The sequence below is a fragment of the Lycium barbarum genome, chromosome 1, assembly GCF_019175385.1.
Source record: "Lycium barbarum isolate Lr01 chromosome 1, ASM1917538v2, whole genome shotgun sequence".
Lineage (NCBI taxonomy): Eukaryota > Viridiplantae > Streptophyta > Magnoliopsida > Solanales > Solanaceae > Lycium > Lycium barbarum.
In genome coordinates this window covers 5,136,335-5,208,423 of record NC_083337.1, presented here as the reverse complement: position 1 = coordinate 5,208,423, position 72,089 = coordinate 5,136,335, and the positions used below count along the sequence as shown (strand labels likewise).

Sequence of the window (72,089 nt, the reverse complement as noted above, 5' to 3'; positions counted from 1 at the left end):
TCTCCTTGTCCAAAACGCAAATGTAATGTTTGTATCTTTATTTTCCATCAAAGTCAATTGTCGTTGCTGCCAAATGACGATTAGAGGTAGGGTTTTCTTGAATTCTTAATAATTCCGCCGAAATTGGCACCGCTTTTCTTGAATCCTTAATATAATTCTTTCATGTCAGAAGCTGCTCGTCAAACAAAGGTGATTTTTGAAACTTACTAAAACAAGAATAATTGAATGTAGGTTCCTAATTATTTAAAATTTTCCTCGTGATGTCTCTGGGATTAATATAATTCCACAATATCAGTTGATATAATTTAGCTCCTTGCCGGAAGATTAATTTGCAATCTCCATTGTTTGATAATGCTTGTGCTTGTTCTCGTGGACGTAGCAAGGGTTATCAGAAGGGATCTTCAGACTAACCTCCTTCATCAAAAAATTGCTTTATATAAAAAATGTCAAATTATTTTTATGTATAAATTGAATCTTGAATCCCTTCGATTTTTTATATATTTACTTATTTATATTTTGAGTTTTTTTTAATGAAAACTTCGGCTCCTCCATTATTCTTCCTTCATTGTCTCGTTTCCAAATTCAAAAAGAAAAAAAAATGCCTCCTTACTTCTAATGTTACAAAGACAAACAATTTTCGCAGGTATTGTTTGGAACTTATCATATAATATATGTCTAGGTATTTAGTTACAAATAAAAAAGACAAAAGAAAAAGATGCAATCATTTGACAAAACAAATATGACACGTTTAGGGTATTTTTTATTGAAAACTTCGGCTCCTCCATTATTGTTCCTTTATCTCCTTCCCAAATTAAAAAAGAAAAAGATGTCTCCTTCCAAAAAGAAGAATAAAAAAAGACAAAAGAAAGAGATGCATCATTTGATAAAATAAAAATCGGACACTTGTAGAGTCATTTGCACGTTGCCCTATTTTTGTTATGGTCTTTAATTTTTACCGCTCAAGGAGAATAACTTGGCATAAGCTATGCCCCGTGACATTAAAAAAATTTATATCCTGCTAGATATAATTCATTTTTTTTTCCTGCACAGATTGTCCTTCAAAGCGCTGGTCTTTAATTTTTGCCCCTAAAATTGTTGGCCTATATTTTTGTCCTTAGCTTAAAAAAGTGGTTGAAAATATCCCAAGAAAATGGGTTTGAACCCATGCTCAATAAAAAAAAAAAAAAAAAAAAAAAAAAAAAAAAATTGCAAGACAAGGTTTTGCTAAAATTCTGCCTTATAAAGCAGAATGTGCCTTGCGAAATTTTGCAAGGCGGATTTTCTTTTTTTTTACTAGACTGGAATTCTACATAAGTTAGTTGAATAGGCTTAGTTTTGCTATGAAATTCAGGTTTGCGATTTTTTTTTAACTGAGCCGGTGTTCGTACTCAGAACCTCAAAATATTTTAGACCAATGGAAAAAATTCAAGACCAACAATTTGAGGGGTAAAATTAAAGACCACCACCGAATAAGGACAATCGTGCAAATTATCGATATAAATTCGAATTTGAAAGGCATAAATTAAATACTAGCCCAATTGAAAGGCAAAAACTAAAACCAGCCCACTCTACTGCTTACAAAATAATTGCCAAAGTATTAGTTGCTACTTGCTAGAATGAAGGAGGTTGTACCTATGATTATATCTCCAAATCAGTCTACCTTCGTAGGTAATAGACAAATTACTGATAATGTTGTGTTAGCTCATGAATTTATGCATTTGCTTAAAAAAAAAAGGAAGAGAGAGATTCATGGCTATGAAGCTTGATATGTCTAAAGCCTATGATAGAGTACAATTGATTTTTATTCTTTTTAAGGAAATGCTCTTAAAAATGGGTTTTGACCAAATTTGTTGGTCGCTTAATGGAATGTGTCACCTCTACAACCTATAGATTTAATATAAATGGCAAAATTGTAGGGTGGGTTAAACCAACTAGGGTTTAAGTCAAGGTGATCCATTGTCACCTTTTTTATTTGATTTATGCTGAAGGTCTTTCGACACTTCTTAAAAAGGCTGAGAATCGGGGTCAAATCCGCAAGTTAATATTACATCTCGTAGTTTTGTACGTTGAGATTCGTCGTATGTTAGTTGTCCTAGCCTTGGACATCAGGACTATCTTTGAGGGGATACGATAGTAAACATGTTTATCTTATGCATACAAAGGTTTAAGTTCATGTTTCGTAAGTATTGGAAGGATTAGAGGTTAAACGAGTCAAAGGAAACAAGTTTGTCGGAAAGTACATTTTGACGGCTCATTTGACGGACCATGAACCATTTGATAGCCCGTAAAGTGGTGGATCCTCCACCATCAAATGGTTATGGTAGGGTATTTTGGATGGTCCATTTGACGGACCAATTTGACAGCCGCAAAACCATTTGACGGTTCGTCAAAGTGATCGTCAAATTGAGGCGGTGGAAATGTTTGGAGTTGTCTAAATTGATCCAAGCTCGTTCCTCTTTCATTTCTCACCACTCTTAGACCCTGGATACCTTATAAACTCTCCCTAATTAATCCTAAGTAAACCCAAGGTAATTCAAAGGTTAAGAGTGCAAGTAAGGTGTTGGAAGCTTCAGATTATGTATCGGATTCAACTATTGCTTCTTATGGTGGATTTGGAAGTTACTTCATGGTGAAGTAAACTTTGTGTTGAGGTTTTCTTGAGTGATTAAGGTAAGCTACCATCTCATCTTCATGTTTCATAGTATGTTTTAGCCTTTAAATGACTTGATTGAAGGATTAAAGTATGAAAGGAGGTTCAAATACGAGTTAGAGACTATATTGAGTTTATGGATTTTTTTGATCATGTCGTTGCTGTGTTATTGAGATAATTTCATTCTAATTGGATAGTAGTTGATGTTTTTATCATGTTGTTATGGTTTCTCTAAATGGTTAAGGAAGAAGTGTATAAAGTGCCGTATACGAAGCGTATATTGTATTGTTTGATGTATATCTTAAAATACTTGTGAAGTGAGTATAAGGGACTTATATGAGTTTCTTGTTGTTGTTGGTTGTTGAATATGTTATGGATGTTGAAAAAAAAAGGGAAAATGCTACCCGTTTCACTTTGGAATCGAGTTATCATTTGATATACATGATATACTAGCGCCATCTAAGTTGTATATGTATCCCTTTGTTATAGGACCGGCGCACTATTTGTGAAAAGCTCTTGGTTGGTTTGCTTGACGACTTGAGGTATGCTAAGGCTAACTCTTCTTTCTCTTGGCATGTCCCCAATGTTATGAGATGTAGACGACCGTTATTTTAAGGGACGATACTTTTAGTAGTCAAGGATACTCATATTATTCATCTTCTTCCAATGTTGTTCAAGCATGATATAACTCAGATTTCAAGTCTTATTAAGATTCATGATATTGATGTTGGTTTCTCATGATGAAATTGGAGGCACAACGACTTTACGTCACTCCGAAGGAAGTTCTAAAGATTCAAAAGAGGTTATCCAATCCCGATGTACTTTCGTAAGAGTAAGATAGTATTGATAGGTATGTATATAGTACGTATTCAAGCTTGGCTATTCTACCTCACGTAATACCAAATGATGCTCAGTTGGGAAAATATGCGTCTTAAGTGACCACCGGATGGGCAGACACGTATTCACCACCGAGCGACGACCGGATGGACAGTTATGCATTCACTGCCTAGCTACAGTCGGTCGAGCAGATATGTCATATGCATTCACCGTCGGGGTATAAATGGATAGGCATACAAGTATTCACCATCGAGCTACGGCCAGCTGGGCAGTTATGCAGCTACGGCCGAATGAGCGGTTACCCCTAATCAGTAGGCAGTCAATGTCAGAATGGCAAGGTAGCCAGTACAATAGCATGGAAGATAGATGTACCTACGAAATTGTAGTAAAATATATGTTATGGCTCTCAACGGCAAGTCAGAGGTTACAGGTTGACTCTTATCCCTCTTATTTACAATATGTTATTCTCATATTACGTTTTTGCCTAATATACTCAGTACACTCTTCATACTGACTGTCACACCCTGATTCCCCTAGGGTGTGATGGGCACCCGACCCCATATCCGGAGCCGAGCGAACCCACAGACTTTCATTCGTACAAAATCTTTCCGGACTTTTAAACTTCATAAAACACAATACATAGCAAACCTTACAGAAAATACACATATATTTTTTTTCTTAGCTTTCAAATCAAAAGGGGTCTGTAATTCCCACAGACGTCATAGCATAACACAGAACGACACATTGGCTGCTGGAGCCGCTTACTAAACTGACATACCACACCCACGACTCTGTCTGCAAAGTCTCTAACATCATACAGAATCCATAACGTATATGCTATGTCAAACTCTGACTCGGCAGTCCTCCAGGAGCAATTGGAGTTCGCCAGCACTGAAATAGCTTTTATAATGTCTTCATCTCGTCTGGGAGTACCTGCGCGGCATGAAACGCAGCCCCCGAAGAACAGGGGGTCAGTACGGATATGTACTGAGTATGTAAGGCATAAGTACAGAAAATGAAACCATGACTGATATAGACAGAACAACATACAAAAACTTATTCAGAAATATCAAACGCTTATCATTTTTCTTTTCCAGACACGAATCATACTTACTCATCTCGTATACCAGACAGATTACAGAACGTACAAATTGCTTGAATGACATCACATAGCAGACGGAATACAGAATATACGGAAGGTCAGAATACTTACTTTCCCACATAAGTCATGCATATCAGAATCAGATATCGTATCACATACGCGGCAACCCCGGGGACAAATAACACGCCGGGACAAGTACCATATCATACAGACGATAACCTCGGGGACAAATAACACTCTGAGGGACGGTCACATCATATCATATGCATGGTGGCCTCGGGGACAGATAACACGCCGAGGAACTGATGGACAGTGCCAATGAATGCGCACGATAACATAGGCACGTGGCTGCCACTCCTGCCTTTGGCGCCACAACACATCTAACTTCCAGAAGTTTTTCTCCGATCTCCGTCACACATCACAACATAACCACGGTACCCGGGGGTGGACAGATAACACAGCACCCCGAGCCCGGACACATCATACTTCGTAACATAACCTCGGTAACCGGGGACGGACATATAACACAGTACCCCGGAACCGGACACATCATACTTCAGAATTCATGTATGGAACCCGGCCCCCAACAGAGGACCCGACGAACCATCCGCACGATACATACCGGCCCGGGACTCGGTGAAGGAAATCATAACATATGCACGAGCAGAGTCGTGAAGAATCAAATGCGCATAACTCAAGCTCAATAAGTTAATCAAACGTATTCTCAGAATGTCCATACAGATTACTTATAGACTATTCAAACATATTCTCAGAATATGCATAACAGATTCCTTATTACAGAATACTTTATGTCAAATTACTCTTAACAGAATATTTCTATCAAGGTACTTATCGCTTTTACTCAATCAGAATACATGTTCCAAATTGCTTGCATCGGATTTCCTCTAACCGACTACTTAGGTCCGAATACATATATCAAAAGGATTATGACAGAATGCCTATCGCCATGTGAAGATCTAGAACAAGTTTCGGGTCAATCGGAGTTAGTATACAAAAGTTACGAGCGTTCGAAGTACAAAACGCTCTCCAATCATTTCAGAAGCTTTTCTTGGAAAACCAAAGCCGTAATCAGGTTAACTACCCTTTTAGACATGATTATGGATCAAACCAAATAGAACCTTTGGAATCATACGTACGTCGGAATACTTAAGTCAGAATAAATATATCAAAAGGGTTATGCCAGGATACTTAATTCAACCTACTTATGTCGGAATATTCAGGTCAGAGTCCATACTTGTATCTGAATTTCTCATATCGGAACACTTATGCCAAATACTTACGTCAGAACATTTGTGTCGGCACGATTAGTCCAGAATGTTTATATCAAAAATACTTAAATCACGATTCACCTATCAGACTCATTTGACACTTAAGTTAGGGAAAACATACAGATCACAAACAGACTTCAAATTACAGAATGGAATAACCTCAAGATACATATCATATCATATCCTACATGGCTCTAGGGCATGCCAAGGAAAGAAAGGTAAGCCTCACATACCTGGGCGACGACCAACTGGTTGTGCTTACGCATCCAACTTGTTTTCTTACACGCAAGAGGGTTCATCCATCTTGTCAATCTACGTCCAAAAGGATTCATTCATTCGTTAGACTCGTTGTCACATACTTGCCTTAACCTTTCAAACACGTTTTCTTATGTTCTGCCGGAATTTCGGCAGCATCTCCTCTGTAAATGTACCAATCCCGAGAATAAGGCTCGGCCCCAAATCAACAACAACCATCCGGAAATTTAACCCGGCCAAACCAACAAAGATACTAACACACCAATAAGAGGTTCAAAACACATTTTCACATTAGCGACTCCTACACAATTCAACATCATAATCTTATACTTAATTCGACTACTTACACTCAAACCAACATCATCGTTCATACATTCCATTTCTAATCCGAACCCAATCGAAACAATATTCCAGACCCTTTAAACAATTCACACGATATTACAAACAACTCAACCAACACCCCGACCTACCCGAATTCATCCCCAAACCCGAGAACAACACTAAACACATTCTTTCCTCCCAAATTCACACATTATGTTACAATACATTCATTTACAACTTCATTTCATAAATTCAAGAAACCGCATCACGACTATATTACAATCACATTAGCTTCCAAATCAGCCCGCATAATTAAAATCTTAACTTGGATTATCAAAACTTCATTTTCCATCATAGAACTCACAACGACGACAACCAAAATACTAACAACAATTTATTCATTCCCAACTACACAAAAGGGGACCATACGGCCAACCCCCAACAATTCCATATTTCATGAATTTCTTCCAATTCCATATACTACAATACGCATGAATCCTTCATAACAACAATTTTAATACGAAGTAAAATTTGCTTATTATTTCTATTCCAAAACAGCCCATACACACGGCTACACACACCAATACACACATGTTTCACAAATTTCACTCATTTCTACATACTACAATACTTCAACAATATTCATAACACATAAAAGAGGGTTAGTTCTTTACCTTCATTCTTCATCTTCTCCACTTGGTTATGACTCATGAACCATCCATATAAGTATTCTACTTGCTCCAACAACCCCACCTTGTTGACAAGCATCTTCCCCATAGCAAGAAACTAGAAGAAAACAACCCTCCATGATCAAATTTGAGGGGCTGGTTTCGGCCAGCCCCTAGCCGAACTCACCTCTCTCTCTTTCTTTTATTTTTGTTCATCTTTATCTTGTCTTGAATTAGAAAGGGAGTCACATATATATAGTTATAATTTCAAGCATGTGAGGGGCACATGCCCCTCTCTAGAAATTTCCTTTAATTTCTTGAAATTTTCCTAGCATAAAAGATGAACCAAAGTCTTGCCATGTACACCTTGGCCCATATAGTTTCCATCACATGGCCAATGTGGCCCTTTTGAACTTTCATAAAATTTTTGTGAAATTCCCGTTCCGTCCCTCGACTTTTCTCAATATGACCATTTTACCCCTAGCCTTCCACATTGTTTCCATTGGTCATTTTGCAAATTCCTCTTCTTGCCCCTAGGCTCTCACATTATTTTCATACTAATAATGGTCATAAATAGTATCCTTAACGACTTGTGCATTAATGAAATATTTGAAATTGGTTTCGCCCTTAACTTTCCGCGACGACTTTAAAATATTCCAACGTCCAAAATACGGGCTATAACACTGACACCCCTTCACCTGGGGGCACTGTGTCTCATAACACGCAGGTGTAGATAGATGAGGTGAGGACCCTCCACTGTAGGCTGCCTATAGATATCAACTTTTGGTTAGTGAGCTCCATGTCTTCCTGGAGTATTTCCGAATCAGGGTTTTGTATATGTACCTTTGTGTTATGGGTATGTCGGTGACCCTGTCCCTACTTATATACTATTTCGATGTTCTTAGAGGATTCACAGACAGTATCATGTATACAGTTTCAATTATGTCATGTCGGTATGTTATGTCGGCCTTGTCGGCCCTTGTTTATACATCTTTTATGGATTTTTCTGCCTATAAAGATGATGTTATACTTCTAGGTTGGCCTCTCTAGCCTCATTTGTCTTCCAAGACATAGATGATATGAGTCACAGTTTGGTTCGCTCGGGCTTAGTAAGGTGTCGGGTGCCAATCACGCCTCAACTAGGTCGTGTGTGACAGTTAAGGTTAAATAGAAATGGACCTAGTGCTTCACATCTACTTTTTGCTGATGATTCCTTAATTTTCCGTTTGGTCGATAGGTAGAGTGCTAAGACTGTTGTTGACATATTAAGTATATATGCTAAATGATCGAGTCAATTGATTAATGTAGAGAAATATGCTATTTTTTTAGCGAAAACATTTTGCAGGCTGAGAAGGAAAATATTTATGCTATATTAGGGCACAACCAAGAAAATCAAATGGGTATGTAACTTGGCTTACCGGTAGTGATAGGAAGGTCTAAAAACAAAATGTTAGATTTTATAAAGGACGGGGTGAAAGCAAAAATTAAAGGATGGAAAGGAACTTTTGTAAATCCAGCTGGAAAAGAGGTACCGGGGTACCTACCTATGCTTATCTTGTTTTCAACTTCCTAAGGGCTTATGTAAGGAAATAACTTCCATACTTTCAAACTTCTGCTGGTGTCAGGGTGATGGGAAAAAAAGATTTATTTTGAGAGGTGAGAGAAACTGTGTGAACCTAAAGCTCAAAGGGGGTTAGGCTATAGAGATATTAAGGCGTTTAATAAAGCTATGTTGGCAAAGATGGCTTGGAGAATTTTTCTTAATCCAGATTTACTTTTGCCATGAATTCTAAAGAGCAAGTATTTTTCAAATGTTTCTTTCTTAAATGCTACGATAGCTGCTTCGGCGTCTTGGATTTGGAAAACTATAGTTTGGGGGCCGAATTGTTAGAAAAAGAGTTATGATGGAGAGTTGCGACGGATTAGGAAGTTTACATTTGGAAAGACCCCTGGATTCTTAATGCCACTGGCTTTAAACCTCGTAGAACTATTGTTTTTGATAATGTGGATTTAAAAGTGCGCCATCTTATTAATGTAGATTCCCTGACTTGGAATATGAATGATTTGAATAGACTCTTTTGTTTGGATGATGCAAATGCTATTTTGACTATTCCTCTATCTACTACAAGTTCAGGGATAAATTAATTTGGCATTACACAAAATCAGGCGTTTATGATATTAGATCAGGTTATCGCCTTGCATCAAATTCAAGCAAGCAAGGGAACACTAGTGGTAGTATTGCACGATTCAGTAGTCAATGCTTTTTCTAAAGCTTTTTGGGATTTTCTGTGGGCAATGAATATTAAAAATAAACATAAATATTTTTAAGAAGGTGCGTGCTTAATACTTCACCAGTTAACAATATTATTAGAAAGCGAATGCATCATGTGATTAGTGTTTGTAACAGATTGGATTACAAGAAGAAAATATGGAACACATGCTTTTTAAGTGTCCTGATTCTCAAATAATTTGGAAATGGAGCCCTATTAATTGGAATGATCTTGTTAACATTATCGATTTTTCTTTATGGTGGAATAATAAGATTACTATGGCAAAAAAAAATGTTCTTAATTCTGCTAGTGTTCTGAATTTGACGTTCATAATAATGTGACATAAATGGAAGTCTAGGAATGACTGGTGTTTTAATAATGAATTAACTGATCCTCCATACATAGTGGCAAAAATTTTATTTGAGTATAATAAGTTTCTTGAAATAATGCATGCTGACTCCTCAAATGGCAATTTACAAAAGAATTATGAATGTCAACTAACAATGCCCAAAGATGCGATTTTTTTATTTGTTGATGTAGGGTTACAACTTAGTTCGAATAAGGCTAGCATTGGTGTGGTTGCTCTAGATAGCAAGGGTGTTTTGCTTCATGCCCATGGATCCCCGATACAGTTCGTCAGGAAGTCTATGATTGCTGAAGCGTTTGCAATTAAAAATGCTGTGGAACAAGCGGTACAACATGGATGGAGAAAAATTTATGTCTTCTCCAATGCGAAAGGTGTTGTGGATATTTTGAAGAAAAATGTGACAGTTACTTAGAACGTGGATGTAGCTAGTAAAGATATTTGAAACATGTCTTTATGTCTCGATCGTGTCGTGCTTTTCCATATTCCTAGAAGGCGTAATGTGGTTGCTCATAACTTAGCTAAGTTTGCAACTTCTTTGTCGAACGAACTTTCTTGGGACGAAATATTTTCAAGTTGGATTGTAAATGATGATGTACCTTCCTTTGGACATATCATGTCCTCGGTAAATTAATAGATGAAAATTTCTGTTGAAAAATTTCTTCTAACATAGAATCTATGACGTTTTGGTACATTGAATTTAGCTCATAAACCGACCAGATATTATTGATCCTTTCACATTGTCGAAAATATTTTTAAACTTTATCTATTATTGATATAAAAAATAAAATTATTTTTTAACTTTATGTATTATTGATATAAAAAAATATATTTATACAATTATGTTGTTATAGATAATTATAAGTAATATTTAAATATATACTTTAAGCAATTAACCTGATATTATAAAGCAAAAAAAATTCTAAATTATCATAAGTAATATAAATTCTTATTTTATTGACTGGAGAATGAGAAATGACAATTACATGACGTACTGATAAGTAACGTCACTGACTCTTTTTTTTATTCATCTTCTTGTTGACCCCTATAGAAAACAATGGCCTGGTGGAGTCTATAAAAGGAGTTTATAATAATTATTGAATTGTGGGAACTAAAGTAGTTCTTGATTATTTCTAATATTCTTTTCATTCATTGAGATAGGGCTGAAAATAAAGTTACAAAGAAACACTTGAAGAAAAGTTTCTAGAAAATGGAAGGTTGCCGGAGGTCTAGTTCAGCTTCGACAGGTCCAGAAATGGAAAGGAAGTATGTGGAGAAGAATAGAAGGAATCATATGAAGAATCTATATAATCATCTTAATTCCTTGCTTCCTTCTCATGTCTCTAAGGTTTGTGTTTTTTTTTTTTTTTTTCCTTTTGCTCCGATTATTTAATTTTATTTCTTGTCCATGTTTCATATTTATAGGTTCAGTTAAACCCATGAGTGTCAGCTATATCCGTCACTATTTTAAAGTTCATAACCGCTATTATAAACTCCGGATAATTAGTTTCTCTCAATTACACTAAATTTTGAGCCTATAATTTTAAAAGTATAATGAGTTTTGTACATTAAAAACATAAAGATTGAATCCACTATAATTCTTGATCCGCCGTTAATTGAATGTGATCACTCTTATGTCATCATCCCACTCTTATGAGTGAGATCGTCCTCTTTTTTTTTTATTTTTTTAATAACGGTCCGCACATACAAGCTTGGGCGGAGCTCGACTAACTTTACAGGTTACATGTTACCTCCTATCAACACAAATACCAAATATACCTATATCCGCCAAATCTTGAATAGATGGCTGGAAAGAAATCACTAGTAGTCTAATCACATGCAATAGCATCTTAATTAATACATCATTTGTATTGAATGTTGCAGGAAACAATGGCATTGCCTGATCAAATAGATGCAGCAGAGAAGTACATAAAAAGCTTAGAAATGAAATTGGAGAAGAACAAGATGCACTTGGAAGAATTAAGGATGGGTAGTAGTAGAAAGAGGCCCAAATCATTCAATTACACTATTGAGCCCAACCCAAGTATCAAGTCAACCCCTCAGATCCAGGTCCATGAAATGGGCCCAAACATGGCCGTCGTTTTAATAACCAGCCTTGCCAATTTATCCACTTCTAAATATCATTCGGTTATTCCACGAGGAAGGTGTTGACGTTGTGTATGCCAACTTTTCACTCAATGGGAACTCTATGCTGCAGATTGCTCATGAAACTAAGGTCAGTATACATGAATTATTGGGGTGTGTTTGGCATAATCGAAATATTTTCTGCAAAATGTTCTCCGAAAAATAAGTTAGATCACCAGATAATATTTTCCAGAAAAAACATGTTTCACCAAAAGGGAAAATTGAGTCCTTTCACTTTTGGACGAAAATTACTTTTCTTTACAATTCTCAACTAATTTTAACTCATTTGCTTTAAGCAAAAACTAACACTATTATTAGTTTTTAACACTCAATATTTCATCCAGACAATCTGGTTGGCTAATATTATTACCAATCTTAGTAAATGTTTTTTTTTTTTTTGAAAAAATATTTTCCCCCCTTCAACCAAACATTGGAAGATATTTTTCCCAAACATATGTCATTTTTGAGAAATAAATTTAGAAATTTGATTTTCATCATATCACATCCCAAGTGTAAAATTAAGAATTCGGTACTAAAGATCAAAAATGGATATGAATAAGCAATTCTTTTTCATAATGAGTAAAAAACGCATGACAATTTGTTACTTTTTTTGTTTTTGTGTGTAGATCAATAGGATTTCAAAAGTGGAAGCTAAAATTACAACTCTGAGTGATAAGCTTAAGGAGTTGATTTATTTATCATCTCATGGCAATGATATGGAATCCCAATAACATTTATGGGACTATATACTTAGTCTGAAACTGTTAGGATTTGATAATGTAGAGCTATTACCAATACCAAGTCAAAATCCAAACTTTTATAGTTATATACAGAATGTTTAAGAAATTCCTAGCTCCTTGTAATGCTGAAGTAGCTTCTCTTATTCAAGCAGTGGCAGTGGCATAGCCAGAAATTTCGTTAAGAGTGTTCAAACTTTGTAAAGTAAATAAAATTTTCATCAGATTATTGAGTGCAGCGAATTTTTTGAATCAATCGATGTAATATTTTTTAGCTAAATCGTAAAAACACTTATAATAGATCTAGCTTCTCTTATTCAACGATTCAATACGGAAAAAATTCATCTCCTAAGTTTAGTATCTTAATTTTCTTGGTTCTCTTAATTTTAGTATCTTAATTTTCTTAGCTCTCTTTCAACGGTAGCTTTGTCTGCTCTGAAAGGCTTTTCTGGGGCTCAGGTGTAGGCCTTGGTTTGTGAGGCTTATGCCTCAAGCTAGGGGTGTCAATGATTTTTCAAAAATCGATTGAACCGACCGAATCATACTGTACCGAATTGATTTTTAGATTTTTTTTTAAAAAAAAAAAACCGAAGGTTTTAATATAAATTTATAACCCTAACGAATAATTAGGGTAGTTTTCTATTTCATAAAAAATATCAAAAAATTACTGAACCGACCGAATAAATATACATGTAGAAAATATATTTTATGTATCAAAATTTATAATACATAGCATTAAATATTTTATCCTGAGACCTTGCCTTGGGATGAATTTAAATGGAGAGGGTTATAATGAAAACTTAAACCTACTCTACCCTATTGAAATAAAATACATATAGTTTAGAACATTAATACACAACAATATCATCAACTACTCTAGAAAAAGGAAAGATTTGTTTTCTTCTCCTCTTCTTTTTATTCACACTATATTTTTTTTTTCTAAATTATTGAAGTTCTTATTTCAATTAGTAATGGTAGCATCTACATATAACTTCATATTGCAAATTCTGAAAGTCTATCATTAAAGACGATCTCATCCGTATTATCTATTCTATGGAATTCGAACCTGAACTAAAAATTTAATAGAATTACCATTTCCCATTGTATTAGAACTTACTAGGAAATTAATTTATGTAGTATTAGTTTTCAGTAATTTTTTTAATTAAAATATTCCTTAAACACCAATCAGTATGTCGAATATGCCGTTGCATTTGTGAGATTCATCAATAATGTTAGTGTATTTTTAGTTTGTTTCTTTCATCACTTTATAATTCTTAACTTCTAATTTCTTTTGTATTATATTAGTTGATCTTTTTTGAAAAATAATCCGGAACAAAGTGGGGGTGACATCAGTGGAGGACAAGATGCAGAAAGTGCGACTGAGGTGGTTCGGACATGTGAAGAGGATATGCGCAGATGCCTAGTAAGGAGGTGTGAGAGGTTAGCTATTGACGGTTTCAAGAGAGATAGATGTAGACTGAAGAAGTACTGGAGAAAGGTGATTAGACAGGACTTGGCGCAGTCCCTGCTTACCGAGGACATGACCTTAGATAGGCGGTTTTTGAGGGCACAAATTAGAGTAGAAGGTTAGCAGGTAGTTGAGTATTGTTCCACTTATCCTTCCATGCTAGTAGTCGTAGTATTACTCTTGTAGTTTCTTGCTCGTCAATTTCTGTTACTATTTGTTATTTCTTGTACTTTGACAATTATATTACTCTGTTTTCATAGTTTGTTCGTTATTCCTTTTTCGTCTTGCTTTGAATTGCTTGTTCCTATGCCAAGGATCTACGGAAAACAACTTCTCTATCATGGTAGAAGTAAGGTCTGCGTACATTCTACTCTCCCCAGAACTCACTTTGTGAGATTTCTCTGGATATGTTATTGTTGTTGTTGATTTTTTGAAAAATACCAAAAATTAACCGAATCATACCGATACAAAAAAAAAACCTATATGATTGAGGCAGTTACAAAAAGTTTAATTTTGGTTATATATTGTAGAGTAAACGAAAAATTAGCATGGTGTATTTTTTGCGAAAAATTGGTCGAACCAAACCATTGACACCCATACCTCAAGCGTCCAATCATGTTCTTTAAGTGTACTTAAAGTTCATCATTCAAGGCTTGCTTAACAAATCCTTATTATTGAATTTTGTGTATGCGTGGTGTGAATAGAATGCAGGGAAATGAAAATATTTGAATAGATTAATTCTTCAAAGGACCTTTGCTCCACATTCGAAGAGGAACACATATTTGTTAGGTTTAATACAAAACCAGCTGCACTCTAGTTTAAAGAGTTGAAAAGATGATGTGCCCTCACTCCGTCGTCAGCGCGTGACTTGATCTAGGCCTCAGTTAAATGATCTGATTGATTGACCAATAAATATTGTAATATTAATATTTTCCTGCCCGCTTTTCTGACGAATTAAATTCTCCCCTCCATTTTATTTTTCATTTTATTTCTTTCGTAAATAATCACTAGAGTCGTTTTTCATAAACAACCACCAAAAAGGTTGCAACTCTTGTGTTGCACCTCTTCGTTTGATTCAACCTGTTGGCTATAAATATTTAATCGTTTCCTCATATTTTTCTTCCGAAAACCTCTGTATTTTCTCCTTTTTCTACAATAGTATTAACTGCAATTTGCTTCCAGCATTTGAGTGCAATGATCACTAGTATTTAAAGTGTTGCTACACAAATGAAGGTTAATCCAATTTATCTAAGTTCCTTGAGAACACATTATTGTTCTTCTCCTTTTCTATTTTTGTTTAGCGTCTTTGAATTTTTTCAAATGCAGAGAGATAACAATTATGTGGCAAATTTCTTAATTAGCATTGTTCATCCACAAAATTTCTTAAAAATAAATATCATCACTTGTTACTGTCTTCATGTCTTAATTCTTTATCTGTCAAAGTTATCGGGCTTTTATTTTTTTTCCATTTGAAAGCCCTTTTATTTTTATTCCTGGAGTAAAATTTACAAGAAATGTTAGAGACATTTGAATGCATAAGGACACTAGCAATAGTCCTTGTACCAAAATCTCCATGCCAGTTCGTTCTTGGCAACGTACAGCGCTCAATACACTATTGACAAAGCATACCAGAGACTCTAATTTATTGCCTTTTATAGACTCATCATAAAATATCAGTATCTAATGATAAGACTAAAATATGTAATAAGAATTGGGCAAATTAAATTATTATTTATTCTTTAAATATATTACGAATTAATGCGTAACTTTATTTTGAATGTGTCACAATTTTTTTTATTATCAATTTAGGATGTGACACTATAAACAATAACAAAGAGTAAGATAATATTTATAAATATAAATAGATACGCAAAACATATATAATATTTACTTAAACTGTACAACACTATTGTATATACTAGTGGGTCTCACATGTGGTATACCTGAAACTATCCTTAGGTCTAAGGCTCATATTATCCCCACCGCCCTCGCTATCGTCTCCATCTCCCTTTTTTCTCTTAATAAGAAAGTGCTCTAAGTCATGATCATCCCTCGGCCTTGCACGCTTCTGCATAGCATGCTTCAATATAATAACCTTATTTATATTGAATACATTAACGTTTGTTGCATAATCTAACCTGTATATAGACGGGTGCCTGAGTAGGCTCCTGAGATGGGTCTGGTGCAGAACATGAAGTAGTCTCATGGAGGAGATGCTGTTTGAGGTCGAAATAAAGGTTTAAAAAATTAAATAAATATTCACCTCATATTGAATGAAATTAATTTTAAGTAAAAATCTTACATGTGGCTTGACAGTCTCATGAGAAGACACTTCTCGCTCGGCAGACCCATGAGAAAATGGTTGATTGAGTCGCTCTTATGGATCCAGTGGCGCCGAATTTTATAATATGAAAAATTATGAAATAATAAGTAACATATGTATTTAAAATAAGTACTTTAAATAATAAAATATGTTTTTCAAACATTCACCTTATATTGAATAAAATTAATTTTAATAAAAAGCTTACATGTAGCTCGACAGTCACATGAGAAGACACCTCTGGCTCGGAAGGCCCATGAGAAAACTTCTGAGCGGGTCGCTCTGGTGGACCCACTGGCGCCGAATCCTAAGATATAAAAATAAGCAAATAATAAGTAACATAAATATTTGAAATAAGTAATTTAAATAATCAAATAAGTATTTAAATAATAACCGGGATTAAAAAGTCATCAAAGTCAAGAATTCTGGATCCGTCTAAATTCCTCACTGGCCGCTCATCATCTAATGATGCGCGAAACGCCACCCAATCGATGTCATCACACTCATCCATGTACGCATTTGGGCTCGGCTGAGATAAAGACTTAGCTATCTCAACAAGTAGGCGCGCCGGCGTAAATGCAGGTGAATGTCCAGCTAAGCTGCTACTGCCTGGAACGGTTGCAAATGGACTAGAATGGGAACGGCCTTTGGAATGGGAGCGGCCTCATCTACCAAATGGTGTCCTCCACCACCAGGTCATCTAACAACACCGCGTCCTCTACGAGCACCGCGTCCTCTAGTAGCACCGCATCCTCTGACAGCACCACGTCCTCCTTATCGCGCCGCCTGATACTCACCCTCTGGAATAAGATCATCCATGCGCCTAAACTCTCATGTCTGGCGGATACCGTCCTCAGATATCCATACCATCTCTGCCATAAGCCCCACAACCCCGGGGTAAGACATATGCTCTAACCCCAATATGTGTAATCATTGTACGGCCACCAGCTGCATTTGTGTTCAGCAGTAAAAAATAGTTATTTTTAAAACATAACAATTAATACAATTAAATAAATCTAAATACGATAAACTTACCAACGTCTCGTATTGCCCCGCTGTTGACACCCAATTTTGTCCCTCCTTTATTTCAATTTACTTACTCGGGCTTCTAAATTTACTGACGAGCTAAATACTTTATTTTTACAATATTTTTGCCACTACTACTAATATCATTACTTTTATTTTTGACATTACAGGTATCACTTTACTACAAATTTTAGATGATTTTGTCATCATTTAATTTTTTCGAGTTTGGACTCGTTAAATTAATTACAAGATAACATTTTATAAAATATCTATTTTTTTACATATTAATTATTTATTGTCTTTACATAATATATATTATACCAATCATTAAATTAGAAGCCCGAAAATAATTAAAATAGCGGAGGAAGGACCAATATTTTTTTTAGCCAAACTAATGGCCCAAAATACAAATACAATATCATTTTTCATACCCAAATAATTAGGCCACATCTTTAATACTCAACCCACATTATCAGCCCATATTTAAATTAATAGGCCAGCCCAAACGGACCTGCCCAATACCCATTTAATTTCTACCCGACCCGGACCAATCTCATTTTCCTAAAAAACCTAATATCCTTCAGCCCTACCCCTTTCTCTTTCTCTTTTTCTCCCTCATTTCCGCCTCCTTCATCATCATCTTCTCCTTTTTCTCTCCCTTCCTTTCTCTCCCACTTCGCCTCCTCATGCTCTCTCCCACTCGCCTCTGCTCCCCACGTTCTCTGCCTTCCACTTCCTCTTGTCCCCCACACCTGTCTCCTTGTTCCCCACACCGCTCCTCACCTCATACGCTCTTTTTCCTCTTTTCTTAAACCCTAATCACACCCCTATAAAAGGAAGGAAAGCCACTAATCAAAGGGGGGGATTTTCAGATTTTTTTTGGGGGAATTGATTCAATGTTTAGGGACACGGATTGGGGAGGAGGGATTCGTGACAAAGTTTGATTTTTGTTTTCTGGTCTTTAACCCCCTTTAAAACAGAACATTTTTGTTGGAAAAAGGGAATTATTTTCAGTCTTGGGAGGGACACAGGGATTCGGTATTTTTGAGGGATACAAACCATCTTTCACACTTGATTTTCCTTTCCCGGTGAACTTTAGCCGTGGGGGGGAACAATTACTCTAGTTCCATTTCTTCGTTTTGAAACTTTAATTACTTTAATCGGGTTCGGGTTCGTTCGAGTTCGAGCATAGATTCGAGACGTCGACACCCATTTCACTGCGCACAAAACAGGTAAACCTCGATACATTTATTACTTCTAGTCTTTAGTTCTTGCTTTAGTTAAATCTTTAGCTGATTCTGCTATTTTAGTTATGTAGTTTCGTTGTCTGTCATATTATCTCTTTGATGTTTGGGAGCTGCTAGGATAGAATGTTAATCGCTAAAAATGAATTTGAAAGACGTATACTGTAGTCTGGATGTTTAGACTGAATTTCCAGAACTTAGAACCCATTTAGAGCCGAATATACATATGGTATACAGTGAGCTATCAAGATAAGACGAAGGTATACATTCGATATACATCTGATATACACACCATGGTGTGTATATCTTAGGTATATTATGTATATGATTAAAACAGGCCAGCATTGTCTCTCTTTTACCCTATTTGTTCAAGTAATATAACCTGACACGAATGCAATCTGTTTGGGGTTAGATATGATGAAATATTTATATGACATGTTGATGTTGTTTGCTAATTAATTTGGTACTGCCCAGTCCTAGTTTTTTACAGAAATACATCGTTTCAGACTATGAGGCTGTAACTCTCCCCTCTCACTCGATCAATCAAAAAAACCATATAGAAGAAGTAGAATATAGCGCAATGCTAAAATCTGCCCTGTCCCTTTCTTACCTTCATCATCCAGTTACAAATATCTGATTTCTCTAGGATTAGTTGAGCCAAAATTTAGCTTGTAAAGAGCCTGTACGATTTAAATATATGCCTATGATTGTCTAAGCACCATTCATATGTCTGCAGTAATTGACTATGTTATTTAAGGTTTACGACAAGCTTGCTTGCATTATATACTCACTAGCATTATTTGTGTGTCGATTCTTTTTGAGAATTTTGAACCTATCATTGATCTTTGTTTCATCTCCAACAGTGTTAAACATGCATACATTATGTTCCATTAAAACAGTTTCTTGGTTTCTAAATTTACGCATGATCTTGTGGATAAATGATATATGCTATATGTGTTTTACCTAGAATGAAGTTAAGGATCCTAGTATGCCAGGTTTAACTCCTTCCTTTTCCAGTATCTGTACATGTTTCTTCTTCGGAAAATACTTGCAGATCATCTTAAATACAATCTATGAACTTATAAAGAGACTGTTCCCCTTAAGTTATCAAGATCAAATAACTCAGCTTAAACATCCATTTGCTAAGAGAATCTGAGAAATTGTCTCTTTTCTGTCTGTACACACCCAGTGGATTACACTAACTCTTCATGACCTCATTATTAGACACTTGTTATAATGCTGTTTTGTCCTAACCTGATCAGCGTATTACTGTGGGTTGTCCTCCCCTTTCCATGCACATTTGATGTTCATCCTGACTAAGTATAAGTCCATGTATAGATGAATGTTTGGTTTGGTCATTGAGATACTAGAATAACTATGGTGAGAGATTATCATTTGGGCTGTCTGCCATCATGTGTTCAATTGCTTTGTCATGTGTATTTGATCTGAATTCCCATACCTAGCTTGACATTCTAAAAAATATTACATGATAATTCGTTTGATTCATGCCTCGATGAGTGATCTACAAGATCTAGCAGTTATGTTAATTGGTAGCAATCAAGTCTGCTTGCTAGTTAGATATATGTTCATCTCACCTTTCTTTGTTGCTAATCTGGAGAATGTTCTCATGAATATTGCTGAGTGCATGCCGGATTTCCATGTTTGATTATTGCAACACACGCAATGCACTGGTTCGGGTACTTGTGAGACTGTATAGTATATATTTTCTCTTACCTTTACTGGGCAGCAGTTTATTAGATTATTATGTTTGGTTCTATTTGAGTACAATAAGCCACTAGAGATGATGATAAAATAGTTAACCTGTCTGCTGGATTAGTTGATATTCTGTGTGCTAATTGATTCAAGTAGCCCCATAAAACATGTTATATTTCCGCATCTATTCATTTTTACCTGCTAAGTATACTTGTATCGATTATGTATATGTATGTATACGACAGGTATACTTAGCCTATACATCCTTATGAATGTATATGCATAAGATATACCTAAATATACGCAATATATACACAATCTACTGATCTGTTTTGAGTGTATATTTTACATATTCATTGATCATATACTAATCGTTTCCTTTCGTTTTATGCATGAACACCGCATACGAGTCCGAGGGATTTCGTCTCCTCCCGTATTCGGCGTTGGGCTGAAAGCCCAACGAAATTCCTCCTTCCTGTCCAGCTTCTGTCCGCAGCCCAATAAGAAAACAAAATCTAGGCCAAAGCCCAATAGACAAGACAGTCTACAGTAGCAATACAGAGGAAATGATTGGGCCTAAGCCCAATAAGCATGAATAGTTCAGCTGGGCCTTAATAATGGGCCAAACCCATTTACTCTTTTACTCTTTTCCTTATTTTTTTTGTGTGTATTCTTATTTGCTTTGTATAACTAACATTTATGCTTGTTAATTAAGATAGATTTTAGTAATATTAAGGGTTTTAGTTTAGTTATGGGTAGTTAATTCCTTAAAACTTACATTCAATTCTATTTTCTAAAATTGTTGATAATATCTACAATATTTACTTAGAGTAATTGATTTTTTTTCAAAACGGTATGCTTAACATATCTTCAAGCTAAAAGAATCAACATTCACTCTTACTATCTTAGAAGTTTAAAACATAATAAATCTCACACTAACATTAATTTATTCTAAGGAATAAAAGCTTATTAGTTTTAACGGATACCTTTCACTTCGATTCTTTTCCAACATTTGAAATACATATTTTTGTTTGAAGCAACCTTTGCACAATATATATTAAACTACTAGTCTTTATATGAAACCTTTAAAATTTATTCAACATTAATCAACCTTTGCACAATATATATTAAACTACTAGTCTTTATATGAAACCTTTAAAATTTATTCAACATTAATCTTACAATAACTCTTTTAGTTTGTGAGTCGGCATAGCTCATTTTCTCCAAATACATATAAACATCACATATTCCGTTTCTTTTAGCTTATTTTAACTATACACAAATTATTATGTTTTCTACAAGTATTATTTTAAACAACACTATTACACTTTCATTTAAAACTTTAACAACATTTATAAGTTGTATTTCAAAATAGCATTAAAAATACTCTTTTATACAAATTATTGTTTTTTTTATAAGTTCTATTTTAAATAGCATTCTTGTATGTCTATCTATAACTTTAGCCACATTTACAAAGCTACGTTTTTTTTTTCTCTTATAATATTATATTTTACACTTAGCCTAATTAGATTTTAGTCCGGTCGGTTAACCATTGTTAATGGGTCTTAAAGGGTGCCTAATACCTTCCCTTCAGACTAATTGAACCCTTACCTAGAATCTTAAGTTTCGCAAACTTTACAATAATATCAACTTTAGATAACTACTTTAATAAACTTTAGGTGTCCTAATTCACCATAAATAATTAGGTGGCGACTCCTTAACAACAAACAAAATAGGAATCTCCAATATGTCGTACTTCTACTTTAACTCTCCGGGGTTAAAAAGGGGTGTGACAGCTTGGCGACTCTGCTGGGGAACTCTACCTAGGTTCTAACCATAACAGACTTAGATTTAATTAGGCTTTGTGTGCTAACTTAGTTACTTTATTTGCTGAAACTATTTTCACATGCTATAAACTGCTTACATGCTATTAATTGTTTGTTTGATATAAATTGTTTAAATGTTACTGCTTTGATAAACTGTCATTCCGTTCATACTTCCTCCACTCCTGGAAAATTCACACAAATTCACACACTTAAGCGGTTTCGCGGTTCGCGACCGTGCACTACTAAATCACCCTTTAGTTGGATTGATCTTGTGGATTTAGTCGATCGGCGGTGCAGTCGACGGCCACGGACTTTCCACTCCCAAGTTGTCCACTTGGGGGAACCTTGTGTCATAGGAAGCCAACTCTTAGTCAGCCTAAGATAGAGCTAAACCAACACCCTTTATTAAGAGCATACATTTCATGACCTAGGAGGCTTAATACCCTTGGTGTATTAAGCCCATTAGTTGACTTTACCCAGACGTCCAAGCGGGTTCACGACCCCGAGTGACACTAATCATACTTTATGTGCATGTTTGAAGGATAATTGTGCCTAAATATGGACTATTTGCTTTAACTAATTAAACTTTAGGGGGGAGGGAATGACTAACGTTTCTATGACAGGTATGGATTTACATTGGAGTACAATGAATGACGAAGATCAATGACATCACAAAACGGAGCATAAATTTAGACATAGGAAATTGTATTTACTTTACTTAGATTAGGAAACACTCCATGTTGTACTCATTTGACATGTAATAAATATTACATTATTTTTTTTACTTTATTTTGGGGAAATAGAAATGGGATGACGTATTATGGCACACTTTAACCTTCAAACAAACGATAGGCCTACCTCTGGCACAAAGAGGTCACATGCATAGTAGGACGCGTTATTATGGTTTGATATACTCGTTTACGTTTGTTTGACAACTTGTTTGACTTTATTTGATGAATTATTTGGTACATGACTTACTTGACTCTATGTGATCATGACTTTACCTACTTGACTCTATGTTATGGGACTGACATCATTTTGCATTTTATGTTCTTATATCCCCAAAAAGAGTTGATTCGTGTCGACACCAAGACACTGACCATCCGGGATGCCGAACCAGGAGAGACTCTGAAGAATTGGACTCGTACTCCGTCTCTGATTCGCCGATAGTCTTGGTAGACTGAACATGTAGTGAACTTTTATTTTTATTTTTAAGGGCTTGAATCATGCTCAAAACTTTTGTTTGTTTTGCTTCATCTTTTGGAAGCTTAAATCGTGAAAACTATGAATGCATTTCTGATTTTCCTTAATCATCTATTATTGTTATTTTCTACTTTACTTATCAAATCTGCCAACTCTATGATTATGACATAAGATGAACGAATGGACAACATACGTCTCAAGAGAGTAACAAAGAAAACTAGATTCCACTTAGAAGAAATTGAAATAGCCTATAGACAATGACACAAGCATGAAAGCTATCAGTCAAGAAGACATTGAAAGACAATATAGTTTGCAACCTTTCCTTTAATATACGTGCGAACTATGCTGACCCGATTCCCGTGGTGGGATACGTAGGCAGCCCACATAGGGTTCGGTTGCATTATAACAGAAAATCCAAAAAAATCCTTATGCAAGGAGAACTACCCATTACCTGATTCCCTCAGCGAGATTCGTAGACTATCAACATGCAGGTCAGTCACATTTAGGTAGAAATCCAACAAACCTTTATCATTTACATAATAGAACTACGCTGACCTGATTCCCAGGGCGGGATACGTAGGCAATCCAGATCAGGTTCGGTCCCTTATTAGAAAATTTTAAACCATTCTTATATACCTTACGAACTACGTTCCGACCTGATTCCCTTGGAGGGATACGTAGGCAACCTATACAAGGTTCGGTCACACCACAACATAAATTTAACATACCCTTCTGAACCCTAAAACTGGGGCATATTTTGAAAATATATAGGCAAAAGAACGGTTGGACATCGACAAGATTGAGGCTACCAGATAGGAAGTATTATAGACCAATTACCATAGAAGTGTCACAATCTGAAGTTGGCAGAAATATTTTACAACTTACATACATATGTTTACACATATATATTTCCTTATATACATATACTTACATATATATCTTGCCTTATATATACACTTACATATACACTTTTTAAATGAAACACTTTCTTTCAATCATTTTCACTACTGTTCATCTACCGAGATTTGAACGGAGGTCACAAGATCCAAACAAACAAGACGAATGGAGCAGCCAACAACGTCAAGCTTCGAGTCAACACGAATCAACTTCCCCCTCCCAAACTAAGAATTTTTCTTTGAGTGCAGGAACTTAAAATCGCGAGATCAACAGTCAAGTCTATCAATCAGGGCCATTGTGGCCTCGCCTCAAAAGCCATACGGCTTTACTTCCAATCTTATCTTTTAATTTATTTTTATCAAAATAATTTTATAACTTTATACACCTGTTTTTGTAGGTTAACGAGATTGAAGGCGAATTAAATCAGGATTACGTGTCATAAATTTGGCCTGTCACGATACCATCAACATCATGAGCCAGACGGCTATTCCACCACTTTACTCCATACTTTATCAATTATTTTATCATATACTTTACCAGCTTTAACCATTTTACTCTGAACTTTGCAGGAATCATTGTTAAGTTTCCAAAGACAGCTGAAGGCATCTCCCAAGACCGCTGGAGGCATCAATATCACACCCCGAGGATAACTACACACTTTAGGATCGTCCGCCTTTAATAGGACACTTTAGGCTCGTCCGCCTTTAATAGGACACTTTAGGCTCGTCCGCCTTTAATAGGATATCGTTTCTTTAAATGCCTCACACGGCATATGCATCATGTCCTCGAAAACAACCGGAGACATATCATTTCTTTAAATGCCTCACACGGCATATGCATCATGTCCTCGAAAACAACCGGAGACATACTTGGGTTCGTCCACCCTAAAATAGGACATATTGGGTTCTTCCACCCTAAAATAGGACATATTGGGTTCTTCCACCCTAAAATAGGATATTGGGTTCTTCCACCCTAAAATAGGATGCTTGGGTTCGTCCACCCTAAAATAGGATACATTGGGTTCGTCCACCCTAAAATAGGACATATTGGGTTCTTCCACCCTAAAATAGGATATCGGGTTCTTCCACCCTAAAATAGGATACTTGGGTTCGTCCACCCTAAAATAGGACATATTGGGTCATTCTACCCTAAAATAAGAATTCACATTTTTATCTTGAATTTTACAGACGTAGCATCAAGTCTCCGAAGACAACCGGAGACATAGCATCAAGTCCCCGAAAACAACCGGAGACGTAGCATCAAGTCCCCGAAGACAACCGGAGACATAGCATCAAGTCCCCGAAAACAACCGGAGACATAGCATCGAGTCCCCGAAAACAACCGGAGACATAACATCAAGTCCCCGAAGACAACCGGAGACGTATCATTAAGCCTTCGAAGACAACCGGAGACATATCATCAAGTCCCGAATACAACCGGAGACATCGCATGGCTACACGGCCTCACCTGCATAAGCCAAACGGCTACATACTTACTCCTTACTCTATTTCTTTATTTCATCATCTACCTTACCACTTTAATGAATTTACCTTAAAATTCGCAGATATCATTTATCATTGAGTCCCAGAAGACAGCTGGAGACCTTATCACTATCATCTTCAAATGCAACTAAAAATATTATCACATCCTCAGCATACGCATCACACATTCATTCAAGTCCCTGAAGACAACCAGAGACAACATTGGCCACACGGCTTCATTTTCATTCCCACACTCATATTTACTATCATTTTACACTCTTTATAATTTTACATTTTCAACTTTATTACTAATTTTGACATGAATTTCAGTTTTGGCAGAAAATACAACCTGCAAGGACGCAACACAACGTGGAACTTTATCTTACGCAGTGAACTGGGGCAAACACGCTAAAGAGGAATATCAAACTCACAAGCAAGGGTCACGGATCTACTCTCGAACTCAACTCCGCCTACGTCCACAAACACGTGACACGTAGGTCAATTTCTCTTTCATATTCCCCACTAAAACTCTATTTCAATCAACTCTTTTCACAATCTCATATTCCTTTCTACATCCCCAGCGTCTCCATAACTCAACACTGGGGCATTTTTGGAGAATTTACATCATGTCTAGTAGAGTCCTACTTAAAGGTGTGTTGCGCGCCACATTTATAATTAGGAGGCTATAAGCATATGTTCCATTCTTGAACGTTCTCGTCACCTGTCTACAACCCCCGCAAGATTATGAACCCACAAAAACTTTCGAACTACACATGGCCTGATTCTCGTGCAGCCCGAGATATGTAGGCAACTCGAAACTGAGATTCGGCCATAATTTTCCATAATTCCTTCCGTCCTCATAATATTTTCCACCAATTTTCCTAAACCGTACTTTCTTACAAATCCATATTCGTTGGTCCAAACAAAATTGGCTACTACGTCAACTTCTTCGCCTGAAAACTCTTACATCGTCTCCAGTCGAAGAGGGTCATCTGTTGACACCCAATTTTGTCCCTCCTTTATTTCAATTTACTTACTCGGGCTTCTAAATTTACTGACGAGCTAAATACTTTATTTTTACAATATTTTTGCCACTACTACTAATATCATTACTTTTATTTTTGACATTACAGGTATCACTTTACTACAAATTTTAGATGATTTTGTCATCATTTTATTTTTTTCGAGTTTGGACTCGTTAAATTAATTACAAGACAACATTTTATAAAATATCTATTTTTTTACATATTAATTATTTATTGTCTTTACATAATATATATTATACCAATCATTAAATTAGAAGCTCGAAAATAATTAAAATAGCGGAGGAAGGACCAATATTTTTTTTTAGCCAAACTAATGGCCCAAAATACAAATACAATATCATTTTTCATACCCAAATAATTAGGCCACATCTTTAATACTCAACCCACATTATCAGCCCATATTTAAATTAATAGGCCAGCCCAAACGGACCTGCCCAATACCCATTTAATTTCTACCCGACCCGGACCAATCTCATTTTCCTAAAAAACCTAATATCCTTCAGCCCTACCCCTTTCTCTTTCTCTTTTTCTCCCTCATTTCCGCCTCCTTCATCATCATCTTCTCCTTTTTCTCTCCCTTCCTTTCTCTCCCACTTCGCCTCCTCATGCTCTCTCCCACTCGCCTCTGCTCCCCACGTTCTCTGCCTTCCACTTCCTCTTGTCCCCCACACCTGTCTCCTTGTTCCCCACACCGCTCCTCACCTCATACGCTCCTTTTCCTCTTTTCTTAAACCCTAATCACACCCCTATAAAAGGAAGGAAAGCCACTAATCAAAGGGGGGGATTTTCAGATTTTTTTTGGGGGAATTGATTCAATGTTTAGGGACACGGATTGGGGAGGAGGGATTCGTGACAAAGTTTGATTTTTGTTTTCTGGTCTTTAACCCCCTTTAAAACAGAACATTTTTGTTGGAAAAAGGGAATTATTTTCAGTCTTGGGAGGGACACGGGGATTCGGTATTTTTGAGGGATACAAACCATCTTTCACACTTGATTTTCCTTTCCCGGTGAACTTTAGCCGTGGGGGGGAACAATTACTCTAGTTCCATTTCTTCGTTTTGAAACTTTAATTACTTTAATCGGGTTCGGGTTCGTTCGAGTTCGAGCATAGATTCGAGACGTCGACACCCATTTCACTGCGCACAAAACAGGTAAACCTCGATACATTTATTACTTCTAGTCTTTAGTTCTTGCTTTAGTTAAATCTTTAGCTGATTCTGCTATTTTAGTTATGTAGTTTCGTTGTCTGTCATATTATCTCTTTGATGTTTGGGAGCTGCTAGGATAGAATGTTAATCGCTAAAAATGAATTTGAAAGACGTATACTGTAGTCTGGATGTTTAGACTGAATTTCCAGAACTTAGAACCCATTTAGAGCCGAATATACATATGGTATACAGTGAGCTATCAAGATAAGACGAAGGTATACATTCGATATACATCTGATATACACACCATGGTGTGTATATCTTAGGTATATTATGTATATGATTAAAACAGGCCAGCATTGTCTCTCTTTTACCCTATTTGTTCAAGTAATATAACCTGACACGAATGCAATCTGTTTGGGGTTAGATATGATGAAATATTTATATGACATGTTGATGTTGTTTGCTAATTAATTTGGTACTGCCCAGTCCTAGTTTTTTACAGAAATACATCGTTTCAGACTATGAGGCTGTAACTCTCCCCTCTCACTCGATCAATCAAAAAAACCATATAGAAGAAGTAGAATATAGCGCAATGCTAAAATCTGCCCTGTCCCTTTCTTACCTTCATCATCCAGTTACAAATATCTGATTTCTCTAGGATTAGTTGAGCCAAAATTTAGCTTGTAAAGAGCCTGTACGATTTAAATATATGCCTATGATTGTCTAAGCACCATTCATATGTCTGCAGTAATTGACTATGTTATTTAAGGTTTACGACAAGCTTGCTTGCATTATATACTCACTAGCATTATTTGTGTGTCGATTCTTTTTGAGAATTTTGAACCTATCATTGATCTTTGTTTCATCTCCAACAGTGTTAAACATGCATACATTATGTTCCATTAAAACAGTTTCTTGGTTTCTAAATTTACGCATGATCTTGTGGATAAATGATATATGCTATATGTGTTTTACCTAGAATGAAGTTAAGGATCCTAGTATGCCAGGTTTAACTCCTTCCTTTTCCAGTATCTGTACATGTTTCTTCTTCGGAAAATACTTGCAGATCATCTTAAATACAATCTATGAACTTATAAAGAGACTGTTCCCCTTAAGTTATCAAGATCAAATAACTCAGCTTAAACATCCATTTGCTAAGAGAATCTGAGAAATTGTCTCTTTTCTGTCTGTACACACCCAGTGGATTACACTAACTCTTCATGACCTCATTATTAGACACTTGTTATAATGCTGTTTTGTCCTAACCTGATCAGCGTATTACTGTGGGTTGTCCTCCCCTTTCCATGCACATTTGATGTTCATCCTGACTAAGTATAAGTCCATGTATAGATGAATGTTTGGTTTGGTCATTGAGATACTAGAATAACTATGGTGAGAGATTATCATTTGGGCTGTCTGCCATCATGTGTTCAATTGCTTTGTCATGTGTATTTGATCTGAATTCCCATACCTAGCTTGACATTCTAAAAAATATTACATGATAATTCGTTTGATTCATGCCTCGATGAGTGATCTACAAGATCTAGCAGTTATGTTAATTGGTAGCAATCAAGTCTGCTTGCTAGTTAGATATATGTTCATCTCACCTTTCTTTGTTGCTAATCTGGAGAATGTTCTCATGAATATTGCTGAGTGCATGCCGGATTTCCATGTTTGATTATTGCAACACACGCAATGCACTGGTTCGGGTACTTGTGAGACTGTATAGTATATATTTTCTCTTACCTTTACTGGGCAGCAGTTTATTAGATTATTATGTTTGGTTCTATTTGAGTACAATAAGCCACTAGAGATGATGATAAAATAGTTAACCTGTCTGCTGGATTAGTTGATATTCTGTGTGCTAATTGATTCAAGTAGCCCCATAAAACATGTTATATTTCCGCATCTATTCATTTTTACCTGCTAAGTATACTTGTATCGATTATGTATATGTATGTATACGACAGGTATACTTAGCCTATACATCCTTATGAATGTATATGCATAAGATATACCTAAATATACGCAATATATACACAATCTACTGATCTGTTTTGAGTGTATATTTTACATATTCATTGATCATATACTAATCGTTTCCTTTCGTTTTATGCATGAACACCGCATACGAGTCCGAGGGATTTCGTCTCCTCCCGTATTCGGCGTTGGGCTGAAAGCCCAACGAAATTCCTCCTTCCTGTCCAGCTTCTGTCCGCAGCCCAATAAGAAAACAAAATCTAGGCCAAAGCCCAATAGACAAGACAGTCTACAGCAGCAATACAGAGGAAATGATTGGGCCTAAGCCCAATAAGCATGAATAGTTCAGCTGGGCCTTAATAATGGGCCAAACCCATTTACTCTTTTACTCTCTTCCTTATTTTTTTTGTGTGTATTCTTATTTGCTTTGTATAACTAACATTTATGCTTGTTAATTAAGATAGATTTTAGTAATATTAAGGGTTTTAGTTTAGTTATGGGTAGTTAATTCCTTAAAACTTACATTCAATTCTATTTTCTAAAATTGTTGATAATATCTACAATATTTACTTAGAGTAATTGATTTTTTTTCAAAACGGTATGCTTAACATATCTTCAAGCTAAAAGAATCAACATTCACTCTTACTATCTTAGAAGTTTAAAACATAATAAATCTCACACTAACATTAATTTATTCTAAGGAATAAAAGCCTATTAGTTTTAACGGATACCTTTCACTTCGATTCTTTTTCAACATTTGAAATACATATTTTTGTTTGAAGCAACCTTTGCACAATATATATTAAACTACTAGTCTTTATATGAAACCTTTAAAATTTATTCAACATTAATCAACCTTTGCACAATATATATTAAACTACTAGTCTTTATATGAAACCTTTAAAATTTATTCAACATTAATCTTACAATAACTCTTTTAGTTTGTGAGTCGGCATAGCTCATTTTCTCCAAATACATATAAACATCACATATTCCGTTTCTTTTAGTTTATTTTAACTATACACAAATTATTATGTTTTCTACAAGTATTATTTTAAACAACACTATTACACTTTCATTTAAAACTTTAACAACATTTATAAGTTGTATTTCAAAATAGCATTAAAAATACTCTTTTATACAAATTATTGTTTTTTTTATAAGTTCTATTTTAAATAGCATTCTTGTATGTCTATCTATAACTTTAGCCACATTTACAAAGCTACGTTTTTTTTTTCTCTTATAATATTATATTTTACACTTAGCCTAATTAGATTTTAGTCCGGTCGGTTAACCATTGTTAATGGGTCTTAAAGGGTGCCTAATACCTTCCCTTCAGACTAATTGAACCCTTACCTAGAATCTTAAGTTTCGCAGACTTTACAATAATATCAACTTTAGATAACTACTTTAATAAACTTTAGGTGTCCTAATTCACCATAAATAATTAGGTGGCGACTCCTTAACAACAAACAAAATAGGAATCTCCAATATGTCGTACTTCTACTTTAACTCTCCGGGGTTAAAAAGGGGTGTGACACCCGCGAGTGCTGCATATCCTACATCTCTCGCGGGACGCAAAGCTAGGTGTGATCCCATGATATCAGTGCATGTAATCCATGATGGGAGTCGTATGACCGACCACCGCTAAAGTCCCCAACATGTCCTGCAAACGCTGGAGCTGAACACCTATGAAAGCCAGAAATACATTATCAACAGTGGCTCGATCATCCCACTGGCTGCTGGTAGTGTCGGAGCTCATGACGAATGTCAAGGGGTATATTTTGTGTATGCCCAAACTTTCTTAAAACGCGCTCGAGCATGTGGTCCTCAACAGTGTCTAGGTGTATCAATGGACACCGCGACCTTCACACGGCCTAACCTGTCCTGAAAAAGGCTGGTAACCCATCCAAAATAGCAGCGTAAGGCGTCTATATAAATACCTGTATAAAAATATAGATACAAATTAGTGATTACCAAGTAGAAAAGACGTTTCATTAAATTAATAATGTAAAGTTAAATAATTTTGTTGCATCGTCCGTCATCTGATCTAGCTAGTCCCAGAATGAAATAATATTGCGGTGCATATCCACATCCCAGTCAAAACCTGCCATCCACCTCCTCACGTAGGTCATGTCAATACCGAGGTGATGCCTAGGTATGGGCGGAAAAGGCAGCATCCTCTACCACTCCCATAACTGAAAACGATATTAGAAAATATGATTTTAGTAGTCGTTTCAAGAGGTTTGTTTACATGAAAAGAACGCACACTGAAAATATTACCTGGAGAAGAGCAAAAAAATCACACACATCTCTGATACGACCAATTGACGCTCGGCATAGGCATCGGTAGAGGTACGCCAAAACAGCACTGCCCCAGCCGTAGTCTCCCAAGCGGTCCAGATGCTCCAAGAAGGCCAAATATCGTAAGTTGACATAAGCACTTGATGTGTTCGCGAACAAGATGCCCTCGAATATAATAAGCAGATACAAGCGGGCATGACGATCAATAATGTCCTGCTGAGTATCATCCTCAATAAGAGGCTCTACCAGCAAATAAGTGAAGAGTGCACTAATCTTCACCTGACTTTGTCCCGATATATAGGTCGCAGCACCAGGCACGAAGTGGGTGAGCCTATTCAACTCCATCACCCATATCCTACCAAGAGGAGGCTCGTACCGATTGTATAATGGCTCTCCATCTACCCGCAATCCAAATCGGACCTCCACATCCTGAAGTGTAATCATGGCCTCACCAGTGCGAAGATAGAAGGTATGTGTCTCAGGCCTCAAACGCTTAGCCATGGCCGTAATGAGCCCCCAATCATGTTGTACCAGACCAACGGACACACAACGATATATACCGCCCCGAAACAATATCTCTAAAATGCGGGGGAGGGGGGGGGGGGGGAGAGGAGGGTGCTCTCGCGTAAAAGAGTCTACGCTCTCTGCAGCCTATGGGGACAGAGCCTAGTCGTTATCCCTATAGCACCGGTCCATAATAACTCTGACCTATGAGTGTCTTCCAAAGAAAGTACTGATCTATCATTTGGCCCTGGGTGAACATTCGGATCCATGAAAGAGTCGGGTCTATAGAAACTAAACTATTCATTTTTCTTGAAATTAAAGAGAAATTATATCAATTAATTAATCATTTATAGAGAATATGTGAATTATGTTATATTATATTTTGTGAATAATTATATCTAATTACTATTGTTCTACTAACTACAATTAAAGAAATAATAAACTAATTTATTTAATTATTAACATGGGATAAACAATTTCACAATTAAATAAAGTAACATTTTCATAATTTAACAATTCATAATCAATTAACAAAATAATAATTCATAAATAATTAACAAATATCAATTCATAATCAATAATTAACAACTAATTAATTAATAATGGCATATTTTGCAAATAATAGTAGATTACTATATTAAACAATTCATAAACAATTAAAAATTAAAAACTCATAAACAATTAACAAATTAACAATTAACAAATAATAAATTAACAAAAAAAAAAAAACCCGTAGCAAACTGCCAACAGCGAAGATCAACAGCTCAAAAAAAAAATTGAAATTCAAGACTATTAAACATTAAACATGCTTAGGATATAATGTATTTAACAAAATAATAAAAAAGTTGATAGTAGAATACCTTGATCGAAGTTTGTTGTAGGGTTGTTTTGATCGAGTTGTACGCCGCTTTTTTCTAAAATTCGAGCTTACAATCTTGCTCCTTAACTTGAATATACCGAAAATCTCAACTTTTTCCGATGAAATTTAATAGAAAACGACGTTTTTTGAAGTGGCGTCCACCTTAAAAAGGCCTCTAATAGTGTTTTTGAATTTATTTTTTTTATGGTGGAGGGGACCAGTGCTAGAACCCGTTGGGGTTTATGTCAGGGTCTTTAGCGCAGTATTTTACTGCGCTAAAGAAGAGAGGCAATATCCTTTTGCGCAGTAAAATACTGCGTTAAAGGACTTGACCGTGACGCCACGGCACGGTTAAGTCCTTTAACGTAGTATTTTACTGCATTAAAGGTACTTTTGTGCCTTCTTTTTTTTGGGGTATTTTGATTCAATGTGTCTTTTATTTGGCCATTTTGGTTCCGGATTCGTACAACATGGATGGGGAAAAATTTATATCTTCTCTGATGCGAAAGGTGTTGTGGATATTTTGAAGAAAAATGTGACGGCTACTTGGGACGTGGATCTAGCTTGTAAAGATATTTGAAACATGACTTTTGTCTCGAACGTGTTGTGTTTTTCCATATTCCTAGAAGGTAGGAGTGTCAAATTTGGCCCAAAATTTTATGGGTTGGGCTCAAGATAATTTCGCATTGAGCTGATTTTAGCTCAATCCAACATAACCCATTTTAAAGTGATCTCCAACTTAGCACAATTCTAGCCCGTTTTTAAGATTTACTTAAATTTGGGTTTATTGCTTGAGTTTACTCTATTTTTTTATGTATACACTTTTCTTGTATATGTATCTTATAAGTTTGTAGTGTGCTTAATATGAAGGGAAATAGTTTTCACAAAAAATATTTTGCTCGAAAATATTAACATGAAAAATGTTTTCCTCAAAAATATTTTTGAAAAATCTGTGTAAATATTTTTTGCAAAAAATGTATTTCTAGAAAATATTTTTCACGAAAATGTTTTTTCAGAAAATAGACCCTTCAAAAAAAATTGGGTCAAGTTGGGCGGGTCATGACCTAACCCATTTCAGCTCAAGTAACTTTTGGGTCAATGTTAGCCCAATCCATTTATCACCTCAATCTATTTTAATTTGGTCAATTTTAGCCTAACCCGTCCATTTGACATTACTACTAGAAGGTGTAACATGATTACTCATAATTTAGCTAAGTTTGCAATTTCTTTGTTGCAAGAACTTTCTTGGAACGAAATATTTTCAAGTTGGATCGTAACCGGTGATGTACGTTCCTTTGGACATATTATGTCCTAGTTGAAAAAAGTTGTAACATAGAATAAATGAAGCATCTAGTAAGTGCTCAAACAAACCCACGTGTTTCAACGGCTCACTCCCAAGTCAAATGATGTTGGTTGGTACATTGAATTTAACTCATGACCGACCAGATATTATTGATTCTTTCACATTGTCGCAATTATTTTTAAACTTTATGTATTAATATTTTGTATTATTATGTCGTTATAGATAATTATAAGTAATATTTAAATATATACTTTAAGCAATTAACCTAATATTGTAATGCAAAAAAAAAGATTCTAAATTATCATAAGCAATATAAATTCTTATTTTATTGACTGGAGAATGAGAAATGACAATTACATGACGTACTGATAAGTAACGTCACTGACTCTTTTTTTATTCATGCTCTTGTTGACCCCAATAGAAACAGTGGCCTTGTGGAGTCTATAAAAGGAGTTATATAATAAATTATTCAATTGTGGGAACTAAAGTGGTTCTTGACTATCTACAATATTCTTTTCATTTCTTGAAATAGGGCAGAAAATAAAGTTACAAAGAAACATTTGGAGAAAAGTTTCTAAAAATAGAAGGCTGTTGGAGGTCTAGTTCAGCTCCGGCAGGTCCAAAAATGGAAAGGAAGTATGTGGAGAAGAATAGAAGGAATCATATGAAGAATCTCTGTAATCATCTTAATTCCTTGCTTCCTTCTCATGCCTCTAAGGTTTGTTCCTTTTTTCATGATTTGAAGTCTATTTCTTGTTCATGTTTCGTATTAAATATTAGATTCAGTTAAATCCGCAAGTGTAAGCTATTTTTGCCACTATTTTAAAATTCATAACCGTTACTATAAATCCAATCTCTCTCCTCATTTCGCCACCTAACTCTCTCTTAATTAGTGGCTAATTGCTAGTTGAGAAATCACGAAAATTGATAATACTAAATTTTGAACTTATAATTTTAAAAGTATAATGTATAATGAGTTTCGTACATTACAGACATAATTGAACCTACTATAATTCATGATCCACCTCTGGTTTGGATCACTCTTACGTCATCATCCAACTCTTGTGAGTGAGGATCATCCTCTTCTTTCTTTTTTGATAACTATGGTGTTTGGACGTACTAGCTTGTGGTGTGACTAATTTGATAGGTTACATGTTACTGCTCACCAGCAAAAATACTGAATATAACTCTATCGACCAAATCTTGAATAGATGGTTGGAAAGAAATCACTAGTGTATTGGCATCCTCTCCTTCTAATCACATGCAATAGCATCTTAATACATCATTTGTATTGAATGTTGCAGGAAACAATGGCATTGCCTGATCAAATAGATGCTGCAGAGAAGTACATAAAAAGCTTCGAAATGAAATTAGAGAAAACAAGATGTACCTGGAAGAATTAAAGATGAGCAGTAGTAGAAAAAGGCCCAGATCATTCAATTCAACTAATGAGCCCAACCCAAGTACCAAGTCAATCCCTCAGATCCAAGTCCATGAAATGGGCCCAAACATGGTCGTGGTTTTAATAATTAGCCTTGACAATTTAGCCACTTTTTATAACATCATTCGGTTATTGCATGAGGAAGGTATTGAAGTTGTGTGCGCCAACTTTTCAGTCAATGGGAACTCTATGTTGCAGATTTCTTATGAAACTAAGGTCAGTATACATGCATTTATTAGGGTGTGTTTGGTATAATTGAAAATATTTTGCGCAAAATGTTCTCCGAAAAATAAGTCAGATCACCAGATAATATTTTCCAGAAAAAACATGTTTCACCAAAAGGGAAAATTGAGTCCTTGCATTTTTGGACGAAATTTACTTTTCTTTACAATTCTCAACTAATTTTAACTCATTGTTTCAACCAAAAACTAATATTATTATTAGTCTTTAATACTCAATATTTCATCCAGACACTCTGGTTGGCTAATATTATTATCAATCTTAGTAAATGTTTTTTTTTTGTTTCGAAAAAATATTTTTCCCTCTTCAACCAAACACCAGAAGACATTTTTCCCAAATATATGTCATTTTCAAGAAATAAATATTGGAATTTGACTTTTGTCGTATCACATCCCAAGTGTAAAATTAAGGATTCAGTACTAAAGATAACCTCAAAAAATGGATATGAACAAGCAATTCTTTTGCATAATGAGTAAAAAAGCATGACAATTTGTTGCTTTTTTTGTTTTGTGTGTAGATCAACAGGAGTTCAACAGTGGAATCTAAAACTACAACTCTGAATGATAAGCTTAAGGAGTTGATTTATGGATCATCTCATGGCAATGATATGGAATCCCAACTACATTTGTGGGACTATATATTTGAGTCTGAACTGTTAGGATTTGATGATGTAGAGTTATTACCAATACCAAGTCAAAATCTAAACTTTTATAGTTATACGCAGAATGTTTAAGAAATTCCAAGCTCCTTGTAAAGCTGGAGTAGCTTCTCTTATTCAAGCCGTGGTAGTGGCGGCGCCAGAAATTTCGTAAGGATGTTCAAATTTTGTAAAATAAATAAAAATTTCATTAGATTATTGGGTGCACCGATTTTTTTGAATCAATCAATGTAATATTTTTTAGCTAAATCGTAAAAACACTTATAATAGGTCTAGCTTATCTTATTCAATTATTCAAGATGGAAAAAATTCATCTCCTAAGTTTAGTATCTTGATTTTCTTAGCTCTCTTTCAACTGTTGCTTTGTTTGTTCTGAAAGGCTTTTTTGGGGCTCGGGTGTAGGCCTTGGATCCATGAGGCTTATGCCTAAGTCAGGGGTGTCAATGGTTTTTCAAAAACCGATTAAACCGATCGAATTATACTGCATTGAACCGATTTTTAAGTTCTTTTTAATAAAACCGAATGTTTCAATATAACTTTATAACCGCACCAATAATTAGGGTGGTTTTCTTTTTTTATAAAAAAAAATCAAAAAATTACTGAACCGATTGAATAGATATACATGTACAAAATATATTTTACGTATTAAAATTTATAATACATAGCATTAAATATTTTATCCTTAGACCTTGCCTTGGGATAAATTTAAATGGAGAGGATTATAATGAAAGCTTAAACCTACTCCATTCTCCTTCTCTTCTTTTTATTTAGACTATTCTAAATTTTTGAAGTTTTTATTCCAATTAGTAATGGTAGCATCTACATATAACTTCATATTGCAAATTCTTGAACTAAAAATTTAATAAAATTACCGTTTACCATTATACTAAGTAGGCGTTTGGACATATGGTTTGAAACCATGAGATGAAACAAGCATTTGAATATGCATTTCATCTCATGGTTTGAAACTATGGTTTCAAAAATTTTATATGTAAAACTTATTGGGAAACTCACAAAATATATCAGTATAATAATAAATAATATTTATTATTTAGCGAATTAATACTACTGAAAATATAATATAGCTATAATAGTATTTTAAATAACAGTAATGAAAAATATAAATATTACTACGATAATATATTTAGTAAATATGACTTGAGTCGTGCTAGGCACTGTTCTAAGAAACTATTTCAGCAATGTGAAATGTTTCTCCAAGATCAAATAAGCCCTTCTCTAATTTTAATTAGACGATACAGGAATCAACAAAATTAAATTAATACCAGCAAGTTATATAAGGCTAATAAAAGAAAGAGAAACTAACTTATTTTTTGGGTTAAATATTTTAGAAAGAGGGAGACGTGAGATGCTATATGAAAGGAGGGGGATTTTTTTTATTTTTTTTTATTTTTTTTTATCTTTGCTGGAGCTAATGAGATGCTATTTATAAGGTACAAAAATTAGTTCAAACAATGACAAGTGGCTTGCTACTTGTCAAATTGGTTCCATGCATATTGCCACATATAAATTCCATTTACCATTTCTCCAAGTAATACCATTATATAAATTATAAAATAGAAATCTTTAAAATATCACCACAATCCCTCACTATTTTAAAGAATTTTTAAATAGAAGAGTAAAATTTGTTTGGATTTGTATGTCTGAAATGCAGTAGGTTTGGTGCTTTTTGGGCTATGAATCAAACTTAGACCGATAAAATTTAATTTACAGAATTATTGGTGAAATATAAAATTTCTATAAATCAATAATTCTTGTTTTAAGTCAAAGACTTTATCAATCACATTTCGACTCCGTAATTTTGTCGTTCAACGCGATTTTGCGCTCTAGGCCATGCGCGTGCCTAATTATTCATGAGAGCTCTAGAGACTAGGCCAACGTCTCATAGGAGCGGTCCCACTCCACTCTCATATAAGTGAATTCATCAAGTGTATACTGCTTTAAATACACCAACCATAAGGACTATGAATTCATTAAGAGTTAATAACTCATCCTTACAATTAGTAGCAGTTCAAGCACTCTCTTTAAGTGCGCAGAGCCAATATCGACTTGCTATTACCCATATGAATCTACTTCATGCGATCTCCAATCACCTAAGTTGGGTTACCATCTCTATTGACAATCATATGACCTTAACCCAATCTCTTTTGATGTTTGTAGAATTAATTTTCTTCCCACTGGTTTAGTCAGTGAGTCGGCCAAATTCATTTCTGACTTCACATAATCAATGGAAATTATTCAATCTCTCAGCAGCTGCTTAACGACATCATGTCTAAAATTCATGTGTCTGCTCTTACAATTATAAGATTTATTCTTTGCAATAGCTATTGTCGCTTGACAATCACAATGCATAAACACAGGAGGCAATTCATCCTTCGTTAAAGGGATACTTGCTAAGAAATTTCTCAGCCACTCAGCCTCAGATCCAGCTAACTCCAGAGCTACAAACTCTGACTCCATAATCGATCTAGCAATGATCGTCTGCTTAGCTGATTTCCATGAAATTGCTCCACCACCAAGGGTGAACACATAGCCATTAGTGTATTTTGTCTCATCTGAATCAAAGATCCAGGTTGCATCACAATACCCTTCTAAAGTAGAGGGAAATCCACTATACATGATATCATAATTCATGGTTCCTCTCAAATATTTCATTAGTCTAATTAATGCAGATCAATGCTCATGATTGGGATTATGAGTATATCTAATCTACTCAGTCTACACACATCATAGACTATATCAGGCCTTATAAAAATCATTAAATAATCAGACTCCCAATAATCTGAGCATATTTAGACTGAGCAATTGGTCACCATTATTCTTTTTCAATTGAGAATTAGCATCATAAGGAGTGGCCACAGGTGCCACCTCAAAACAGTCAAACTTCTTAAGAAGTCTCTCCGCATAATGTTCTTGTGACAACAATATATTATCATCACTCCTTGTAACTTTAACTCCCAATATCATATTTACTTCACCTAGATCTTTCATATCAAAATTAGTAGACAAAAATAATTTGGTACTCTCCACAATATTTAAACTTGTACCAAATATGAGCATGTCATCAACATATAAGCATATTATCACATAATCATCGTCTATCACTTTAGTCTAAACACATTTATCTACTTCAACAGAAGAAAAATCATCTCTCAATAAGACTTGATCAAATTTCTCATGCCACTGTTTAGGAGCTTGCTTAAGGCCACGAAGTGATTTCATTAATTTACAAACTTTATTTTCTATTTCAGGAATAATATATCCCTCAGGTTGAACTATATAAATCTCTTCTTCTAAATCACCATTTAAAAAAACTATTTTTACATCTATTTGATGGATAAAAAGCTTGTGAATTGATGCTAAGGCAGTTAAAATTCGAATAGAAAAAATTCTAGTCACTGGTTCAAATGTATCAAAATAATCACTATTTTGCTTTTGAGAAAATCCTTTTGCAACTAAGTGAGTTCTATATTCTATAGAGCCATCAAGATTAAGCTTCTTTTTGAAAATCCATTTACAACCAATAGGTTTTGCACCAGGAGGTAAATCAGTCAAAATCCATGTATTATTTTTCATAATAGAATCAATTTCAAATTTTATTGCCTCTTTCCAAAATTTAGCTTCAGAAGAAGATATAGCTTCAAAATAATTTGATGGTTCATTATTGATAAGAAAAGTTTGAAAATCATTTCCATATGAAAAATATTCCTTCCTGAGCCGTTTGCTCTTTCTCAGCTCCTCATTAGAGGTACTCTCATTATTTCTTTCAACAGGTCCATGAGAAATTTTATCAGACAGTCGAGAAATATGTTCAAAAATTCAGCATTCTTCGTCTCAATTATAGTATTACAGTCAAGCACATCACTTTTTAATACAAGAAATCTGTATGCAGCACTATGTTCAGCATATCCAATAAGCATACAGTCAGCAGTTTTAGAACCTATTTTTCTCTTTTTAGGTTCAGGTAAGAGAACTTTAGCAAGGCACCCCCACACTTTTAAATATTTCAAATTAGGTCTATAACCTTTCCACAATTCATAAGGAGTTTTGCCAGTTCTTTTATGAGGAATTCTATTTTGTAAGTGACATGCAGATAAAATAGGTTCACCCCACAAATTATCAGGTGCATTAGAACTAACTAACATAGAGTTCATCATTTCCTTCAATGTTCTATTTTTTCTTTCAGCTACTCCATTAGACTCTGAGTGAATAAGGCGGAGTTATTTCATGAATAATACCTTCTTTTTCACAAAAAGCATTTAAGGACAAATATTTTCCACCTCTATCAGATCTAATTCTCTTGATTTTTTTACTAAGTTGATTTTCAACTTCAAACTTATAAGAAATAGAAGCATTAAAAGCATCATCTTTATTTCTAAGCAAGTACAACTTAGTGAATCGAGAAAAATCATCAATAAAAGTCACATAATATCTTTTACCACCTCTAGTCATAGTCTGCTTTAAATCACCTAAATCAGTGTGAATCAAAGATAATAATTCAGTTTCTCTATTTACTGAAAAACATGACTTTTTAGTAATTTTAGCTTCAGCACATATTTCACATTTATCAAAATTATTTGAATCTAAACCAGATATTAAACCAAGCGATTGCATTTTCTTTATACATGCGGTATTAACATGTCTCAGTCTAGCTTGCCACAAAGAAATAGATTCAACCATATAAGCAGAAGTAAATACATTTTCACAAATATCAGTAGAAACATTAAGCACAAATAGACCACCGTTACAAGATTCTTTGCCCACCAAAATATTATTTTTGGTCAACACAACCTCATTTTTTCAAAAGATACCTTCATCCCAACTTTTCCTAATAATCCCACAGAAATCAAATTAGTTCAGATATTAGGAACATGCAACACATCACTCAATGCTAGAATTTTACCAGATGTGAATTTGAGAAGAACTTTTCTTTTCCCAAGAACTTGAGTTGTCCTTGAGTCACCAAGATAAACAATTTCTTCTCCTTTCTCAACTTGAGTGTATGACACAAAATTATTTTTATTTACACAAATGTGCCTAGTAGCACCAGAGTCTATCACATGGGCCTCAATATTTATTTCTGAAATGACTAGAATAATTATATCATCCGCTTCAGTCAAATTTATTTTTGACTTAACGGGATTGTCGTTTCTCGTAAATATTCTCTTGCATGAGATGTATTTTCCATGAAGGTTTTATTATTGGTTTTGGGCTTGTAACCATGTCCATTTACATACCTGAATTTTGGCATCATCATTTGGCTAAATTGTGGACATATTAATGCATCTGCAACACCATGAACATGTGGCAAGATGACAGGAACAGGAGCAGCTATAACAATACTAACATCGGTATTATCACTAATTTCACAAGAGATATTATTTGCCCTAATTTCTTAGATTGTTGGGAAATTCACAAAATAAATCAGTATAATAATAAATAATATTTATTATTTAGCCAATTAATACTACTGAAAATATAATATAGCTATAATAGTATTTTAAATAACAGTAATGAAAAATATAAATATTACTACGATAATATATTTAGTAAATATAACTTGAGTCGTGCTAGGCACTGTTCTAAGAAACTATTTCAGCAATGTGAAATATTTTCCCAGAATTAAACAAGTCCTTCTCTAATTTTAATTAGAGGACGTAGGAATCAGCAAAATTAAATTAATACCAGCAAGTTATATAAGGATAATAAAAGAAAGAGCAACTAACTTATTTTTTGGGAAATATTTTAGAGAGAGGGGGACGTGAGATGCTATATGAAAGGAGGGGGATTCTTCTTCTTTTTTTTTTTTTTTTTGTGTGTGTATCTTTGCTGGAGCTAATGAGAGGCCATTTATAGGTACAAAAATTAGTTCAAACAATGACAAGTGACTTGCTACTTGTCAAATTGGTTCCATGCATATTGCCACATATAAATTCCATTTACCGCTTCTCCCAGTAATACCATTATATGAATTATAAAATATTTAAAATATCACTACAAAACTTAACCAATAAATTTATATTTTATATAAAAAAATACTCATAAGTTAGTAAATATTTTTAACAATTACTTCCACGAAGCACTAACCAACCTCATTAACTTCCATCAACATTTATTTATGTCTATCATGTGGAAAGATTATATTAATGAGTAGTTATATTACTATTCATATTAATTTTTTGTTTTTATTGAACTAAAATTTAATCAATTGATGTTGTATTTTTTAGAAAGGTCTTCTAGTAACGTATTAATTTTGCTATGAACTATGACTTGCTCATTTAGTAAAATTGTATAAGAATTGAAAATATTTTGATAGTTTTCAGAGCTTGTGATGTTTTTATATTTATAAGAGAAAATACAATTTAAGATATTCAAGTTATATGTCCAAACGGTTCGAAAAACTAAGGAAATTAATTTACGTAGTTTTAGTTTTCAATAATATTTTTAATAAAAGTATTCCTTAAACATCAATTAGTATACCTTTATACAATCATCGGCTTGATGCCCTGATAGTATTTATTTTATAGTGTAGTGTGTTCCTTATAAGTTATACTAATATGTTGTCGTATTTGTGAGATCCATCAATCATGTTAGTGCACAGTTTCAATTTGTACCGTAGCGATACCAAAGAAAAACCGATTGAGGCGATTATAAAAAATTTAATTTTGGTTATATTTAAAATATAACTGAAAAATTGATATGATAATACTTTTTTACAAAACACCGGTCAAACCAAACCTTTGACATCCCCTACCTCAAGCGTCCGATCATGTTCTTTAAGCCTACTTAAAGTTCATCGTCCAAGGCTTGCTTAACAATACCTTATTGTTGAATTTTTTGTCTGTGTGGCGTGAATAGAATGGTGGAAATGAAAATATTTGAAAAGATTAATTCTTCAAAGTAACTTTGTTCGCATTGGAAGAGAAACACATATTTGTTGGGTTTAATACAAAACCACTTGCACTCTAGTTTAAAGAGTTGAAACGATGATGTGCCCTCGCTCCGTCATCATCGTGCCATTTGATCACTTACAATTTAGGCAACAATTTAACTTTACAATTTATTTTTTACGCTTAACAAAATAATTTATAAACACACTAAAATCTTTGACAAATTTTAGATCACAAGATTCAAAAATATTCTTTTATTTCTTAAACTTGGTGCCCTTTAAGTAGTATAAATTAGCCTATGAACTCATAATCTGCCCAACGTGCTCAAGTTTGAAGGGGTAAAACTCACTTATTTTAACACATCATTAACCCATGAAAGAACTAATTATAAAAAATTATTAAGTACTACATTTGATGACTTTAGTCTGATGAAATATTAAGAAATGTAGAGGCAAATGAATGCACAAGAACACTTGATAGTCCTTGTGCCAGAATATCCACCTCATTTTATTCTTGGCAACGTACAGCGCTGTATACACTATTGATAAAGCGTACCAGAGACTCTAATTTATTGCCTTTTATATACTCATCACACAAAATTAATATATGAAGAAATAGAGTTAAAATCAAAATTTAAAATTAATGAGCACCAAATCTTAGAACAAAGATATTAAATGTTAATAGCTTGATTAAATTTTTTAATATAAATATAAGATTTAATTATGTGCACATCATTAGAGAAACAAATCAATCAAAAAGGAACAATCTATGTGGACATAGGCTCAGAAATTAATGATTGAGAATCAATAAGCTTATGACTAAGCTTTCATAGTTTGATGGTATAATTTTAAATCATCATTGCCTCAACTATCAAAAATTAATACCTACCAAAATAAAATAATGAGTGTTTCGTAAAATCTTATTAAATACTTAAACAAATTATAAAAGAAAATAAATTAAAATCTAGTAAAAACAAACACTTGTTTAGCCCAGTAAATCCTAAAAAAGAATCAACCCACTCTATAAAAATAAAATAAAAACTCCAATTACTGAAACCATAAAACCTAGAAAATTTTGAGATTGTGGGTAAATTTAAAAATAGATAAATTGGTGAGATAAAAATTAAAATAATTGTCAAGTATCAGAAATAAAAATATCTTTCTCATACACAGCATTTGGCGTACTGTGTCAGAAGGTGTCCTAAGATTATATTGATTTCATCATATACTTGACAATGCCCAGTAAAAAAAAATTAATAAAATCAAATTTAACAAAATAAATAAAATAAACCATAAAAAAATGAGAAAGAAAATAGAGAATGAATCAGAAAGAACGTAGCGAAATAAGGATATGTTTTTGGATCACTTGAAAAATAATTGATCATCACTATTCCTTATATTCATCACTTTCATTCTCTATATCGATTTAAAAGAAAATATATACACACACAAATAGCATCTAGATCGATATAAAAAGAAAAAGAAAATACGCACACACAAAAATAGCAAAAACATATCCAGTGATATCTGAGGAGGGTAGAGCAAAGTAATACGATACAAAAGAGTCGTACCCTCTATATAAAGGACGATTTGGAATACATAGGCAGCAGCAATATATAGAAGATAAAAATCAGCATGTGGTGTACTCCCTATACCAGAATTGACAAATTTATAGGAGGTGGTGAATGGAATATGGAGCCCTAATTAGATTAAAGCCCATTTCATTTGATGGGTTCCATTACAATTTTGTGCCTCTACTAAGCCCAATTACTACCAGCAAGTCCAAGCCCAGTATTAAAAGAGCTTTTTCCTTTGAAGTTTTTGCTCGGATTGACCTTCAAACCACTGGTCTTTAATGTTTGTCTCTTGTATCTATGGTCTTTAATTTTTGTATCCGCTGCTTATTTAATGAAAATTGAATTTTTGCTTCGCTCGGCATAAGTTTTGTAGGAATTAAGTTGTGCGACATAAGTTGTGTAGTATTTTTCAGATATTGTTAAGTTTTGAAAGTTTTGCCGTTTTCGGCTTAATTTGTGAGATATTATGATACACTTATCAAGCGAAATCTAAAATTATGCACGCGAAAAGTGTTGTTAGGCAAAAATTAAAGGCCACAAATTTGAGGGCCAAAATTTAAAGACCACCCCAAAATTGGGGCATTTGTGTGGATGACCCCTGGCCTTTTAAACCATTTTTGCGCACTATATCAGTTAGTAAGAATTATATACAAAAATAACATATGTTATTTTAAAAAGTAACAAAAATAGCACATTTTATAAGAATTATGACATTAAAAAAAATTAAATACAATAAAAAATACATTTAAACATTAGTAGCCCTCTCAATCCATAACCCCCCACCCCCACCCCCACCCCCACCCCAACCAAACAAAAATAACATCTCTTAAAAAAAAAAAAATATATATATATATATATCTCACAAAGTCTACCCTCTCTAATTAAAAAAAGTCTCCTCTCTTTAATTGAAAAAACGTTTCCCCTATTTAATGAGGTTGTCATATTTTATTTTTATGCGGCCAACATTTTCAAAAAGAAAACACCAAAAATACATTTCAAGTATATTATAATGTGTAAAATATAAATAATAAGTATCACCTCAGTCAAATATTTTTGTCTTATAATAAGTGTCACCTTAAGAAACCAAGACATAAATTGATTAATTTTTTTCAATTCTATCCTTAGACAATAAAGTAACATCTAAGTGATTATTGAAAAAGCCACATAATAACTTGGTATTGTTGGATTTTCAATATCAAATGGTTTACTTCTTGTGCGTACTTTAATCAAAAGGTAAAAGTATTATATTTTTATTATACAGAGGTCATTTGATAAACTTTACATTGTATTATTGGTTTCTTAATATGCGTATTTTTTGCTATGGGACGGAGGGAGTGCTATAAATCCAATGTACGGCTATAAATCACCTTTATAATTTCCGTATTTAACACATTTGGAGTTTCCACATCAACTCAAACATTAAAAGAAGAATTACATATTTATAAACTCCATGAAAAATTATGAACTATAAATTCCGATGAACGGCTATAAATCACTTTATATGAACCTACTTGTTGATTGATCAAGAATTTTAAGAAGAATAAGAATTGGATCTCTCAATTTTAAACATACAAATGTAATTTTGCCTCTATGAATCATTTTATAAAAACACGAAAATTGAATAGAAAAGGAAAAAGAAAAAACAGAATACTTTTACGAGCTTGTGTGGTTTGCTCCTAATCTTTTTTAGTACATACTTTGCTCCTATTTAAAATCTTTCATAAGTTACATTACTTGAATCGATTAAAACCAAATACTTCATTTCATTAATCATATCTTCGTATACTATTAACAACAAATAGTTCATTTCAGTGCTGCATTGAAGATGGCCTCGAAGGAATACTCAATGCATGCCTTCAACTTGTTTGGATCTATGAAGTCTTTCTCCACTACTATTGCAACTCTAAGCTTATCCACATAACTCACCATTGTCACTGATAGACTCTGCAAAAATCAATTATTTTTTACTCGAATTATATATAATAAAAAATGAGTTTAAAATATATACATATTAATAAAATAACAATAATACTCAGTTTGAACTCACAAACTCTACATCTTGTATTTGCCTAGAATTAACACATATAGGTCTTTTACACAAAAAGAAAGGGGAAGACTATTTTTTGAACTAGTGAATATTGATCAGTATTGACATGCTATCTTAAAAAAATATTTAGTTCTCTGTTTGTTTTATTTAATGTTGTATACTTTTCTTTTTGATCTGTCTAAAAAAGAATTTAAATTTTTATGTTTAGAAATAATATAATTTTAAAATTCTGATATTATCTCTAGTAAAATGATTTATAACTATAGAAATGACTATAGCATGTTTTAAACAAGATTTAAAAGCTTTTTTAAAAAAAAAAAAAATTAGTGTCCAATAAAATTTCGAAGAAGTACCTGTGGAGCACCAACAACAGCAAAATAAAGTCCTTTTACGGGGTGATTAGCCAAAGCCATCTCTTCCAATGGCCCTATCATATTTGTCATTCCCATGCTTGTGTGCTTCAATGTTGTATGAATATATTTACCTGCCGCCTGCAGTAAGTGACGGAATCAGAACTTTAACTAAGAGAATTCAGAATATAAAACAGTAAATACACAAAGAACTTAAAGTGAATTCAACATATTTTTAATCTAAATATACTAGTAATTTATCGGCGAGGAATGTCAACTAACTTTTCTTGAACATATCTTGCCTGTCAATATGGGCTGGGCTTGGACGAAGAGTTAAATGGACTAGAACGGGCTGTCTTTTTTTATTGAAGGGCTTCTAAAATTGCAGCCCAACCCAGCCCTAAGTAGGCTGCGGGTTAGGACAGGTCAGTCCTTTAAGATTTTTTCTTCTGAAATAACATTCTCTAAGTGATTTTCGATACAATTTGAATAGTGAAATTTTTGCAATCTAAAATAGAATTCTCTACCATATCACTATTGCACAAATTCACATTGTAGAAACAAAATGAATTCAAAAGAACAAATAAAATTACTATCTTTGTTCACTAATCCACATCACGTCCAAAAGCAATAAAACATAATATTATTTCTAAGACTAAAAAGTTTAACTTTAGTTTCTAATTTACTACTTAGTAGTTAGTACGTTCCTTTTTTTTTTTATTAGTTTTATCTTTTTATTTAATTTACTTATAATATCTTAAAAATTAATTAATTTGTTATTTTTTCCCTGCCATAAAAGCTGGCCTCGGCACAACCCTTGAGGCTGGCGAGCTAAAAGAGACTGGGCTATTGAACCTTACTTCTAAATGGGTTAAAGAAATCTTAACTCAATCCTACCTAAATAAAAGGTTGGGTTGGGCTGACCTAGCTGGCCAAACCTATTTTGACAGCTCTAATCCTACTTCTGCGTACAATGATCCCATAATTAATGTACTACTTTATTATTTCTCTATTTGAGATTTAAACTTGGGGTGCAATCTTTTAGACTAAAGAATTAGTTGAAATATTTAATTTCTCCAAAATAGTCGCCCACCTTACAATTTATTTCACTAAATTAATTTTTGTCACCTAAACATAACAACTCTTCCTATATGCTCGGAGAATCATATATATATATAGACACATATATGTTTTTTGAAAAATGCGCCAAATTCGGGAAGCCAGATAGGCATGCCAAGTCAGCAAAAAATGTGAAAATAGTTATGTCATGTCACCTGTAAGAATTCTAGTTAATTACTATGATTTTAATTATCGCAGTAAATTCATAAAAAATGATAGATTTTAAGTGTTTCTCACCTGATAAAATAACTACCTCCCCCCTTTCATTTATTCGATAAATTTTTATCCGGTGAAAAATATTTTTCACCAGATAAAAACAAAATTTTGCATATTGTCATTTTTTTTTCTTTAATGCATGTCATTTTATATTATTAAGAATAATTAACCTAAATAATCTCCCATCCATCCGCTTAAACTAAAATTAACATGTGGATGTATAATTTACGTTAATTCATGTACAATATGTGTATAACTGTATAATCAGTGTATTATCTTTTTCTTCTTTGTTTGATAACTGCGTATTCGGGCCAGCTTGGCCGTACCTCGACTAATATCACGGGTTACCTGTTACCTCCCACCAGCACATGTACTGGGTAACTATCCACCAAGGCTTGGATAAATAGGAAAGTAATCACCAAGTGATTTTGCCTCCATTGGAATTTGAACATGAGACTTCATGGTCCTCAACCACTTCGACCACTTAGCTACACCTTTGAGTGCATTTAACTATATATGTATACCAAAAAAAAAAAAAAAAAGTAAACAGTAAATACAATCGATTTTTACTAACATACCTCAGGACCTTCAAATTTTCTCAAGATTTCAAGCATCCTACCGGTGAGAAAAACAGAAGCAGAATTCATCTGCCTCTTGATAATACTTCTTGCTTTTACAACAAATCCAAGAGGATTAACTGAGTCATTTGAAGTTAATTTTGGCAGTGAAACAGGCAAGAATGTGAAGTGATTTCCCCATGGCATTTCTGAATTAGGCTTGTTCATTTCACTCACTGATTTGTAACCTCCAACAGCTCTAGTGTTGAACAAGACCAGTGCTGTGCATTTTCCATTGCTTGTTTCTTTGTTTACTCCTTGCATGTATAGTCTTGTGCCGTATATTACTACCCCAGTAATCACATCGTTTATTGTCTGTAAACATAGTAAAAAACAAGAATAAAAGTTAGTACTACTCTAGTAATCGATCACATCATTTATATGCACCGACAATATGAAGATCTTGTTTCCAACTGAGCTCAAGGTCAAGAAAAGACGTCGACTTTGACAGGCATGGGTGGAGCTTGAGGGACACACGCGAGAGATTCATTCGAACTCGCTTCGCCAAAAATTACAGTACTATATATATAAGGTCAAAATTAGTTTTCATTTATAGGCAATAGATGTTGAATTCTTGCCTTTTTTGTATGTTTACTTCTTTATATTTTGAGTTTTCTTAATAAAATTGTTAGTGCCACCGAATGACATGTGATGTGAAAAAGAATTGATGTCTTTAGAGTAAATCCCGCTAAGCGAGATTTGTATGCTTGACATGAAAAGTATAGAGGCAAACAGAGTCGAAGTCCAAGCCTCCACCCGCAAAGGGGGACAACCATGTTAATCCAAGTACAATAAAAAATGTGCCCGAGCTCTTCCTTTCTTTCACTATCAGTAGATTTTAACCTATGATACCTATGATAGCTACAAGTTATTTAATGACATATCAACGAAGATAACTAATTCCTTTTTTGGTAGTAATTAGAAGTATCATATAAAGAGATTAGTATATGAAATTTACCACTTTGAGAGTGTCCTTGATTTGTTTGATGCTATCCAAGGAGAACATCGTCGTAGCGATCTCAATTGGTCGGAATTCCACTCCTTCATCACCCGATCTGATTGGCGTCCGGTCATCCTCGATCACTGTGCTCTTCAGAACACTCAATCCAAAGTCTTGAACAGTATTCACCAGCGTCATAAAAGCACGAGGCACACACTTGACAATATTCATGATAGTATATTTATCTTCTTGAAATTCTGAATCTGCCCCTGTTCTTTTACGTGAAGGAAATGTTAGAGGAAGTGATGGATTATCGACTCTTTGTAGACAAGAAAGAAGTGCTCCCATTAGAGAATATCCATCACCAAGTGAATGATGAAGCCTGAAAATCATATTCCCAGCTGCATTGCTTGTTGGGTATTTTAGTAAGTGAAGTTCCCACATTGGTCGATTTTGCGCGAACGGTTCGATTGCCAATTTTGACATGTAGTTGGAAAAACATTCATCATAGAAACTAAGTGGTTGTTCACTTGGAAGTACTGGAGTTTTTACGTGCTCTTCGATGTTTACTTCAACTCGCTTCCAATTCCTTCCACCACCATTTTCCGTGACCTATTTGAAAAGATAATGTAAAGATTCTTGTAATAATACTGTTAATATATAAAACTTAAACTCGATATAATATATGACGGTCTCTATCCACTGATTTTGTTTACTATATATAGTGTAGAAGATGTTGTTTGAGTGAGAGCTTATAGGAGAAATACATTTAAAAATAAGAAAGTTTTTCAGGTAGAGGTTTTCAGCTATTTATAACAAGCAAAATTTAAAAAGAATATCTATATTGGTCAAATGATCAATATATAAACATGTAATGTATATGTGTGTGTATATAGAGAAAGACAGAGGGGCTAATTTTACTATCAAAGCACTTCCTTAAATTTGCAAGAACATATACAAAATTTTAAACTTCGATCCCTCTTAAATTCTTAGTTTGAAAAAAAAAAAATTACAAAGCTCTCTTTTGACTATTTCACAAATAAATATAGGTCGAAATTAGTGAAAATCTGAAGGACTATAGACTTTCACAACAAGATCAATAAAATTTGAATTTAAACTTAAGGTTTAACAGGGCAATAGGAGCCGAGATGACAAATCGACAAAATATATTGGGATAAGGCATTATTACCCCCTGAATTATACCCGAAGTTGTTACGACACACCTTACCTTTTCCTGGATCCTATTACCCCCCTAAACTTATTTAAAACAGAATACTTACCCCCCTAAACGCTAATGCCCACTCTCATATGGGAAAGTGACATACACTCTCCTTGCCACATGTGTATTTATTTGTTTCTTTTCTTTTTTTAAAAAAATTTTCAGCTTTCGTGTCAATATTTAAAAAAAAAAACTGAATTTTCTTTTTTTTAAAATTATTTTTAAAAGCCGTTTTTTAAAAAAAAATTGATTTTTTTTAAAACCCATTTTAAAAAAAAAAAATCAAAAACTGAATTTTCTTTAAAAAAAAAAATTAAAACGCGTTTTAAAAAAAAATTGAAAATTTGATTTTTTTAAAATCCGTTTTTTTTTTTTGAAAAAAAAAAACAGCACTAAAAAACTTGATTATTTTTTTAAGATGTCTTAAAAAATCTTGATTTTCATGATTTCATTTTCTTAGGACACCTTTATTTTTCAATTTCTTGTCAAAATGCAAAAAAATTGACTTTTTATAAAATTTTGGAAAAATTAATTATTTTTTTAAAATGTGGAAAACTCCTTTTTTAAAACTAAATTTAGAAAACTAGATTTATTTTCTTATATAGAAAAAAATAATCAGTTTTCCAAATTTAAAAAATGTCCAAATTTTTTAATAAGAAGACTCAGTTTTCCAAATTTATTTTCTAAAAAAACGGATTTTTCATATTTTTTAAAAAAACAATATAGTTTTTCATATTTTAAGAAAATACAAATTTTTAAGAAAAAAATTAAGTTTTCCCGTTTTTTATGTTTCTCACACTCTCAAAGAGAGTGAAACACACTCTCCTTGCCACGTCAGCGCTTAGGGGTGTAAATATTCTATTTTAAATAAGTTTAGGGGTTAATAGGACCTAGAAAAAAATAAGGTGTGTCATAGCAACTTTGGATATAGTTCATGGAGGTAATAGTGTCTTATCCCAAACATATTAGTAAAGGATAAAAGGAAAGAGAAGTAAAGACGGGATTTTTACGCAAATTGATAAGATCATCAAATTACTCTTGTTGAATGATACTCCCTCTGTTTCAATTTGTTTGAACCTATTTCTTTTTTAGTCCGTGCCAAAATAAATGACATCTTTCCTGATTTGGAAACAAATTCACTTTATGAATGGTTTACAGCCACATAAATTTTCTAGGCTTATTTTGAACCACAAGTTTCAAAAGTCTTCCTTCTTTTTTAAATGTCGTGTCCAATCAAATGGGTTCATATAAATTGAAACGGAGGGAGTATAACATAGAGCTCCATAAACAAACAGGCTAAATTCATACTATCTCTTATGCTCCGATAGTGTAAAAAAGAGTCCGGAGCCAAAATGGCTTATTTTTGCAGTCATTAGACCAAAATAGGCTGCCTTTTTTTTTTTTTATACCACAATGGGTATTTCGTTGGTTATCCAACGAAATATCCACACAAGGCACTGTTCATAGCCGGATTTTTTTGTTGCATTTCGCTACACTTGTAGCGAAATGCAACAATTTTTTTTTCTTTTTTTTGCATTTCGTGAGTTAATCAACGAAATGCAACAATTTTTTTTATTATTTTTTTTTTTTTTTTTTGCATTTCGTGAATTAATAAACGAAATGCAACAATTTTTTTTTTTTGCATTTCGTGAATTAATAAACGAAATATGTGTTTTTTTTTTTTGCATTTCGTGAATAAAAAAACGAAATAAGAAATTATATATATATATATATATATATATATATATATATATATTTTGCATTTCGTGTATTAAAAAACGAAATAGGATAAAAAAAAAATTAATTTCGTTATATATATATATTGCATTTCGTTGGTATATCTACGAAATAGTAAAAAAAAAAATTGTATTTCGTTTATTAAAAAACGAAATGTGAAAATATTTTTTTTTGTATTTTTGTATTTCGTTTATATAAAAAAATAGGAAAATAATTTTATTTTCATTTCGTTTATATAAAAACGAAATAGGAATACATATATATATATTTCATATACCAATGAAATAAGATAAATATATATATTTTTTTTTGTATTTCATTTATATAAAAACGAAATAGGAAAATAATTATTTTTTTTCGTTTATATACCAACAAAATATATATTCATATAAAAAATAATATTTTCCAATTTCGTTTTTATATAAATGAAATACAAAATATATATATATATATATATATATATATATATATATATATATATATATATATATATATATATATTTATCCTATTTCATTGGTATATGTATTCCTATTTCGTTTTTATATATAAAATTATTTTCCTATTTTTTTATATAAACAAAATACAAAAATACAAAAAACAATATTTTCATATTTCGTTTTTAGATGAACGAAATAAAAAAAAAATCTTATTTCATTTTTTAATAAACAAAAAAACAAATAGTTGTAAAGTCAAGACATAACTTTATTTTGAATATAAATATAATTCTAAAAAATATAGGGAGAAAAACTAGTTGTAAAGTCGTCAAACTTTAGATGGTCATAACTTTGCGCTCGGACGTCCGTTTTACGCGTTTTTTTTTTAACTTGCGTATTTTTTCGAGGCGGACAAACTGCCACATGGCAGTTTGGCCGAGCCGATTTAAAAAAAAAACACCTTTTATCCCATTCAATTTCAATTTTCCCCCAAATTGGCGTGAAATTTTCAGTTTTATTTACTTATAAGATGATGATACGCAATAGATTTCAACGTAAAAATCTTGGGGTAATGTAGCTGTGAATGTCAATTTTACTTCTGCGGTTTCAATTTTTGAAAATAAAGCTGACTAATTTTCTCGACATATAAAGTTGACTAATAAACGAAATACAAAAAAAGAAAAAAAGAAAAAATATACTATTTCGTTGATATACCAACGAAATGCATCAACGAAATGCAAAATATATATATATATATATATATATATTTTCCAATTTCGTTTTGATATGAATGAAAAAAAAATCATATTTCAAATAAAATAAAAGAAATAATATATATATATATATATATATATATATATATATATATATATATATATATTTATCCTATTTCATTGGTATATGAAATATATATATATGTATTCCTATTTCGTTTTTATATAAACGAAATGAAAATAAAATTATTTTCCTATTTTTTTATATAAACGAAATACAAAAATACAAAAAAAATTATTTTCATATTTCGTTTTTTAATAAACGAAATACAATTATTATTTTTTTACTATTTCGCAGATATACCAACGAAATGCAAAATATATATATATATATATATATATTCCAATTTCGTTTTTATATGAACGAAATTAATTTTTTTTTTATCCTATTTCGTTTTTTAATACACGAAATGCAAAAAAAAAATAATTATATATATATATATATATAATTTCTTATTTCGTTTTTTTATTCACGAAATGCAAAAAAAAAAAAAAACATATTTCGTTTATTAATTCACGAAATGCAAAAAAAAAAAAATTGTTGCATTTCGTTGATTAACTCACGAAATGCAAAAAAAAAAAAAAAAATATTTGTTGCATTTCGCTACAAGTGTAGCGAAATGCAACAAAAAAATCCGGCTATGAACAGTGCCTTGTGTGGGTATTTCGTTGGATAACCAACGAAATACCCATTGTGGTATAAAAAAAAAGGCAGCCTATTTTGGTCTAATGGCTGCAAAAATAAGTCATTTTGGCTCCGGACTCGTGTAAAAAATATTAGCATAATCTGGTTACAAATAAGGTAACTACAAATATATTTTTACGAAAAACATTAATTGGCTGTAAACAAATTCTATTATCACAAGTTAAACTGCACTAAAAATATGATAAAATTTTACACTATCAGTATATATAACACAATCATTTAAATATTTAAGAAGAGTAGTGAAAGAACATGCAAGACTTGTCGTATTACGAGAAAGAGAACTCACCATGATTGAGGAAAATCGTGGATTTATAGACAAATAGACATCCTTGAGTAAGGTGAAGACCGTTGAGTCTTCAATTTCAATTGGAATTTTTGTTTCCAATACACAAATAATAGAGAGAGAGAAACTGGAGCTGTTCAAATATTGTGAGCTTGGACTTGCAGGCCATATTGTTTCTTCAAACTGGTCCATTTTTTTAAACTCTTGTATTATATTTCTCACTCAATTTTATGCTTTCACGACTATGGTATATATCAGAATTTGGCATGTAAACTTCTATATTATATAGAGAAACGGATAAGAGGAAATACTATAGTTGTGGTTGAAATGAATTACGTAGTACTGAAGTAAATTTCAAACGTGGCCCTTTGACCTGTCGGCTTAATTTTAATTGGGATGTAGTAGATATTTATGACTTTGATGGGCTGAACATAAATTGATCTATCAATAATGAATTGCTTTGATATTTTTTAGGTCCAGGAAATGAAAAATAAGTTAATGACATGTATATGTTACAGTTACACGAGTATCCACTGCCAAGAAAAAAGAAAAAAAATAGCTTCAGAATTCGTCTCTAATTTACCGCTAAGTAGTTTGTAGCTAATTTTTTTTTTGATAACCTGATCATTAAATAATTAAGATTAGCAATAGGTTCTTGTTGTTTAGCAATTTGTCCGTCACTGATTTGTATTATTTTTTGTAGTGATTGTTCTACGAAAAAAGACCATTTTTAATTTGTTCCATTCTATTTTTAGATTTTTTCTTGGTATAACCATTTGATATTCAGTACCCCTTGACTAATCTAGATTCACGATGCGTAGAGTTCGTTAAAGGAAAACATAGCACGTCCCTAGTAATGATTTTTCCATTCTTAGAGCTCAAAATCGAGACTTCTAATTGAGTCGGAAGAATCTATTGATTACACCACTCCTTTTGGCGTTCATATTATGTTTAAACCAGTACATTGCTTGTGAAAAAATTATTTTTCAAACCAGAGTGTCTTTCATTTTTTTTAAACTCAAAAAGGGAATAGCTCCCCTCTTATGCGTTTGCTTTATTTTTTATATTTTTTTTAGAAAAACAAAAGCAGAAATGTGCTTTCATGAAAAAAAAAGTCAATGAATCAGTTGTATTTAGAAATAAGTTTAGCCGATGATTAAATTATTCTAAAAGCATAAGAGGAGGGTCAATAAAATAAAAATAAAAACAAAAACTCAATGGCTCCACCGACTCTTACAATAATTCGTCCCCTTTAATTTCTTTGTGTCCTTAATTCCCAGCATGCCCTATAATCCGCGCTAAACTAGCCTGCCTAACCCTCATACCATTTAGGATGGACCTGGTTTCAGACTTTAATTTGTTTATTTATAATTGTGGTGTCTGAATCAGTCTGCGCGTATTTCAACTAATTTCACAGAATATTTGCTATCTCCCACTAGTATATATAACGGATAATTCTGTCCATCAAAATTTAAACGTATGAGAAAAATCACCTAATATTTTTCCTCCCGTTGACATTCGAACTTGAAACCTCATCATTTTTTTGCACGGATTGTCCTTCAAAGGCTTTGGTCTTTAATTTTTGTCCCTCAAATTGTTGGTCTTTAATTTTTGCCCTTCACTTAAAAAAGTGGTTGAAAATACCCCGAGGTTCTGGGTTCGAAACCTCACTCGGTTAAAAAAAAAAAAATTGCAAGGCAAGGCAAGGCTTCGCGAGAATTCTGCCTTATAAGGCAGAATTTGCTTTTAAAAGTTTGCCTTAAGGCAGAGTTTGCTTAAGAATCTGCCTTAAGGCAGAATTTAGTTATGCCTTATAATTTATAAGGCAAAATTTTGTCTTACAAGACAGAATTTTAAGGTAAAATTCAGCCTTACGAAATTTTTAAGGTAGATTTATTTTTTCTTACTCTACTGGAATTCTACAAAAAGCCTAACTTTTTCCCAAATAGGCCTAATTTTGTTACGAAACTCTATCTTGCGAATTATTTTTTTCGACGGGATTTGAACCCAGAATCTCGGGGTATTTTAGGCTAAGGGCAAAAATTAAAGACCAGCAATTTGAGGGGAAAACTTTAAAGACCACCCCTAAACAAGCACAATCGTGCAAATTGCCCAAACCTCATTGGCTACTAGCCCACATTCTTAAAATTGGGTTCAGAGTTCAGTATGCGTTTTTGAGAGCGTTTGGTCGGGCAGTGATGAAGGGAGATATTTATATATGGGGAACAAAAAAAAAAATAGAATGTCATTATTGAAACGAAGGCGCTCGAATTGAGGATTCGATCAGTAAAAGGGACAATGTTATCTCCCCAGAAGAAGAAGAATATTAATAGCCCTTTTAGCTCTCTAACCGACTTATCCCATTGATTTGAACTTTCAATGTAAAATAAGTTTTGAACTCTCTTACCACACTACACTATAACATCTCCCAACATGACGGGGATTCAATATTTTATTTGTACCGTAAGATTTTTCGACGAGGAGAATTCGAATCTTTTTGCTCTTACGAGCTCCTATCTTATTTGGAAGATAGGGTTTTAAAATTATCCAAATAACTAGTAATTATAAATTTGTATGTTTTCCATGTGACAGTGACTAGAATTAAAATATAGAAATAATATATGTCATAATTTTTTATAGCAAAAGTATGGTAGAAACATTAATAAAAGCGCCTAGTGTAACATTAAACTATAGGGGGAAAGGACACAAATCGCCAGTCGGCCCAAACCTATCCCACCCAATGATCCAACTTTGTACAATTCCAAATTATAGCTACTAAAATAATTCCAATCGTTAGCCACTTTCCCTTCTTTTTCTGCCTTCTCCATTTTTCTTCTTCCTCTGCCACCTTCTTCTCCAATTTTATATGATGCCTTGAGAGGACGCCTTTCAATTTTATTTGATACATATTACTTTTACAGGAAAACGTTTACCTCATCAAAGATCAAAACTGGCAAATGACAAACCAAAAGTAATATCTAGAGCCATGTTGCTCCAAATTTTAAATAAGCAGATTGAAGAATGCAAATAAAATAGTATAAAATAAACAAAAGGAAGAATGAGTAAAATATACGAACAGGTGCAAAAGATAAAAAATCAACAGTTCATAAGGGAGCACATACGAAAGGACACATATGACTGTCGTTGTTTTTTGTGAGTTGCAGGTTACGAAAATGATAGAGGATTCATATGAAGACGCCATTGCAGGACTGAAAAAGCTTTGATGTATAGAAATTGTATCATATGTGTATATAATATGTATCCCTGCTGTATATGTATATAAAATATATCATATGTATAGAAACTGTATCATATGTATATATAATATTTATCCCTGTTGTATATGTATATAAAATGTAACATATGTATATAAATTGTATCAGTCTTGTATAGAAAGTGTATCATACATATAAAAAATGTATTATAGAAACCGTAGCATTGTGGTATATAATATGTATCACTATTGTATATGTAAAAAAAATAATATCATATCATTATTGTATAATATGTGTATAATAAATGTATAATTAACGTATAATAAATGTATTATTAATTCCAACATATGTATATAAACTGTATCATTTTTGTATATAAAGTGTATATATAATTCCAACATACGTATATATGTTGTAGCAGCCCTTTAGTGGCGACGTTTTTGTGGTGACTAAGTCGCCACAAAAAGTCTTTTTTTTTTAAGCGCCTGGGCTGTTGGGCCGGCCAGCCTTGGCATTATTTTGGGCTGGCCGGCCATTTTTTGGCATTAATTTGGGCCGACCGGACTCCTGGTGAGATTAAGCCCAAACAGTGATTAAATGTGGGATTAGTTTAGCTGAGTGGACACACAGTGTCCTTTTCCCTAAACTATATTGTGCAACATAAGCCCACCGGCTCCAATGTTTTAAAGTTGTACCAATCATGTACAGTAGCAGTTCCTAATCATTTTTTTTTTTTGCGCGGTACCCCCTTCAAAGAGACTGGTCTTTAATTTTTGGCTTCAAATTGTTGGTCTTTAATTTTTGTCCTTCACCTAAAAACTCATAAATTTTGGGTTCGAACTCCTACTCAGTCCAAAATTACAGAAAAAATCGCAAGAAAGAGTTTTAGATTCAAACTCTTGGTAGAGTTTGGCATAATTTTGCCTTAAGGCCTAACTTTTGCCATAATAGGCCTTATTTTGGGTAAAAGTTTGTCTTAAGGTCTATTTTTTGCCCGAATAGGCCTAATTTTGCTACAAATCTCTGTCTTGCGATTTTTTTTTTTTTACTGAGCCGGGATTCAAACTCAGAATCTCGAGGTATTAGGTGAAGGACAAAAATTAAAGACCAACAATTTGAGGGGCAAATTAAAGATCAGTGTCTCTGAAGGGCAATCGTGCAAATGACCCGTTCCTAATCCCTACAAGTACTAGGTGGGTTTTACTAGAAAGTAGAAATAAAATGTTTGGGACCTTTTTTTAAAAAAAAAAAAATACTTGTCATAACTACCTCTAAGACCTATTTATGAATAATAACTACCTTTTATTTTATTTATTGTTTATAGATAAAATATTTTTTTAAATTACACATCATAACTAGTGCCCTGTATTTTACAAGTTTCTCTTTTCAATTGATTTTCTCTCACCTCCCAAATCTATCTTCTCCCTCACCCCTCTTTTTCTCTCTCTATCCGTTCCCTCTCCTCACCCCTAGATCTGTGAGATCTCATCTTTCTCTTTCTCTCTCTCTCTCTCTCTCTCTGATCTCATCCCTCTCCATTCACACGAAGAATAGGAGCAATCGCTGCGGGCAGCGGTGGTGGCGGAACATGGGAAGTGGTTACGGCAGCAGGTGGTAGCGAAAGAATGAAACAAATGCGGAGGAAGAAGGCAACGGGGTGGGAGAGGAGGGGAGCATCAACAAATGATGATAATGAAATGAAGGAAGGACAAGATGACGAAAAGAGTATGAATGGACGTGGAACACCGTCTGGAGGGACGTCGGAAAACACCGGCACGCCGGAAAATCTGAATCGGCATGCCAGAAAATGCCGGAATATAATAAGCTCAGATCTGAGCCATGCCGGAGGGACCATATCTGGAAAAGAAAAAACCGAAAACTATTGGTACGAATACCACAGAAGGTTTGGGAGTTGTTTTCATGGACAAATTTTATGTTTGAAACCGTTCATAAGATGCTATATGTCGACGGAGCTCCGGCCGCGGGAGGACCGGATTTGACTGTATTCTCCATTTTTTTAGTATACACCTGAATACAGTGTATTTCTTAGAAGGATTTGAATGCATTCATCTTTTTTTGGGGTAAATACAGTGTTATTTTGTATTTTACTTGTATATTTTTGTATTCATTTTTGTATTCACTTGTATTTCTGCATTTCGAAAGAGAATTGTGTATTTGATTATTCAAATACACCCGAATACAGTGAATTTTTTTAAAAGGATTTGAATGGTTTCATCTTCTTTTAGTGTAATTACAATGAATGTTCCAAATATAGAGCCTATTCTTAGTCCACTTTGTTTTCACGATTTTTGTATTTCGCTGTATTTCAAAACAATGAAATACAACCGAAACCACATAAAAGGTAGCTCCAAATATAGAGCCTATTTTTACTCCGCTTTGTTTTCACATTTTTTTTATTTCGCTGTATTTCAAAATAATGAAATACAACCGAAACCACATAAAAGGTAGCTACGGTTTGTAATTTGCAAACTTATAGCTATATATTGTTAGGAGCTTATAAAAGGTAGTTGTTTATGTAAGTTACCCTTAAAAAAATTAGTGAGTAAACAAGGTACTGCCCGTCCTAAAATTCTTGTCATCTTTTCATATTCGAGAATTAATTTGACTAATCTTCAAATTATATTAAATTAGACTAATTTACTATTTTAAAATTTAAGTTTACTTATTCAAAAGCTATAAGTGAAATCCTCATATCATTTAGGACAGAGTAGGGTTCATGTTTTTTTTCCCCACTAATAATCATGGTATCTAGACCAACTTACACGCACCTCAACTAATTTCACGAAATACCTGCTACCTCCCTAGCACAAGTACAGATGTTATCCACCAAACACATTAGTTGTCCGCTCTCAGGTTTTTTGAGTGAGGTTTTGAAAAGAGTTGCTCTTTGGAGAGCACAAACTCACCAAACGCATTAGTTGTCCGCTCTCAGATCTTTTGAGTGAAATTTTGAGAAGAGTTGTTCTTTGGAGAGCACAAACTCAGACAGATGAGGGAAAATTACATAGTATTTTGCCTCCACTAGAATTCGAACTTGAAACCTCATAGTTCTCAACCCATGTCATTGATCGCTAGGCCACACTAGATTTTTTTTTTTCGGTCCAACTTTCGAGGTAGGAGCTATTTGACTCCCAGGTGACTTCTTCCGTTAGTGTGTAACGAAATTCAAGGATAGGACTAATAATGGACTAATTTTACAAATAGAAAGGACTAATAGTGCATTAGTGCTCCATATTAAATAAAATAAAAAAGACGATTTTGAGTTTTGGTCCAAAATTAAGGGACTATTTTGGGTATATTACTTTAACTTAAATCCTCTTCTAACCGTGTTAGTGGGAGATTCTCTTATTGCCCTTTCGGTCGTTTGGTAGGAGTAACGACCTCTCCCCCATTGATGGATATAAAATATACATATATTATATACTTAAAATTATACTATTTTAATTAAAGAAGTTATATAATACTTCAATTTCTATGTGTTTTCTAACAACATTTTGCTGGAAATAAGAAAGCCATGAATATAGCTAAAGATGAAAGAAAAGAGGAAATTGCAACACATCCACTTCACAATACAAAAAGTGAAGTTACATCTTCCTCAAGGATATATTTTTTTCAAAATATATCTTCTCAAGATACATTTTCCTCACACTACATTTCCACATTTAATGAGGAAATTCACTTCTATAAATAGAAGACAAACTCTTTGTATAGAAGACAACTTGAGTAGTAGGAAAATAACCACTTTTCTCTCTAGCTTTGCTCTTTCTCTTTCTTTTTCTTTTATTTTTATCTTTTAGTAGATCTTTTGTTTATATACTCCTTAGTGGAGTAATATATTTATGGGGATAGTTGATGAAGCTTGGTATGTTATTATAGTATTCATCTTATTTTAATTATTCCTTGTCCGAAAGTTCTTTATCTTCATATTAACTTAATGTTAGAATTTTAGGCTTTTTCTAAATATTATCGCTACTCTATTATACTATATGTTGTGGTTATTCTTGTATTAATTTTGTAATTCTCACGAAGCAAAATTAATACTTTATAATTATTGCATAAAATATTGGATTAATAATAATTTTAATTATTGTTGATCTTGCTTCTTTCTCAAATCTAATTCTCAAGAAGGAATTGACTTAAGCAAATTTATTGATTTAAAGAATCTTTATTTTATTTCTTTTGGTCCTAATCTCACGAAGGGATTTACTCAAATAAGTCTATTGATTTGAGGGATATCTATATCTTATTTCTTTTAATTCTAACCCTCACGGAGGAATTGACTCAAATAAGATTATTTATCTAAAGACTAATCTCAAGAGGTCTTTACTTCTCATGACACAATTCAGGCAAGGAATTATTTCTCTTTTAATTTTACTAGTTGTAATTTAATTAATATTCATTATCTCAAGGAGTGTTATTAATTGATTATTTCCAAGTGAGAAAAATGTAATTGTATTAGCAATAAGCAATTATTCTTTCGGGAAATGTATTAAATTAAAATTGTATTATAATAATATTACCAAGCGACTTCAATTATTCCCAACACTTTTTAAATCTTTAGGAAATTATTTGTTTTGTTTAAGTACTTAATTTTAATTTCATCAATTTGATTCTCTCAAATAGTAACCAGGATAATATAAATCTGTAGCCTAGGTGATTCCAATTTCTGTGGGACGATATCTTAAACTATACTATAATTTGACAGAGTATGAGCAAAAAAACTCTATATGCCCAGAGCTCGTCACCCATTAAGTTTGAGATTAAATTTATACCGCATTTGATTGATTAGATAAATTTATGCCGTCAAACAAACACAATATAAATTTAATTCCACACTCAGGGCTCGTTTAGTACGAGGGATAAGAGATAAATAATCCCAGGATTAAATTTGAGCTGAGTTTATCTCATGTTTGGTTGGGATAAAATCGCAGTATAACTCTTCCAGGATTAGTTATCCCGAAATTGTAGTATTATTTTATCTCTATAGAAAGGTGAAATAACTAATTCCGGACAACTAATTCCAGGATAAGTAATCCTGGGGATAACTTGTTTCCCAACCAAACGACCCCTTAATCTTGTATATCCTACCTTATCCCATCAAACTTAGAATTATTTTATCCACCTCCTAAATAGAATAAACTAATCCAAAAAATTATAACCCAAAATGTAATATTGAGATAATTTAGCTCCAAACCAAACAACCCCTACAGTTGACTTCGAAAGAACGAAAGTCTTCGAAAAAACATTTTGAAAGTAACCCCATTTCACCTTCTTATATCAAAAAATAGAATCTATAAAAGTCTTTCTTCCCAATATATTGAGCTTCATTTTTCCTCTGAAATAACTTATTTATTATATGAACAACTGGTTAGTCTTCTGATTGTTTCTTTCATTGTAATTTCTTTTTTTAGCATCTTTTATAATTAATTTATAGTAGTATTTTAGTATCTGTTTAGTTGCACATATTAGCAGATTCATATACTCAATTTTCTGATAATTGTGTATGTGAAATGTTGAGATAAAGAAGGATCTCAGTTTCATCATTTATGTGACACTATTTTCTTTTTAATTAGTCCAAAAAAGAATAGCATCTTTCTATTTTTCGTACTCCCTAAGTCCGAATTTATGTGGTACCTTTAAGATTTCGAGATTCAAATGAGTCTTTCTGACCGTAATTTTTTCATATATCTTTTATATATTTTGAATTGTCAACTATTGTGCTCTATAGTACTTTTTACTTAGTTTCGAAATATTTAAGTTTGATTTCAAGAAACTTAAAAAGTCCAGGATCAAATTTACGGTCAAAATTAGTTATTTTAAAACGGTCTGAATTACGTTGTGTGGTGATATCTAGGTAAATTTAACTATTTACCCAGTAAGTATAATAGTGCTTTCATCAGATAAATTATACTAATGTCATTTAAACTTTTGGTCTAATATTACCCTCTTAACCCCTAACCGAGCTCCAACTTGAGGGTAGTTTTAAGGGAAATTTTCAAAAATATACCGCCCAACATAAAAATCAGGTCACCTATCCTTATTTTCAGTTTAAACATTATTGTACGATATTATACAACATTATACCTGGGGGGAAAGCATTATACATAATGTATCAACATTATATAAAAATGTAGAATAGTGTATAAAAAGTGTTTATACAATATGAGCTAAATCGGGTAACAAACTCAAAATACGGGTAAAGCGTGTAAATATTAATAATCAAAGGAATTTGGACACATGGAAGTCCACTCATTTCACATTGGAGCTCCGTTAAAGGTAAGGAAAAATATGAGAAGATTTACTAAAGACAAGGGTATGAATGGATCAAGCATGTAATGAAGCTCAAAGTTTGAACAATTTCGAATAGTACAAAAGCAAATTTGGACCTTTTCCCTAGAATTTAAGATTTTCAAGGTGATTTTTTGAATTATTAAGAGCCAAAATTTTCTTGAGAGTTTTGAGGCTCGTATGGAGGAGAAACAATTGTTGTTTCGGAGCATCAAGTTGGTATGGGAAGTGAGTCGTGTACTTTTAGATTTTCGAGGAATCCGCGACTTTTGTAGCACAAAAAAAATAAATTGAACCAAACTAGCACAAAAAAAAACATTAGTAGGTTTCACGCACTAAATTAGTGCGTGAAAGGACCAAACTGCAAAAATGCAACTTGGGCCTTTCACGCACCAAACCTTTCAGGCATGGTGTAAAAACTTAACCTTTCACGCATAGAAACTGTGCGTGAAAGGGTTTTCTTCTTTCACGCACTAATTTTGTGCGTGAAAAGGCCTCCTTCGCATATCACAATTTCAGGAATTTATGACACATAAAGGCTTGATTTGACAATACATTGCTGCATTATTTGACTGTTTTAATACGACTTGTATTGCGCACCATTTTAATGCGCACTGTAAGTATTGATTTGACAACACACCACGCATAATAATTTCAGGAATCTATGACACATAAAGGCATGATTTGACAATACATTGCTGCATTATTTGACCGTTTTAATACGACTTGTATTGCGCACCATTTTAATACGCACTGTAAGTATTGATTTGATAACACACCACGCATGACAATTTCAGGAATCTATGACACATAAAGGCTTGATTTGACAATACATTGCTGCATTATTTGACCGTGTATTGCGCACCATTTTAATGCGCACTATAAGTATTGATTTGACAACACACACCACGCATGACAATTTCAGGAATCTATGACACATAAAGGCTTGATTTGACAATACATTGCTGCATTATTTGTGCGCATCATTTTAATGCGCACTATAAGTATTGATTTGACAACACACCACGCATGACAATTTCAGGAATCTATGACACATAAAAGCTTGATTTGACAATACATTGCCGCATTATTTGACCATTTTAACACGACTTGTAGTGCGCACCATTTTAATGCGCAATGTAAGTGTTGATTTGACAACACACCACGCATGACAATTTCAGGAATCTATTTAACTTGAAGGCTTGACAAGTGAAAAACTCATCAACTTCATAAGTCTAAGTCTTACAAGTCATTAAAAAAAAAATCAAACTTCATAGAAAAATTTATCCAAATGCTTCAACTATTAAGGTTTTATTATTTTGGGATGGAGATATCATCGAGGACAATTACTCCATTCGTTATAGTATCAAACCAAAATCCCATGTTAAATTTCCAACAACTTTAAATTATGAAACACTAGTCAGTTACATGCACAAAAGAATGAAAACTACACCCACTGAGTTTGGAATCTCACTAACTGGCAGATATCCACAAACAATATCAAACGGTGTAGTGCGTTATGGCATGCACAATATCAATGATGATGAATCTTTGAGTGATTATTTGGGTTCGCCGGAAGAATATCGTGATTTAGTATTCATTAATGTTCTTGTGATGTATGTTGAAAAGATACCTCGAGAAGAAGTCCCTGATGAGTCGTGAAATTACGCGATATTCGACGCTAATTCCTTAAGCTTTTGTGACTCCTTAAGCACTTTTGTTGTTACTTTTTGTGTTTTTATGTTGTTTTGTAGGAAAAGATGCCCGGAGAGCATAAAAGAGCAAAATGGATCAAAATGGACCAAAATGGAACAAAATAGAGAAAAACAAGCCAAGTAGCTGAAATGAGTGATCGGAAGAAACCAAGTGAAAAGAAAGTCAAAAAGAGGTCAAACTGGAGATTTTTGCAAAACTGTCAAAACTGGACAGTTTTGCAAAAACGGGACAGATTTGCAAAATTGTCAAAAGTGGACAATTTTGCAAAAACGGGCAGAATTGCAAAAACAGAAATATGGGGGCAGATTTTGACATTCTTTTGAACTTGGAAGAATTAGAGGAGCTACAAAAGAGAGGCTAGGGCAAAACATTTTCTATCTTTGGTCATTTTGCAAGTTTTGGAGGCTAGGGTTTTCACCTACACCATTGGAGGAGAAGATTGGAGCACTTTAATGAGATAATTCTTAAACCTTTCTTCAATTCCTTGTTTTGTATTGAATATTTTAGTGTGTAGTATTTCATTTCTAGACTTGAATCTTGTTTATGAAAATATTCTTGATTAAAGTTTGGATTGAAACTCTTGTTTTGCTTATGTATTGAATGATTCTTATTGCTATTGAAGTGGGTCTTTGTTGATTTAATTAATCTCGTTCTTGAATGTTTCCAAAGGGATTAGCTAACCCTAGGACTCACCCATTTACTTAGATTGAGCTTGGAAAAGCAAATCTAGGTTGGGAAAGATTAATTAACAAGAATTTGGGTCATTAAACTCATCTAATAACTTGAGCTCGGAAGAGGATAGTTACTTGAGGTTAAATTGATTGTGCCTAATATCACACTCTAAGGCTTGGAAAAGCTTAGAGTGAAATTCATTGATTTGGTTGGAAGACTTTGAATGAGATTTTAGAAATCATTATCTATTGACATAAACCCGTTCTTAGTTGTAAAATCGTGAAATACATTGGATCGTTACTTGAGTGTAATCTCCTATTATCCATGCTTGTGGCCATTGATCATTTTACTCGCTTTCTAGGTAATTTTACATTTCCGCATTAGTTATAATTCTCAAACAAAAACCAAAATACCATTTATCGTTTGGCTTTAGCTTAGTTGGTGAAAGTTCCTTACTTTCTTAATCGCCTAGCATATTGTTCCATGTGGGATCGACCCCGACTCATAGTTGGGTAAATATATTGCATACGACCGTATACACTTTCTCTTTGAGGAGTGTATTTGGACGTTATCAGTCCCTCAAGTCCAGCCTATTCATGGTAACACTTATGGGGACTTTAGTTCTTATGGAGACATTTTGAGTGGTCAAGTGCCGCTGGAAAATCTAAGCCAGCAATTTAATCAAGCTTACAATGAAAATTGGTAAATATGGATTTTTCATATTATTATTATGTGTAGTAGCACGTGTTTGTTGTATGAATTGGTAAATAACCAGTTTTTAAATCTTTATAGGAACTATTCTCAAAACTCGCCAGTGGTACCAAATATGGATGTTGGTCAATCCTCTAAGTTCGGTGGAGTTGATCATTCTCCACACCATGAAAGTGCTTATGAACAACAGTAAGTTCATCACCTGGATATTAAATTATCTGTATATATATGATGTTGGTATTTAAAATATGTTACTTTTCGTGTAGGAGGATGAATGCACTTGATAATGAAGATTTTCCTAATTATTATGAGTCATCATCAAGTGATGATGATGAAATAGCTAATAATGCAGAGGTAACCGATGATGAAGATGATGATGATGATGTTCAAGTTGGTATGACCAACAATATTCCTCAAAGCCAAAACCAACAAGAACCAATGCACCACCACGTACCACCACCGATGGCTGAAAACCCAACTTCTGAAAGCCCAATTCAGTAGCATTCTAACAATATCCGTTATCTTGACAGCCTGCAGGGTCGTGATGATGCATTTGTCTTCACAAGAGAAGATGATGATAGTCGCCTAAAAACCTGGATTGAACTAAAGGATCTCAACAAAGATCGATGCTACCTTGCAAAGGGAATGTTGTTCGCATCCAAAAAGGCATTGCAACAGGCAGTCAAAATTTATTGTTTTAAGGACATGAGGGAGTTTAAGGTTTATCAGTCAAACACAAAGATATGGAGGCTAGTTTGTAGACAACGGTATCAAGGCTGTGAGTGGTTGCTTCGGGGAATTGTTAAGCCTAATGGTATGTGGGCTATCACAAAATTCCGCGAAAGACACACTTGTGATATGAAAGAAAATTGAGCAGATCATTATAATTTAGATACAAACATGATTGCTCAAGTGTTACTTAAAGACATTGCCGAAACGCCAAGGTAACTTATCCTACCTAGTACATTATATGTCTTATATCAATTGAAAGATCATTACTAAATATTGTTTGTTTAAACTTGTGCAGGTTCCCCATCAAAGATTGTATTCGAAACGTTCAAACTGTATATAATAAAACTATAAGCAACAGAAAGGATTTCTCGGGCGTAGATGCGCTTTTGAGATGGTCTTTGGAAATTGGCATACTTCTTTTCAATCGCTGTCAAGGTATATGACAGCTCTACAACATTTTAATCATGGTACTGTTGTAGAGTGGCGGCTTATCGAGGGTAAAATCTTCAACTTCGTATTTTGGACATTCAAACCATGCATTGATGGTTTTGCTCACTGCCGACCAGTGATATCCATAGATGGTACGCATATATATGGTGCCTACGACATCAAACTCCTAATTGCAATAGGAATGGATGCCAATGGGTCAATATTTCCTCTTGCTTTCGCGATTGCCGCTAACGAGAACAACGACACATGGGGGATCTTTTTGACCCATTTGAAAACTCATGTTATTAAGGATCGTACCGGCATATGCGTGCTGTCTGATGGTCATAAAGGCATATTGCACAATATGGATGATTTACCGGGGTGGCAGTCTCCCTTTGTTTACCATCGCTATTGTTTAAGGCACTTGAAGGCAAATTTGCAATCAAAGTTTCACAATGGCACTCTAAACAAATTGATGTGGGGGGCTGCGATGGAGTATCAACAACGAAAATGGGTTGCAAAAATGGATCTGATCAGGGCAGTGAGTGAACCCGCATACGTTTGGTTGATGAAACTCGAAGTTGAAAAATGGACGCTTCATGCTGATGGAGGCAAAAGATGGGGCATGCTCACAACAAACAGCTCAGAGTCTTTCAATGGCTTGCTGAAATCTGCTCGAGGACTACCTGTCACCGCAATGGTGAGAATGACTTTTAAGCAGGTTGTGGAGCGATTTGTTGTTAGGACAAGGCAGGCCAGAGCGATATTAGCCGACGGCGGGACATGGATGCCAAAACCCTTCAAAAATATGGAGCATTATAGAAAAAAATGTGAGCATCACCAAATGACCGAGTATGACCCAATTCAACATGTGTATGAAGTTAGGACGGGTTATTACAACGGTAAGGGTGGAAACGTGCATACCGTTTATGAGGCAACAAGAACATGCACTTGTGGTAAGTGACAAACGTACCACATGTTGTGTTCTCATGCTGTCAAGTGCTTCGAGAGAATAAGAAAAACGGTAACAAGTTATGTGGCGGGGGAATACAAGGTCCACAATTACCTTAGAGCATATTCCGGCCAATTCCACTCACTTGGTAATGAAGCTTATTGGCCAAACGAGCTGTTTTCGATGGTTGCTAACAAAGATTACATCAGGAAATTGGGCATTAACTCACGGAGTCGTAAACCCAATCAAATGGATGTTAGTGAAATAACTTACTCTCACAAGTGCTCTACATGTAAGCAATATGGCCATGACAAGCGTTCGTGTGGGCAATAAGGCCGTGGTAGTACAAGCACGTCTCGAAGTAATAGAGCCTCTAGAACTTGAAGATTGTATTGTTATTGTAATTTATTATTATATTGCTTTGAATTAGTATTGTAATTAAATGGAATGAATTATTTTTTAATTAGCATAAACCTCTCGTATTGGATGAATTATTATTAAATCAAATATTTATATTTGTACATTCAAATATAATAAAACACTTAAATCAAAACCCTATAAATATGACAATTTCAAAACTTACTTCGGGGCACTTTAGAACCCCTAAAACGACGATCCAAACGTTTAGGTGGACTTGATGTAATGAGCTGACATTATTGTACACAAAAAAAGATATTAAGTTTTATATAAAATATTGATATTTTGGGATTTTGAAACATGACTAATCTTTGTCCAAAATATGAAAAAAAAAACATGTTTTGAAAGGTAACACCAAATTGGTGCGTGAAAGGCCCAAGTTGCATTTTTGCAGTTTGGTCCTTTCACACACTAATTTAGTGCGTGAAACCTACTAATGTTTTTTTTTTTTTGTGCTAGTTTGGTTCAACTTTTTTTTTTGTGCTACAAAAGTCGCGGATTCATTTTCGAGGGAATTTTACGAATTTTTAAGAGCCAAAATTTTCTTAGGGGTTGTTTGATATACGGGATAAGCTGGAATATTCCGGGATAAAATTTGAGATAAAATTTATACCTTGTTTGGTTGAAGGTATAAATTTATCCCGGGATAAATTTATACCTTCAACCAAACAAGGTATAAAACTTATCCCAACTTAGTCTAGGATAACC

At 33.6% G+C, this 72,089-nt stretch overlaps 1 protein-coding gene, 3 non-coding genes and 2 pseudogenes across 4 annotated transcripts; 2 read left to right on the top strand and 4 right to left on the bottom strand.

Moving 5' to 3' along the window:
- The first annotated feature begins 10,732 nt into the window (after positions 1-10,732).
- LOC132615690 (transcription factor bHLH162-like) lies at positions 10,733-12,638 on the top strand (annotated as a pseudogene).
- A 22,682-nt stretch (positions 12,639-35,320) lies between these two features.
- Positions 35,321-37,787, top strand: LOC132627345 (transcription factor bHLH162-like; annotated as a pseudogene).
- A 7,201-nt stretch (positions 37,788-44,988) lies between these two features.
- On the bottom strand, positions 44,989-45,074 carry LOC132619466 (small nucleolar RNA snoR116). Its single transcript, XR_009574724.1, has one exon. It is a non-coding gene; the product is annotated as a small nucleolar RNA snoR116 (small nucleolar RNA).
- A 270-nt stretch (positions 45,075-45,344) lies between these two features.
- Positions 45,345-45,442, bottom strand: LOC132619396 (small nucleolar RNA snoR31/Z110/Z27). Its single transcript, XR_009574710.1, has one exon. It is a non-coding gene; the product is annotated as a small nucleolar RNA snoR31/Z110/Z27 (small nucleolar RNA).
- An 84-nt stretch (positions 45,443-45,526) lies between these two features.
- Positions 45,527-45,624, bottom strand: LOC132619401 (small nucleolar RNA R32/R81/Z41). The gene has a single exon (XR_009574711.1). It is a non-coding gene; the product is annotated as a small nucleolar RNA R32/R81/Z41 (small nucleolar RNA).
- A 1,742-nt stretch (positions 45,625-47,366) lies between these two features.
- LOC132630223 (wax ester synthase/diacylglycerol acyltransferase 4-like) lies at positions 47,367-56,493 on the bottom strand. Its single transcript, XM_060345812.1, has 5 exons — positions 56,232-56,493; positions 51,094-51,687; positions 50,097-50,450; positions 48,187-48,324; positions 47,367-47,730 (listed from the first exon to the last, which is right to left on the bottom strand). Exons 1-5 carry the CDS (start codon positions 56,418-56,420, stop codon positions 47,590-47,592), a joined length of 1,416 nt encoding a protein of 471 aa, XP_060201795.1. The 5' UTR covers positions 56,421-56,493; the 3' UTR covers positions 47,367-47,589.
- Between the last annotated feature and the right edge of the window lie 15,596 nt (positions 56,494-72,089).

What these genes read in the sequence shown, in the direction of transcription:
- LOC132630223 (XM_060345812.1), bottom strand. Translation starts at nt 56,420, where the DNA reads ATGGACCAGTTTGAAGAAACAATATGGCCTGCAAGTCCAAGCTCACAA. An exon ending in CACGATTTTCCTCAATCATG is followed by an intron (nt 51,688 to 56,231) that starts GTGAGTTCTCTT and finishes CTTTTCAAATAG; the next exon opens with GTCACGGAAAATGGTGGTGG. An exon ending in TCAAGGACACTCTCAAAGTG is followed by an intron (nt 50,451 to 51,093) that starts GTAAATTTCATA and finishes CTATGTTTACAG; the next exon opens with ACAATAAACGATGTGATTAC.